Here is a 64,286-nt window from a genome sequence, read left to right on the forward strand (position 1 = left end):
TAATTTTTGGTAATGGTTAAATCTATTCCATAAATACATGTAAAAATTTACATAGAGATAAATTTTAGGTGAGCTAATTAAAGAGCATTGGCAAGGCTTAAGAGAGAGAGTTACTAAGCAAAACCGTGATATTTTGATTAGTTAGCCTAACGAGACCGAAAAAGCCTCCCTTGGTATCATCACTTTAACTCGGCAAAAGAAAATAGTTGAGGAAATCTTGGTGTGATTTTTGGCGTCGGAATATGAATATATATAATGAGTGTATTACACGAGTGTATAAAGCAATGAATGAGTTAGTTTTGAGAAGAGTAAGAAAGAGAGAGAATGAATAAATGCAAAAGCTCTAAAATAGTTAGGAGAGGAGAGGAGACTGTTAAGCAAGAAGGGTTTCCCAAAAGAAGAAAGCCAAAGAGACGAAATAGAAAAGGACAAAAATAGCGACAAAAAGGCAAATGAATATTGGTGGTTGAGATATGAGCCTATTCCATTTATTATTTAAAATCCTTTTTGTAATATATAAATAACAGTTTTTCTTTTTTAAATATATTTTCATGGCTAAGGATATGTCATTTGAGATGGAGAGATCAACATCTCTCATTTATTACCTTCTCTTGCTTTTTATTTTTCCATCGATGTTCTCAATTTTATTTATTTTCTTTGAATTTTGAAATTTTCACTTATTGTTGTCTCAAAGTAATACTACTAAAAATAGTGTTGGGACAAAAAAAAAAGTAATACACTAATTTCTATTGCATTATTTTAAAACCATCAGAAAATGTAGTAAATATAGTATAATTTAACATTTGGAATGAATCCATGTCACGTAAACCAAAATTTGCATTTTTATAGTATGATTTATTCTTCTGTTTCCCATCAAATGCATGTATAAAATATATTAAATGTGAAAAACACTCATTCTTATAGTATTCATTTAAGCCTACATATTACAAAAAACAGATATGTTTAAAGAATTAGAGCATCAGCAGTAGTATACCCGAACAAGGGGTGTTAGTATTAAAAAACTCAAAAAAAATATAAACAGTGATTACAAGTTGAGATTCGAGTGTATGTTTACAAGTTGTTGCGGAGGAGTGTATCGCCACGTGGCTGTTTGTGAATGAGTTGCAATTTTGGAAAAGGTGAAAACAAATTCATTTCTCATTATCAAAAATGCCGAACCACTCAGACCAAAGCACGTGGCACTTACTATTCCATTAATTTCGATTTTTTTTAATGTTAACATTCAAGACACATATGTCCCGTTGTGTATGGTCTTATATTATTATGCAAATTGTTTTAAGAAAATGAGAGATGTGGCACTAAATTAAAAGTTAAGATGGAAAGAGATCAATAATGAAGAAAGAACACAGCAGAGAAGCTGCTTTGCTTTTCGCTCATATCACATCACGCACAGAATTATCAGATGCTATTGATTTGAAAGACGTAGTCAAATTTATTTATTTTTCATGTTTTATAATTTTTATTTAAAAACAAAATTATAAAAAAGACAGAGGTTAGGATGACAATGATGACGTACTTTCGCAATGATGCTCTTTGTCTTAAATGCATCCCCACTGTTTTACTCTCTCTCTCTCCTTTCCTTCGTAATGTAATTGTACTGCTGATGCAATGCATATTCAATTTTTGATTTCTTATAGACCTTTTGTCTATGTGAAGATCAAATATGTGTAAGTTTGGTTTTGTAATTAGAATGTTTATTCCAAAGTTCCAATTTTAAACTAACATATTTTAAAAAAATGACTCAGTTAACTATATAAATACGCCTAGTTATGTTTGTAAGGATTTAATTTAATGTATGTATGAAGTTCAATTGGTAAAATGAGATCGTTTAAACCTGACTATTGAATGGGTGATGGGAGTTTTGAGTTTTGAGTTTACACAAAAACAAATTATTTATGTCTTTACTGTTCTTTCTATATTCTTCACGTAGACTAGATTTAATATGTCCATGTCTCAGAGCCTAACTGCACAACTTTGCACTCATCCTTTTTTTTTTCGGGTGCTACATTTTTGATATATTAATGGGGAAAATGTAAAAAAAAAACCATGACTTTTCAATTTTGTGACATTTAAATCTCCAACTTTGAAAATATCGATTAAATCATTAAGTTTTTGTTGAATTTATAAATAAATAATGAATTTTTGTTAACTTGGCCATTGAGGCATGTCGTGAAGTAGACAAACATATGTTTTTACGGACATTTAACACCTATAATGAATTCTCTCTATCTACTTAACAACATGCCTCAAATGGCCAAATCAACAAAATTTCATCATTTCTTAATGAAGTCAACAAAAACGTAATGATTTAATCGACATTTTTAAAGTTAAGGATTAAAACATCCTAAGGGGGTGTTATTCAATGGTGGAGTTAAAGTCAATTCTTTAAAGTTTAGATTTGTTTTCTGATATTGGTTTTAAGAATATGTTTGTGTGGATTTCAAAATCTCTGCAGTATATCTTGGATTTTGATTCTAATAATTTACTCATGAAACTCCAAAGAGGTTTCATTTGAAATAACTTAATATACAAAGATTTTACAAGTCTTTTAGTTTTGAATAACACTGGATTTTACAAACCTTAAAGAATTGACTTTAACTCCACCATTGAATAACACCAAACTTTTAAAATCTAATGAAATATAAGATCTAATAACACCAGATTTTAACGTTAGATTTATAATCATTAATTGAATAACTCTGGATTAGTGTTGGATTTCAATTCTATTAAAATCCATCATTGAATAACACCACCTAAATTTAAAATTTTATGCTTTTGTTAATATTTTCCCATATTATAGTTGATGTGATAATATAAAATACGGTATATTACAAAATAGCCAAACAATTTAGAGAAACTAGCCATGTGTAGGTAACTAACGTTTTTCTCAAGGGCTAAATGATAAAACTATCTTCTGTTGATGTGTTGAGATAGGGAGAACACAAACATGTATAAGTAATGATTGAAGCGTCATGTTAATAAAACACATGCAATTTTAAGTAATGATTGAAGCCTAAAATTTTTATGAACGTTTGAACGAAAACAAAGACCATGCGGCAATTTAAAGATTGCCTTGTCACTATGGTAAATGGGCTGCAACGCAGATAAGAAGACCACATCCATGTTATTTTATGGATTACATATGTAATTGTACAAATATGCATGTAGAATAAACATGAATTATGAATCTGAAACTTGACTGTAAATTTAGTAAAGAAGATGAATTATTAAAAAAAAAAAAACACAGTATCTTAAAGAAATATTGTTTTTTTTTTTTGTTAACATCTTGAAATTTAGCTCTTTAAAGAAATATTGTTCTATTGAAAAATTACAATGTTTTAGGAAAACATACATATCAAATATAAAAATAACATGAATTATTCAAAGAATTACATGTTATCATAGTGATTGAGAGAAAATGTAACGCCCCGACCGCCCCTACCAGTGGGTCCCACGTCCTCTCTCGGGCCCATGGGTCCACCCCTGTCCGACGGCCGGTTCGTTACGTCCGGGAGGCTTTAAAGACTTGTTTACCGACCCTACAAATCACCACATGATATTTCCCTGTGTTTTGTCCTCACTCACACAGTTCCGACAATCACTTTCCGGAAGGTCACCCATCCTGAAACTACTCCAGCCTAAACACGCTTAACTGTAGAGTTCTCTCAGGACAGTTAACCGAAAAGATAAGTGCACTTTGGTGACATAGGTGGCCAAATCAATTCTTATAAACCTCTCCGCATGCACCACCATATTCCTGAAACCAGGATGTTACATAAAAGATCCTTGTGATTTTAGTAAAAATCATGTATTATTTATAAGAAACATTGAAAAATATATACTACGTACTAGACAAAAATACATCATGTATACCATATTATATGAAATGATAAAACAACTTAGAAATGTAGGACCTGAATATTTCAACAATATTTCAATCTAATATTTGTAAAGCAATGAACATATAACAAGTAATGAAATACAACAATACCAAAAGAATGATTGAGGAACGAAGATTGACGGTGTGTAAACAAAGTCAAGAATTTTGATGATCTCTCTCCTTAACTCAAAAATCACCCCGTAGTACGACGGTTTGATGATAGTTAGACTTCCATGATAAAATTGTTTCTCCTTTTGATTCGTAACACTCAAATCAAAAGCTAATCGAACGCTAGCCTTGTGTTGTACTCTCAGACTCAAACTAGAGAAGAGAAGAAGAAGAAGGAGATTGTTATGTTGGTGAACGATCAACTAAATGACAAACAATGGTTTTATACCCAAAATCTCAACGTTCCACACAATTAAGAGTGAGTATACGACACTTACGAGAATTGATTCTCAATTTCAAAATCAAAAGAATTAATCCACGTTAATTGTCGTTGATCGAGATTCACTACAAGAAATATGAATATTCTTAACACACCGAAAACTCTACAATATCGTTTACATGACGGACTCATAAACGCTGTCTTTGCCGGAGCTATCTTAGAGGGGCACTTACAATATTACTTTTTAGACATGCTATTAAATGTATCTATATAATAGCGTATCGTATCTGTTACTGTAAAATCATTATGTAGCAAAAACTTTCGCTATTTATTATTAATGTATAGCAATATTTGTTTGCTATTTCATTGTATATAGTAGCGAATTGTTTTCATTACAAGTTTCTCTTTTGTAATTATATAGTATTGTTATAATTTATTTACCTGTAGCATAATATTTATATTATAATTTTGTATTATGTAGCTATGATGATTTGCCAAGCTCTATATACGAAGATTTTTTTGCATTAGGTTATTATGGTCTCTATTTCTGATTTCAGCTGCTATTGATTCAATATTTGCTATTCAATTTTTTTTTTTTTTTAAAAAAAAAGTCAATAACATATCATCAAATTATCCCAAAACTTACAAGTACCAAACATTACATTGATCCATGTGTTCAAGTATCAAATCATACCAAAAGTTTTGAATCATATGCAACAAAATCTAAAGTACCAAAATAAGCTTCTTACTTCTGTTTAGACTAGCACCACTTTGTCCACCGGCCATGCTACAGTTGTACCCAACGCATCCTCCCTACACTCAACAGTATGAGAAGGCCTCCAGACCTCTATATCATTAACCCTCACTACATCTACCCAGGCGCAAACTCCATTAGGTCCAAAAGGCTTAAAGTGAACTTCCATGCTAGGATCGTTTCAAGACCAACGTCCTTCAGCCACAACCCTCTTCAATTCTGTAATATCCTAAGAAATCTTGTCGCTTGGACTAACCTTTGAAAGAAAGTGTTGAAATTGTTAGGTCCTCTGCAAGATCTGGAAAATATATAACTCAAATTAGCAAAGAACCCTATATCGAACCATAAATCGGAAGAACCATAACATATAACGAACTAATTTTGAAAACAGGAAGAACCCTAATTTAGAATTAATTGAATCGACTAATAAGTGAAGTAAAGGACAACGACGGATATAGTTACCGATATTGTCACGGAGCTGATGATTTTCAGATGCCGGTGAGTCGAGATTGTGAATCAAGCCGGTGAAGATGTTGACAGTCGGCGGAGAGCTCGACAGTCTCGGACTGGGGAAAAAGGTTTTTTTTTTTTTTTTTTTTGTCTACTAAGTGATGTTTCAGTTTCCGACTAAGTGAAATAATTTGCTTAAGGCGCTTAATTTTTACTAAGTGTTGGCGGAAAACCATGTTTTACGTTCCTACTTAGATATATTTAGGTTTAACGTTTTTATTACGCTATTATATAGTCTCATTTCCCGATAAAATTCTCTTATAGTATTTACGAAAACTACGCTATGCTTTTATGCTATCAATGCACGTATTTCTTGTAGTGATTGTTGCTACAAAACCTAATATTAAAGGAGATATTTATTGATTAAATTAACAAATTAAATCAAAACAGAAAATAAGGATAATCTTATGGCTTATAAGCCCATTTTCCATTTATCAAATCCCAAATACATCCCATGTGTAATCGGGTTTCTCCATTAACTTCCAAAATAGGCCATTTGACTCTATGTCAAAATTCCAAACTTTACAAGCTACCCACTACGGACATCCATTTCTCAATGAAACAAATTTCTTTTTTGACATTCAAATACACTACCATGTAAGGCATGCAGCGATGGTTACATCGTGCCCAAGAACCGGTCATTCCGATGAACGTCTTCACCGGAAAATCCACTGAAAATGGCCATGGCTGGCTTCTCTTCGGACGCGGCTACATGGCTCTCTTCAATCGAGTGTAAAAAATATTTGGCAGATCGAATGAGATAATTCCACTTCGAGGCGAGTCTTGACTACTTCAGCTTTTCATAGACTCCAAAAACGCTAAATTTGGTGCTGATAACGTCTTCAACGGCTGCCAAACTTCCAATGGTCCAAAACTGTCTTGAATGTTCATTTTCCTTCATTTATCCTCTTTCTTCCTTAAAACCTGGAAAGACTCTAAAGAAGATAAAATGTGATAAACGCTAATTTAAAACATTAGAAGTTAAAAGGGGCGAAATATTATGTTATCAGGGATAAAGAGAGATTTACGTGGCAGAGAGAGAGATATGAAGAGATTTGGGGCGATGAGAGGGAGAGAGAGGAGATTTGCTTGACCCCTTCTCTAAACATACGCAATGGTAACACTGGATTTGATATCTTAAGTGTTACCGATTAAGGAAAGTTCTTAGTTTTTTTACAGAATAAACTTGAAATCGATGAAATTTGGATTAGTCTCCTACGAACATGTAAATTAAGAAAATTTGGGTGATTTGATCAAAGTATATACTAAAACACATCGATCTTACCAAATTTGAGAACGAATCTCTAGAAATTTTTGGATTTCCAATAATCTTCTGTGGATTCCATACGTATGTGCTCGCAGTCATCTCATAGAGTACTATGGAAATCGAAATCTAGGGGTAAGGTGTAACAGCCCCGGAGCGTCCTAAAACTAAAAAGGAAATAAGGGTGTAACGTATGACGTCCGTAATCAGTCAACATAGGTTATCAGAATGAATCTGTTCGCCAAAGTAGACCCACCGCGAGTATCTTTACCTCCCGACCATGGCCTAAGGCTTTTCAACCCATACCACGATCATGCGTTGTGTCAGTCCGGACGGGACTGATATATCATTCAGACTCTTTCGGATTTTAGAAACCGCTTCTTTACTTAGTATAGTATCGTACTAAAATCGTTACCAAAACATGTATACTTTCCGAGCCCATTTAGAAACCTATACATAATAAAATTTATCGAGTTTTAGCAAAAAGTTGTAAGTCATCTATTCTGACCGTCGTAGGATCACCGCATCGGCTAAGGGACTTACAACTTCTTTTCATACGATACTATAAATTCAACCTAAGGCCTTTAAACTTATGCAATACGGATTTCCCACTAGGCAATGTTTTTCCGACCCTTAGCCACAAAGGATAAAAATATCACATTCCTTTCCCAAACCGTTAATAAGAGACCTAAATCCTTTAACAACATAATTATTACTACTTCATCAAGCAGCTCGAGGGTAGCGATACACTCTGAGCCCTTGGGAAAATCTTGGAATCGCCATGCTATAGTCATAAAAATGACTAACGACTCAACCTTATTACAAGTATAACTAACAAAGAAAAATACTCATAACATCTATACTAGCAAGCAATCACTCAACATTAACCTAGCATAAGAAAGACTAACACAAACAATTAAGAATCAATACACAACAACCTAAGATGCTTGCTACCAACAACATTATAAAATTAAATTACAATCAACAAACAATGCAATTTATTTCCGTCAATTATGACCAATTAATGACTCAAAAATAAACGAACAACATAACGGCTAATACGATGGCAATGGCATAACCGAGAATACTAACGACTAAACTACTTTAGTCAAACAATTCATGCAATAATATTTATGAACTAATAAAATTAGAACATGAACCTAACATGCAACGATAAAATTACCGTAATAAATTACGATAATCTATATACAGAAACATGGTGTAATAGATCAGATTTCACTACAAGAAAACAGCTTAAAACTTACGGGTGCTTCTATCAATTTTCCGTCAGAAACAGCTATAACCCGATGGAAAATTGACGGACCCGTCCGTCGGTTCTAGAGCGTCGGTAACTAAAATCCGTCAGTAATTCATCATAAATTATTGACGGATTTCCGAGGGGCATATTACCGACAGGTTACTGACAGTCGTTATCGTCAGTAAACCCATAGAAAATCCGTCGGTATACATCATCGGTAATCCGTCGGTTACATTTTTCAAACGGATTACCGATGGGGTATTGCTAATGAAAATAATCGAATTTCTCCGTCATTACCGACGGATTACTGAGAGATGTTACGAAAAAACTCCGTCATTACTGACGGATAACTGAGGGATATTTCGAAAAATCTCCGTCTTAACCGACGGATGTTACGAAAAATTCTCCGTTACAACCGACGGATTACCGACGGTTTTTTTTTTTTTTAAATATATTTTCAAATAAATAAAATTATTGAAATTTTTTAGAAAATAAATATTTAAATTATAAATTAAGAAATTGCATTAATATTTAAATTCAGAATTATTAATGAAAACATTTTAAATCCATAAACAACAAATTGTTCAAAACATAGATGGAAACCATAAAAATCACGGCAACTTCGCACGCATCTCATTCATGAACGTTGCCATCTCCTCATCCCTCTTCTTGTACTCCGCGTCTCGCCGCATGTTCTCCGCTTTCTGTTCTTCTAATGCCGCTCTTTGTTCTTCCATTTCTTTTTACAAAGTCGCAATCCGCTCATTCTTTTCTTCCATGGCTTTCTCGAAATCGACATGCGAAGGATATGAGAAACCCGAGGAACGAGAAGAAGATGATATTTGAGATAGATTTCCTAACCCAAAAATCCGTCCCTTGGATTTATGGGTTTCCTACAAGTCAAATAAGAAAAGTTAGTTAAACAACTTTAAAATAATAAATAAAACATAGAAACAAATATTACCTCGTATAGAATTTCGTTCATCTTCTCTCGTCCCAATTCGGGGGAAGTCACCGAACCATCAACAGATTGGGAAAGAAGTTCTGTCTCTTTACGCCTTCACGTTTTCGAGAACCATCTTTGCTCGACCATCTTGTACTTGCTTTGTTTCTTTGTTGGTGTTCATATCCTCCATCAAAGTAAGATTATCGGGTACCACACCATCTCTAACAGTCTATACAAAACATTTATAAAAAGTTTAAAGACGGCATAAAAATTAATTAAAAGTAGAAATTAAAAAAAAAAACTCACAAGTTGTCGTTGTCGACTAGAGGCGCTCGTTGCACCTGCGTTTTGCGTAGCAATGCCCAACCCGCCTCGGTTGCTTTTTCTGTTCTTTGAATTCTTCTTGGAAAGTGATATCGTTTCCGGTTTACCCCAATAGCGAATCAAACCATTAAAGACTTCTTGGTTCGCCCCTTTTGGCATCTTTCCTCTAATCCACTTTCGCTTCCACTCGTGCAAAGTGTAAGAGTAATGTTTAGCGGCAATTTTCTTGAACGCTTTGCGAACATCATTTGTGAAATCCCGATGCCAAGTAAAATCTTGCTACAAATTATAAAAAAATGGATTAGTAAATTAAAAAACAAAAACACTAAAATTAAGAAATTAAGATTGAAATGTTACCGCAAATTGCTTCAACCAAATCTCTTGCTCGTCGGAAGGCATCTCCGAGAACTTTGGATATGGTGTTTTGAGAATTCCATGCATCATCCGCAAAATAGATTTGGTGATACCATTATGAGATAGATGAAACCTACAATTGAAAAAAATATCAATATCAATTAAACCAAGTTAGTTATACACTTACATAATATGCTAACCAAGATGAAAAATCTCCTTGCTTATGCTTCTCAAGTTGCTCCTCTGTATATGTCGGGTAGTAAGAGCGTATTAATGCCATGTAGATCCTATCATATATAAACCAAAAAAAATGTGAGAAATTATGAAATTAATAATTAAACGAGAATATTAATAAAGATTTAACTAGAAAATATTAATAAAGATTTAACTAGAAAATATTTAACTATAAAATATCAATAATTATGTAAATAAAGATTTAACTAGAAAATATTTAACTAGAAAATATTTAACTAGAAAATATTAATAATTACGTAAATAAAGATTTAACTAGAAAATATTTAAAAATTAAGAATCTACCTCTCATATTCCATAATATCATCACAGTTTGTGAGAATATACATATGCAAGTGTGTATACTCTTGATGCGATAGTTGGCGATTCTTCCTTATTCCACTAAGTTTGGTACATATACCGAATAACTAGCTCTTTCTCCTCCATCATCATGACGAGTAGGACGTCGTTTCTTCGTACGAACTTGTGCTGGAAAATAGAATTCGGCGAAGTGTGAAGCTTCTTCGTTTATGCTTTGTGCCACAATAGAGCCTTCAACTTTGCTTAGATTTTTCACCTTCTTCTTCAAATGGAACATATACCGCTCAAAAGGATACATCCATCGGTATTGGACAGGCCCACCAAGCGCAGCTTCTCGCGGAAGGTGAATTGGTAGATGCTCCATAACATCAAAGAAAGATGGAGGAAATATCTTCTCAAGATTGCAAATGATCATTGGTATATTTTCTTCCAAGTTGCGAATACCATCAACTGTAAGTGTTCTCGAACATAAATCCCGAAAGAATGCACCAACCCCTATGTATGAAATCAAGAAGATATGAATATATAAATATAAAAAAAAAATATAAGAAAAAAAGGAGATGATAATAAATATACCTGCAATTGCTTGGTGGACGTTTGGTGCCAAGAGATGCTCAAAGGCAAATGGAAGAAGGCGCTGCATCACAACATGACAATCATGACTCTTCATTCCAGCAAACTTTCCTTCATCCATGTCAACACAATTACGTAAATTAGATGCGTATCCGTCAGGAAACTTAACATGGTGGATAATCCAGTTGAAGAACGCTTCCATCTTTCGCGAGTCTAACCGAAACGTCGGAACTGGACATCTACCATTTTCCAGTACATGAAGCTGATCGCGATCGCAAATATCAGGCAAATCCAATCTAGATTTTAGATTATCTTTTGTCTTTCCGTGGACATTTAGAACGGTGTTCATGAGGTTGTCATGCATGTTCTTCTCGACGTGCATGACATCTAGATTATGCCTCAACAGAAGGTTTTTTCAATAGGGCAATTTCCAAAAAATGCTTTTCTTATGCCAGTTGTGATTGATGCCAGCACCGTAAACAACAACATGTCCATTACCACCACAATCAGGAGTCATCTCCGCTCCAAAATCTCGTAACTATTCTAGTAAACTATGCCCATCGATCTCAGGAGGTGGCGCATCAACCACTTGCTTATTCTTTCTAAACAATGTTCTCGTACGCCGGTAAGGATGATGAGAAGGTAAAAATCGTCTATGGCAATCAAACCAACTCGTCTTACGTCCGTGCCTTAACTGAAACGCATCTGTGTTATCTTGACAGTACAGACAAGATAATTTTCCATGAGTTGTCCATCCAGATAGCATCCCATAAGCTTGAAAGTCACTAATAGTCCACATAAGTACTGCACGCATCTGGAAATTCTGTTGGGTTGATACATCATATGCGTTTACACCATGATCCCAATTGCAACTCATATATCAATGGCTGTAGAAACACATCAAGTGATCTCTTTGGATGATCTGGACCGGGAACAAGGATAGAAAGGAACAAAAACTCTCGACGCATGCATAAAGATGGCGGCAAGGTGTAAGGTGTTACGATTACTGGCCACAATGAATATTGCCTTCCATGCTTTCCAAATGGGTTGAAACCATCTGGACATAATCCTAGATACACGTTCGGTCGCTCATACGCAAAATCCGGATACACAGATTGAAAATGTTTCCATGCTTCAGCATCTGAAGGATGCGTAATCTCTCCATCTGATCTATGTTCTGCATGCCATCTCATTGGACCCGCCGTACGCTCAGAGTGATATAACCGCTTCAACCTTTTCTGTTAACGGTAAATACCACATCCGCTTATGTGGAACAGGAATCCGACCGCCGGTTTGTTGATATCTTGGTTTACGACAAAATCGACATCTAGTCCGATTTTTGTCTTCTCTCCAATAAATCATGCAATTGTCTTCGCATACATCTATCATCTGATACGACAAACCAAGACCGGCAACTAACTTCTGAATCTCATAATATGTACCTGGAAATTGATTATCTTCAGGCAAAATATCTTTTACAAAATCTGTAATCGCATCCACAAATTCCTCAGCCAAATTATAGTCCGTCTTTATGGTCATCAATCTGCTTGCAGATGTTAAAGCCGAATGACCTGCTCTACATCCTCCATATAGTGGTTGTTTAGCTGCATCCAACATAGAAAAAAACTTTTGTGCTTCTGCATTAGGTTCCTCTAACCTATCAACATTTTCGCCCACAGAATGCATATTTTCCCTATACGCGTCATTCACCATCTAAACAGTACCTACACCATAATATACTTCCGTTCTAGGTTCCTCTACGCTACCAGCAATATATGGTTCGCTAGCACTAGAATATTCAGGTCTTTCACCATGAAGAAACCAAATCTTGTAACCCGGCATAAAACCATTGGAATAAAGATGACTCCATACTAAATCAATCCTTATATTATGAGAATTTCGACAAATCGAACATGGACATTTCAACTTATGGGTTTTCTTGGCACTAGGTTGTTCACAAGCTAAATCCATGAACTCGCCTACACCACGGGCGTACTCATCTCTCAATTCGTGCGACTCCGGATCTAGCATTGGTTCATCCATCCACGATCAAAAATAATAAGAAGAAGACATTTTTCGGATTTTTTTAAAACAAAGAGTGAATATGAGTGAGATGATGAGAATGAAGTGAGTTTGGGTATTTATAGAAAAAAGACATCTCATATCCGTCAGTAATCTGTTGGTGTTCCGTCAGTATATTTGAACTTTAAAACGGATATAAAACGGCTATAATAACAGATATTTTTTTTTACCGATTACTGACAGCATAAATTAACGGTAATAATCGCACCAGTATTCCGTCAGAAAATAGAAAATATTACCAACGAATATTTTGCTGTCAGTAAATTACCTTTAGTTTGTTTGAACTTTTTAACGGTTACACGAACGGATATATTTTCTGACCGATTACTGATAGGATATATTATCGGTAACTATCCCTTAGTAATCCGTCAGAAATTAAACACAATTACCGACGGAAAATATGCCGTCAGTAAATTACCAACGGTAAACCGACGGGAAGCGATCCGTCAAACAACGATCAGTTTTCCGTCGGTAATTACCGACGGATATTTAACCGTCAGTAAAACCGTCAGTTTATACTGTGTTTTCTTGTAGTGAATTATAATTTATATAATTAATTTCGGTAGATGATCATACAATTAATTTTCAGATTTTTTAAAGTATATATACACAATAACACAAAGAACAACCACTCAGTCCACACTAATATGCTGGGTAATGAGTCACAAAAGTGGATCATCAAATTTTACACTATGGTTCTGAATGGAGATAGCGAATCAGGCGAATCAAGAAGAACAAGTGATGATCAAGCGGATCTGGCAAAACAAATGCGGATCTGACTGCTTAAAATATGATCATTTTTTGTTGAATTTAGTTATGCTTATTCCTATTAAAATGGACCTACCTGTTTGTTTTCATGATCACGATTTTTAAAAAAAAGTAGGTAAGAAATCAGATATTTGCTAAAACACAGATTAAAAATGGGAAAAATGTCGTTTTATCTCCCAACTTTCAAAAAGTGGCCAATCAATACGTCAACTTCATATGTGGCCATTTAAAACATGAAATAAATGTTGACTAACGTTTGAGACATAGAAATTCGTTGACCAGGCCAAAATAGACATGCCGTTATCAGTCGTTAACGGAACCTCTAACGCCCGTTATCACCCGTAACGACTCTGTTAATCAACTTTCAAATTGTGGCCATTTTAAACATCAACTTCATATTTGGCCATTCAAAACATGAACTAATCGTTGACTAACATTTGAAACATTAGAATTCGTTGACTAACATTTGAAACATTAGAATTCGTTGACCAGGCCAAAATAGACATGTCGTCATCATTCGTTGAAAGAACCTATAACATCCGTTATCACCCGTTAATGACACTGTTAGTATGTCCAAAAAGATTTTTCCCAAATGAAAACACCAAATCCCCAAATCTATTTCTACAACAGCTTAAACAAGATGAATAGTCCTATTATCTTTATCTCTATTTCAGAAAAGCTACATTTAGTCTAGGCCTGGGCATAATACCCGAACCCGAAGAACCGAACCGAACCCGACCCAAAAAATCTGACCCGAACCCGAACCCGAAGTTTTAAAATACTCGAACGGATTCTAAACTGGACAACCCGAAAACCCGAACCCGACCCGAACTCGAACCCGAAGAAGTACCCGAACATACCCAAAATATAAGTACATAGTTATAGTATATTAGTAATATTTATACTTGTAATAACCTAAGTGCCAAAATTATTCGGATGTTAAGATATTTTCGGGTGTTTTAGCTACTTTGGGTTAGATTCGGGTTAAAATACTTGGGTTTTATAGATTTTTTGTGTATTTTTCAATACTTTGCATAGGATCGGATACAAAATTTCTAATATTTGGATACTTTGGGTAAACCCGAATCCGAACCCGAAATACCCGATCCGAACCCGACCCGAACCCGGAGTTTTAAAATACCCGAACGGATCTTAGTTTTCTAAACTCGAAAAACACAAACCCGAAAATTAAAACCCGACCCGAACCCGACCCGAATATCCGAACGCCCATGCCTATTTTAGTCCTATGATGGGTCTACAAGTTTGCTTCCATGATTCCTTTTTAGATTTAAAAAAAATATATAAACGATGTTTGCTTCCAATCACTGGCTCTACGATTGTCTATATATCAAACCATGTCCTTGGATTATGCTTTAAACAAAAAATTTGTCCTCGATTATTTTCAAAACGACGTCGTTTGGATATACTAACAGAGTCGTTAACGGGTGATAACGGATGTTATAGGTTTTTTTAACGAATGATGACGACATGTCTATTTTGGCCTGGTCAACGAATTCTCATGTTTCAAATGTTAGTCAACGATTAGTTCATGTTTTAAATGGCCACATATGAAGTTGATGTTTAAAATGGCCACAATTTGAAAGTTGATTAACAGAGTCATTATGGGTGATAACGGGCGTTAGAAGTTCCATTAACGACTGATAACGGCATGTCTATTTTGGCATGGTCAACGAATTTTCATGTCTCAAACGTTAGTCAACGTTTATTTCATGTTTAAAATGGCCACATACGAAGTTGACGTATTGATTGGCCACTTTTTGAAAGTTGGGAGATAAAACGACATTTTTCCCGATTAAAAATGTCTAAAAAAATATTACTGACAAGAAAAGTGTTCAAAAGTATGTTTGGGTGTGAATATATGCATAAAACAAAGCGGCCTCATGCAAAGGAGGTTCAGCAAAGAGCTCTCACTCTTTTTGACTACGGAGTGTTTTTCCTAGAAACAGAACACGACATGCATAGAGGAAAAGGACAGAATCAATATCTGATTCTTACAATAAATGAAATTCGAAAAGCTTGTAGGCATGCTGATGATAAAACTCTAACATAACTTACATACACAATAGAATAGAGAAGAAGGAGACGGAAGTACGGAACCAATGGTAACTTTTATTCTCTTGTGAATGATCATTAATCCAATTATTGTATATGATATAAAAACACATAGAAATTAGCTATAAAAACGTGCCAATAAATCAATAAACATAAACACAAATACGAAAATGCATATGCCCGCGGCGTAGCGCGAGTATTCACCTAGTTACTCTAGTGTTTACCAATCGGATATCCTAAGTGAAAAGTCAGTTTAACACTCAAAATTTGGGTTTTCCCGAACCTTTTTATCACTTCATCTCGAATACGAGTACATAAAATAAGTTATTTGAATTGGTAACAGCAAAAAAAATATATATATCAAACAACAAAATTAAATTTAGTTAAGTAATTGCCTTTAAATCCTATGATCAAGCTGTAGCCGAAGCTGGCTCAATGTTTTTTGCTCTGCCGAGGAACTTTGCGGCGGTTATTCCGTTGTTTAGGCTGAAGGTCCTCAGACATGGCCGATGGTATTTTGAGACTTTTCAAGATCTTACAAGTGGCTTTTTTCGCAGATTTATGTTCTAGGAAAAAAAAATTATTGTCTTCCAAGTCAAACCTCAAATACTCGTTGGAACATTCCTCTATAAGCTGACATAGATGCTTCAAATTATCCACTTCCACTCCATTCAATTTCTTCACCTATATACACCATAAATATGTATTCAAGGAAAAGACTTTTCAAGTAACTCGAGTGAGAAACTAAGTAAACAATAAATACATTACCTGTAAATCTTCAAAAATACTGAGACCTGAAGTGATATCATCCTCTAAAATCTGTACGAGGAAACAAAACTTTAGCTCTCAAAATTATCACGTTTAAAAAGTTAAATGCGGAAAAAAAAAAAACACGAACCTGAGAAATTATTACAATTTGTTCACCGGCTTTTGTGGGCATCTTTTTAACACAACATTCGCAAATATAAGAACGATCAATGTATGGTTGAGTTAGAGGTACAAAAACAAGACCCCCATATATATAATAACTTGGAGGCATGTCATATTGATTCACTGGAACTAGAGGTTGCACCTGCATACAATATTTAACAGTAAAAATCGTTCACATTACATAATATATATTATGTGTTCTCACAAAATGTAACCAACTATTTACTTCTTAAAAATTCGAACGACAACTTACGGGTTTTAGGCTTATATTGAACTCGTGTTCTTTCCCTTCTCTTAAGACTTTAAATGACGCTGTATCACATGGTTTCTTCATAGAAACCAAATGCTTGAAACTTACTCGGTCCTGTTTACGAAAAGGAACTATAGACATAGGAAAGTTTAGTAAATTGGGTGTAAATGAAAATAATTATATATAAACACACACAGTATGATTACCTGTACTATAATTTCCTATAGAAACACCATCAATAGCAAGAATATATAACATCATCTTTTTTCAGAACTTTGTGAGCATCCGAAAGTGGGTTTATACTTTTTACAGCAATCCCTGTCATTTCCTTGCCCATCTTTAAGGCGTTACGGGTGTGGGCATGCTCCATAGTTAGATATGATAAATTCATTGAGCAGAAACTAAAATGTTGACCACTTTCTTCAACACCATTTAAAAAATGTCTAATGACTGGAGTTGGAATTATGTAGCTGCAAATGAAAAACATAAAATAGTTATACACTAATACTCTTAGTTAATTTAACCTTTTGTTTGCAAACAGAACAAAAAATGCAAACCACAAATTCGAAATATAAGCTTATTGAGAAATAGACTTTCATAGTAAAATAGATATTTGAAATCTGCAACCCAACTTACTCAAGATTTATGTTTTTAACTCACCCTATAAGTTCAGAACAGCAACGGCTTTCAAATGCTACACCAACCACTTTGTTTCCCATGATTACCGGACCGCCACTATTTCCAGAGTTTATAGCTGCATCTATTTGTATTTTCAATAACTCGGTGGAGCTGTGACTGTATCTTCTCAGTACAACTCTCGACACAACACCTTGCGTAACGGATATACTATCACCACCTGCATTCAACATTTGAGCAGGTACGTAACTAACTAACCATTTATTTACAAGTACACAGAAGAGAAATTGTTTTGACTCACCACCTATCACATATTCCCCATAACAATAATTTCTACGTAATTAATGCAATGCAAGATATTAATCCTTTTCTCAAGGCCATTCATAATTCAAAGTATCATGGATTTTTAAAAAAAAATATGTTTATGTATACCCAACATAGCTGCTAACCAATCTTGGTAAGATATTCAAAAATCTATCAATCGAAACATAAAAAATTCGTCTTCATTAACAAACATCTTAAAAATCATTAAAACTACCTTCTGGATAGCCAACGACCGCCACAGAATCCATTTGGGAGGGTATGTCTCCCAGCTCCAAATGGGTAAGACCCTCCCAAAACTCTTCGTTATCGATCTCCAAGATGGCCAAATCACATTCGTGACCAACCACTTGAACTTTTGCTTTGTACTTTTTGGGTGAACCATGCTTTCGGACTTTAACAGATGTTTGATCAGCTACTACATGAGCATTCGTAAGAATCCTCTTTCCCGAGATTACAAAACCTACAACCATTCCAAGCTAAGTATGTAAGCCAAACCAAAAATTCCTACTCTTTTATAGAAAAGAAAAATTTCCTAAAGTATTATTTGATTAAAATTATCAATACCAGAGCCGGTGCATTCACTCTGCATACTAATCTGCCAAGGTTGAAAAATTCTATGCTTGCTAGAGACGATGAACACCTTCACCACCGAGTTGAGGGCCAAATCAATGGCAGAAGTAGTCATATTTTCTGCTGCATCATCACTAGATACTTCTTTCACTGGCAGAAACTTATTCTTCCAATCTTGAAAGATGCTAAAGACCGGGAAGTTCTTCAGCACTGACTTCGACTTATTCTCTTCAAAATCCATTGGTGCAGTATCAGAAGAAAAGAAACGGATATTAGAAGATGGACTGGCGAAAATTGCCGTCTTCGGGGCTACATTGCCGCGAAGAAGAAGGAATCCAGGAAGAGCGCAAGATAAGCTGCGAAACCCGGACACGGTACGAACACAGCGGAATGACATTGGTGCAGTTTATAGTTGACACGGTAAGAGTAGTTTAACTTACACCAATAGGTTGTGATATATATTATATATATACTCCCTCTGTTTCACAAAGAGTGTCATTTTAGAGATTAAGAAAACATTAAATTTTTTGTTTTTTCTAAACAAAAACATCATTAACTATATACCTAAACATAATCTGCCCAATAGTAAAACAATATCCAGAATACTAATAGTCATAAAACATAAAAAATCATTAAATTTTGCATTGAAAACCTAAAACGACATTCTTTGTGAAACAAAAATAAAACCTTAAAACGACACTCTTTATGAAACGGAGGAAGTATTACATAATTTACCAAAAAAGGAAAGGACTAAATTCGTTATATATAAGATGTGCATTGTTTCCGTTTATTAAATGTAAAATTTTCAAATTCCAAAACCATAACTTCCTAATTAATGATGCACTCTGTATGAGATATGTTTTATTTCCAAATGAATAGCTATGAACTTCCTTATGATTTATAGGACAAAAAAATTAATATACAGTTTTTCTATAACGGTGATTATGTATTACTGCCAAAAAAAAAAAAAAAACTGCCGAAAGTTTTTACCCAATCAACAGCCTCAAGTTAACATAATGTACGTTTTTTCCATTGACGTGTAAATCTTAACAAAAATTAATATTAACATTTTTTTCCCCTAAAAGATTTTATCAAAGAGACAAAGCCAGCAAGGATCCACATGCTTCCGAAAACAAAACCAAACGAGTTGAAAGACGACATCCCTCGACACCAAAAGCCGGAAGAACAAAGATATTTTCGTGGACACTAAAAAAAACTAGACCCAAAAGCTAGAGTACAACTGAAAACAGATCATAAATCTTAGGGAAAATTACTAGATTGACCAAATAATGAATTTAATTATTAGAATGTCTCATAAAATTAGGGGGTTAGATGGGTTATTTTCATGACGATAATACCCTTTTTCTCTTTGTTAGGAAAAAAAAAAGTCAAATTTGCTCTCAAATTTTTTCGAAAAACGTGAGAAAAAAACTTAGGAAATTTTTTTGGTTTTTTAAAAGTCTGCTGGATTCGTTATGACAGGTTTATTTTCAATGGCAGACTTATTTATCAACGACAGATTTTCTGTGACAGATTTTTTATCTCTCACAGACTTAATTTAATAAGTTATGACAGATATTTATTTTGTTGTAGTTTTTTACTCCACTACAGACTTATTTTTTTATGACACCACAGACTTTCATCACTTTGATAGATTTATTAAAATTAGTGGCAGATTTATGTTTATAGTGGCCACAGACTTTTTATTTTTATAAAATTATCTGTCATCAAGTGACAGATTTGTTTTTGGAAAAATAATTACTAGAATGACTTAGTATTGATAACAGATTTTTTTAATGTTATGACAGTTTTTATTTTTTAAACAAAAAAACTGTCGAGTGATAGCAGATTTGTCATACAAAAAAAAAAATTGCTAGATTGACATACAATCGCAAATGAAATATTTCTGTGATGACAGATTTTATTTACATTACGACAGATTTATGATTAGTTCAAAAAAAACTGTCACATTACGACAGATTTAGTGATGAAAAAAGAAATTGCTGGAATGACTTCATATAGTGATGACAGATATGTTTTAAACAATGACAAATTTTAATTTTTATTCATATTATGACAGATTTTATATATCTATTTGATGACAGACTTTTCATGATGGACTACATATTTTAAGAATGACAAATCGTAAGTCTTCGTCTGAGTCGAGAAAGTGACTGAGTTTTAATCAATGAGGCTGAGAAAAAAAAAATGAGGCTGAGAAAAAAACGTGAAAGGCAGTCGTAATTTAGGGCTAGTTGTTTTTTTTTTTGTTTTGTTAGGGTTTTGTAATTCTAATTTAAATGTTATATTGTTTGATTTTTTTAAAAGCCTAATAAAATTGAATTGGGTTTTTGGTCATTTTACCCAAAATTTGTGTTAGTCTAGTAAACTACAAAACTAGGGTGTCAATCTAGTTATTAATCTCTAAATTTGAGTCAATCTGGGTAATTTTCAGTAAACCTTAACATCAAAACATCACTACAAGGTAAAACAGCAACGAAAAAGAGAATTATATGTAGAAGAGCATCCAAATGCCGAAATCTATATAGTGTAAATATATTAAAAAAAAATTATAATGAAAACCTTTTTTTAAAAGAATTTCAAAATTTTCAATTATATAAGTTCTAAATATTTTAAAAACAAAAAGTTCTGCTTTTTCTAATTATATCTTATTTCAACTTTAAAAAAAAAAAACAGAGTAAATTGATGATTTGTGGCTTCTATTGGTATCCTATTTCAGTCTCTTCCATATATTTTGTTAGTCTGGATTCTCATTTCTGTAAGATCACGAGTTCTACGATGTGGCAAAACTGAATAATTACAATAGGTGATGATGAGAACCATGATTAAGATACTACAACCCGATACCAATATTTGATAAACAAAGATTGGTTTGTGCGGAGGCGAGACACTCTTTCCTTAATTTTTTAACTATCCATAGTGTGACGGTTTGATGCAATCATAATCCCAAGTTACAACCACACCATCTTTTGATTTGCAATACTTAAAAACAGAAGTCTAACGAATCCTAGTCATGTGTGTACTTTCAGACTCGATAACTAGAGAAAACTGAAAAGAAGAAAAAGGAGATTGTTGTATTTATAATCGATCTTTCAGTGAGCAAAAATGGGAAGATGAAGCCTTGATTTTATAATCCAAGCTTCCAACGTAAGAAATGGAGTAATAAGAATTCATTCTCAACAATTCTTAATGATAGTCATTCATTACAACCTTATCATTAATTGATTTGGCCATTTTACGTAGTAATATAAGTCAGATGATCGAGAGGCAATTAGTACGGATAAATTATTAACGGACCTAAGGAGATGTATGAGTCTTGATCCAGAACCTTCTAATTATCAATATATATGTAAAATTGATTTAACTGGTATATCATATTAATATCCGAGCATTATAACCGAATTATAAAACAGCAGAATCAATAGACAGACCACACTCTTAAGCTGAATAAAAATAATATATATACTTTTAAACACCAAAAACTTACTATTTAGTAGATGAACGAAGTTTCTTTAGCTTAGTTAGCGGGATAAATTGAAAATCATGTTATTTTCACGTTTTATCATTCCGTATAAGTTTATGTAAGTGATATGTATTCGACGAAATCACTTTTTCAAAACGTAACAAAAAGTCGCATACCATTCAAGCCCCATGAAAACAAGTCTCTTCATCAAAATCACATCTCATTATCATACTACTTGTATATGAATCTAATAGAGATAATGTGGCCGGAATAGCATAATCATAAGTTTGTGCCGGAATTGTAAATTTTATAAATTTTGCAATCAAGATTTATTACAGAATTGTGAAAGGTTTTACAGAATGGTGTAATGAGTTTTTTCACTGTAAAGTTTCGTCATCTCATTTCGACTGTAGAGTAAAATGCTAGGATTAAGATTTCATTTCAAAAACACATAATGAAGTTCCCAATATCTTAGAGCTATTAGCCATTATCTAAATGTTCTCTTTGAAACTAGTATATTAAAGGGCCCTATATTTAAACAAGTCATGCTTCAGAGGATATCAACGCATTGGTAGGAACCTTTTCACTTTGAAGGTCTTTGGAGTTGGCCGATGGTATTCTATGAAGTTTTAAGATCAAAGAAGTAGCTTCTTTAGCATTTTCATAGTTGAGGACCACAACCTTCTCGTTTTCTAAGTCCAGTCTTAAATCCTCGGTGCAGCATTTCTCTACCAATTCAGATAGATGTTTTAGATTCTCCACTTGAACTCCATTCACTTTTATTACCTGAATTCACCATAAATATAATTTTTTCAGCTACAAGAATTGTATGCATGTGGTCATTTTAGTCAACTATAGACCTAATTCACGAGTGCGAAACTATGATTCTCTTTTGTTATCATTTTGGGTCATAATACTTTATAATCAAGCTGGAATGAACTTTGATACGAATACTTCCTATTTCTTGATTTAGGAAATTATTTAGGATTTCGATTTTCATATTTATTTTTCTCATAGAGTTTTAATTTTACGTTTTATTATAAGTAAGCATGTGGTTTCTTTTGTGAGACTCATCCAACTCGAGAGTGCTTTGGAGGTTTCGAGCGGGTTAGGCCGAGGGAAGAGAACATAGTTCTATTCGGGGAATCTTATACTCTTACATATCCTTATTTTCAGTTACATAAATAGTGTCTTGGGTTTGGGCAGCCTCTAGTAAAGAGTTGTTCAATGAAATGCATTACCTTTAAATCATTGAAATCAGTGTATCCTGCATTGATGTCATCAGCTAACACCTACACCAAGAAAACAAATCCAGCAAGTCTAATGCCTTCATGACAACCAAACATTCAAATATTTTTAGTTCAAATAACAAACCTGCGAAATTATGACAAGCTGTTCACCAGCCTTTTCAGGCATATTTTTATTTGCACAATTGCAAATCAGAGTACTGTCAATGTATGGCTGTGTGAGTGGTACAAATACAAAGCCTGCGAATATGTAATAACTTGGAAGCTTATCATACTGATGCACTGGAACCAGCGGTGGCACCTGGATTCACCATAAAAAGAGTTTTGATGTTTTTGTTTGTTTGATAAACCCTATCAGCTAATCCGGTCATCTCCGGTGGAAACGCACCGAAGTGAGTTTTGATGTTATGAGAAAAAATTGTGAACCAACAACAATTAAACGAGATATAGAAAATTCTTATAAGAAATATGTCAATAAAAAAAGACTTACGGGTTTTAAACTGATGTGAAAATCATGCTCTTTCCCCTCTCTCAAAACTTTAAGTAAGACTGTTTCATTTAATTTCTTCATCGAAACAAAATGATTGAAATTGATTCGTTCCTTGTTCCGAAAAGCAACTACATGCAGCAAAAATGATGTCAATAATCCATCACACATGGAGAAACTTTAACAATGGAGTATAACATATATAAACGTACGATTACCTTTCGCATCATTTCCTATAAGAACATCATCAATTGCGAGAATGATGTCATCTTTTCTTAACCTTTTGTAAGCATCGGACAGCGGGTTTATTTCGTTTATAAGAATCCCTGTCATTTCAGGACCCATCTTAAAATGATTACGGAGTTGAGAATTCTCCATAAGTTGATAAGAAAGGTCTAGCGTGCAGAAACCACCATATTGTCCATTTTCTTCAACAGCAGTTAAAAAATGTGTTATTACTGGAGTCGGGATTATGTATCTGCAGGTGAAGTTAAACCACGAACTATATTAAATCGCAATTTCGAAGCTATAAACCACTTTTCTACGTTTCTTTTCCTAGACCATAAGCAGATGAATTATCCAAGATTTGAAGTATAAATTACCCTATATTATCTGAAGATGTACATTTTTGAAAAGCTACACCTGCCGTTTTATTTCCTATGATTGCTGGACCACCACTATTTCCAGAGTTTATAGCCGCATCTGTTTGTATAGCGAGTAGTGTAGTGCCTCCGTGAGCATATTGTGTATATTCAACTCTAGAAACATAACCTTTAGTAATGGAAAGGCTGTCACCACCTGCATAACATAAGTATTATGATCAAAATCCGCGAGCATTCGTCCTTTACATTCCAAATATCAATTAGTCCATGCAAATGCAAGTTTTAATATTTGAAGCATTTTCAAGAAATACCATGAGGGTAGCCTAAAACGGCAACAGATTCATCCAGAGAGGGTATCTCTCCGAGTTCCAAAGGGATCAGATCCTCCCAAAACTCTTCATTATCGATCTCCAAAATGGCCAAATCACATTCATGTCCAACCGCTCGAACTTCTGCTTTGTAATTTGTAGGTGAGCCATGTTTTCTAACTTGCAAAAATATGTGATCAGCAACTACATGAGCGTTCGTAAGAATCTTCTTTCCCGAGATTACAAATCCTACATCAGTTCCAAGTCAGTTAGGAAAATACTTAAAAGAGCTGGTAAGAATTATGGATAAACATCAATACCAGAGCCGCTGGATTCTTGCTGCTGCCAATTTTGCCAAGGTTGCAAAATGCTAGGCACGCTAGAGACAGTGAAGACCTTCACCACTGAATTTACCGCAAAATCAATAGAAGAAGATGTCACGTTTTCTGCCGCATCCGGTTGTTTTGTGTCAGTCCCTGATGCAAGTGTTGACTCGCTGTTGTGATGATTTTCGTCTTGCAATTTAACGTAACCAAGAAGAAACAAAGGAGAAAAACGGGATCCCATAACCGAAATGAGCAAGAAGCTACAGAACCGAGCCAATGTTTGAAGAAACCGGAACAACATGTTGAGCGAGTACGAGTAGGTTTGAGATTTAAAACAAACATGATTAGGTAATTATTTATACTGATATTAGCTTTATTGTCTTTAAATTCAAATTAATGTTTAGAATTCTAAGACTTTAATTAGCTTCCTTATTTATCAATTGTTTGATGGATACACTCATTTGTAATTTCCCTTATTATAGGAAAATATATCTCACATGCTTTTTTTTATTTGTAATAAGAAATACATGCTAACATATTATATTGCATTTAAGGAAAAAATATTAACTAAATTAATATTAAATCTCTAAACATCAGTATATAGTTAATAAATCTTATAGTATAATAATATAATATATTAAACTTTCTTATAAACACAAGTTTTGAGAAGCTTACACGTACTTTCTCTCATTTTGATATGTGTCATTTTTTAGGTGGGTCCAATCTTATTATCATAAAACAATTTATTTTAAGAGTATCTACAAATATACAAAAATTTATTTTTTCTAATTCTATAAAACAATTAATCTAACAAAAAATGAAACAAATTAGAAAAATTTGTTAGAAAAATAAGATTATATAATAATTGATTATTTTGAATGTGTAAACTTTTCAGAAATTTCTTTTTTCTTTATAATAATATCATTTAAAATTTAATTTAAACATTATTCAACGAACCATAAAAATATACAAATCAACAAACGCTAACTTTAGTGGTTTCAGAATAAAAATATTTCGTAAATTTATGTCTTTATAATAGAGATTTTTGGCAAATGTACCACAATCTTTAAAATTCTTAGCAAATGTACTACAGTGGAAATCAATTTAGCAGTTATACCACTTGTATGTGGTAGTGTGGTAATTTATGGACAATTTTACCCCTAAAAGATGTGCAGTATTATGTCAGATAGGAAGGACAACTTTATGTCAGAAGGACAGCTTTGTGTCAGAGAAGGAAGACAAAACATTGCATTAAATGCAGTTTACATTTACCATGGACAATAATTATGAAATAGAGTGAAAGATGTCCCCTAAAAATAAGTCCAGATCTCTGGCGAATAAAACCATACCATATGACGATGGACAACCATCATATTCAGGTGTCCCCGAATTTAACATAGTGTTGAATTTAAAAAGGATTATATAAAGAGAACATAACTTGTTCTCGATATAATTTTATTACTCATTCTATCTAAACTTGTTCTCGATAAATGTATTACTCATCATTATTAGGGAAAACTATCAATAATATCACTTATTAGGGACAAGTCTAGATTGAATCAATAGTAAAATTAGATCGGGGACAAGTTTCAATCGAATGAGTAATAGAATTATATTGAGGATAAGTTCAGATTGAATGAGTAGTAAAATTGGATCAAGGACAAGTTCCAATCGAATGAGTAATAGTATATCGGGGATAAGTTCACATCGTTTATTTACCTTTTGGGAATTATTTTAATTGTATGATTCAAGGGAAAAAAAGAGAGATAGATGTAAAATATTTAGAGAGAGAAAGAAAGAGAGAAGAAAAAAGATAGAGAAAAAAAATAAAAAATAAAGAAATAATATAATAGTATAAAGTAAGAAAAATAGATTTGAGGGTAAATTAGTCATTTTGTTTAGCAATGTGGTAGATTTGAAAAGGGGAAAGGAGAAGTGGTAGATTTGAAAGAATTTGAAGAAAATGTGGTATAGATGCTAATTTTCTCTTTATAATATATGATTTGATATTTTAATATTATTTTCTGAGAATAATAGAATAATGTGTGAAAAGATTCTAGAGGTATTCGGTTGAGTTTTTGTTTTTCGGCTTTTCTGTTCACTAATAATGGTAGCCAAATGAAAAGCTAATTGAGATGGTTTTGTACGGTTCGGTTTAAATTCTGGTTTTAAGTCAAATAGATACTTATTTACAGAAAAGCCTCGAGTTTATATTAATTTTTTTCTTTTTGTAAGATATGTTTCAGGTGGTGGAAGCCCCCTTGGCTCATTGGTTGACCAAGGGTTAATTAATGCTTCTACATCAAGATGTCTGGGTTCGAGTCCCAGATATTGCGATTTATTAATAAATTTGCAAATTAAAGGAGGCAAGTGTGCAGGAGATCTCCAGCGAAGTACAATTATAGATGTTCGCCAGGATTCCACGCAGAGAGAGAAGTGTCGTCAGATCGTGGATCATTGAAGGTGTCCGTCAAGAGCATGGATAAGGAAGTGTCGTCTGTCGTGGATCTAATAAGAGTCGGAAGGAATTGTCCGTTGTAGAATCGTCTATGTAACAGTTCTCATAATTTGCAATAAATAATAAATCTAGACGTCAAAAAAAAAAGATATGTTTCAGGTTTTAGACTGTGTATTTCCGTTCAAATCATATTGGTTTATCCAGATTGAATACCCTTAGATGAATCCAATTGATATGTATAATTTTCTGAAATCTTAACAAAGTTACATAAACAAAGAGGATATTTATTTATGCTTTAGGTAGAATTTATATTTTCCCTTTTCATGAATTATCTAGGTCAGAATAAAGCATAAATCATCAAAACTTAAAAGAAATTCGATTTCTGTTTTATTTTTGGATGACCAAGGTAGGCATGACTATGGTTACGGTTATTACGCTCACGGTTGATTAACCACCAGTTACGGTAAAAACAAAAGATTACTGGATTACTCCCCGCTTAACCCCGCTTAACCAGATTACTCCCTGCTAAAAATAATTGTTCTAAAAATTCCCGCCTAACCCGATTACTCACCGCTTAATCGCTAGGCCCACCCTATCCGCCTTGATTAATGACTAATCCCCTAAAGAAATTAGTTATCCGATTACTTTCCGCCTAATCTGATTACTTTCCGTCCAATCTGATTATTCTGCCTAATCTTACATATTCCGATTATTTTTAGATTGCAAGTATAAAAAAAACTTTTTATTTTTGTTGTCAATAATTTGTATTAAGAGTTTGTGATGTTTTACAATAACTTATGTTCAAATTTTAATAAAAATCATATTTTTTAGTAAAAATCATAAAAATTTGTCTCAAAAATACATTTTTATATATTTATTGCAATTTTGAAAACAATATTAGATTAATACGTTTTGAAATTATTAAAATAACCCTAAAACTAATTCCCGATTAATCCCCGATTTTAATCCAATTTTCCGATTAATCGCTTGGTCCATACCGAACGCCCGACTAGCGCCTAACGATTTTTCAAAGCTTAGGACGCCTTCTATACGCGTATGTTTTTAATTAAGAAGAACGTGATTTTTGGTTTCTGTTAATTGAGAATGTGAACGTGATTCAAATCTTATTTTAATTAGAATATTATCAGATACTAGAAAATATTTAATTAAAGTGATATACATTAAAACAATTAAGATATAATTTACTTATTAGATATTATCATCGTAAACTAACTATCAAACCAATTAATATTCATAAAGATAAGAAAGAAATATTCTGCTTAGCTAAATTTCCCCTGTAATAAATATATTAAACTACTCTTATCGCTTTAAAGCTTAGTCGTAATTTGCTACCAAGTATCAACTGCTGAGAGATTGAGAGAATGTCCTTGTTCCGCTCTGTTTGTACCGTGTCCCGGTTCTACATCGCCTCGAGCGCTCTCGTTCCTGGACTCCTTCGTTTCAATACTTCCAATATTCGCTGCTTTTCATCGGAGAAGTCAGTAGTACACGCACCATTGTTTGCTTCGGAAAACAGTATAAACTCGGTGCTTACGAACTCATCAATCTTGAGCATCTCTCAACATTGGAAGAATACGCTTCCGCAAGGGAAAAAAGTATCTGCTATTGATTTGGCTCTTAACTCAGTGGTGAAGGTGTTCACTGTCTCTAACAAGCATAGAACTTTTCAACCATGGCAGTTTTGTTTGCAAGATGAAGGCACCGGCTCAGGTAGTGATTAATTTTTGGATACCTTACGTATTTGGCTAGTAGTATTTGTTTGTTGTGGTTAAATACTTACCGTGAAATTTGTTGTAGGATTTGTAATCGCGGGAAGGAAGATTCTTACGAATGCTCATGTAGTGGCTAATCACACATCTGTTAAAGTCAGAAAACATGGTTCACCTACGAAGTACAAAGCAAAAGTTCGAGCAATCGGGCATGAATGTGATTTGGCCATCTTGGATATCGATAGCGATAACTTTTGGGAGGGAATGAACCCCTTGGAACTTGGGGATATACCCTCTCTGCAAGAAAAAGTGTATGTTGTTGGCTATCCAAAAGGTAAATTTTAATTCTCATATGACCACCCAAACGAATTACTTGTTAAATAACGATAAATATTGATTTGTGAATATCAAACCAAGAAGCTATGATTCATATGTATACACTTCTTTTAAATTCCATATACTTTCAATTATGAATTGTCTTGAGAAAAGGAATGCTATCTTGGATTACGTAGAAATTATAGCTATTATAAGAATATGTGCATATAGGTTGTGACAACAATTTCTACCATGCAGGTGGTGATACCATATCCGTTACGAAAGGTGTTGTGTCGAGAGTTGAACTCTTAGAATACAGTCACAGCGCCACTGAACTACTGGCAATACAAATAGATGCAGCTATAAATGAAGGAAATAGTGGCGGTCCGGTAATCATGGGCAACAAAGTGGCTGGTGTAGCATTCGAAACTCTAGGTTGTTCCGATAGTATAGGGTAAGTTAAATTATAAATCCTGAATACTTTTGGTTGCAGAATTCAGATTGAAATATTTATATTGATATGAAAGTCTATATATGTGGACATGATATATAACCTTATATTTGACTTTTCTATTAAATTGCAGCTATATAATTCCAACTCCGGTCATTAGCCATTTTTTAGATGCTGTTGAAGAAAGTGGTCAACATGTTAGTTTCTGCTCAATAAATCTATCATATCAGAATATGGAGAATGATCAACTCCGTAACCACTTCAAAATGAGCGACGACATGACAGGGATTGTTATAAAAAAAATAAACCCGCTTTCGGATTCATACAAAGTTCTAAAAAAAAATGATGTCATTCTCGCGATTGATGGTGTTCCTATAGGAAACGATAGTACAGGTAATTGTCACTATATTTATATCTAATTTTACCCGTTTTCACAATTTGACTAAATCTTTCCTTTGTGTACAGTCCCTTTTCGAAACAAGGAACGAATAACTTTCAAGCATTTGGTTTCTATGAAGAAACCATGTGAAAGAGCGTTACTCAAAGTCTTAAGAGAGGGAAAAGAGTATGAGTTTAGTATTAGTCTAAAACCCGTAAGTCGTCCTTCGCAAATAAATCTTTGTTTCCACTTTAACTGTTGTACGTTTTGTTAGAATCATGTGAATGATTTTTATGGTTATCTATTGTACGCATGCAGGTGCCACGGCTAGTTCCAATGCATCAATTTGACAAGCCTCCAAGTTATTATATATTCGGGGGTCTTGTATTTGTACCTCTAACTAAACCATACATTGATGATGCTTCTATTTCCAAATATGCTCTAGAGAAGATGCCCAAAAAAGCCGGTGAACAAATCGTAATAATTTCTCAGGTTGGTGCATTTTTTTTTAACACTTTTCAAACGTGATAATTAGGTTCCGAATGGAGACGGGTGTGGTTCCAATAGTAACGAAAATACATATATGTGTATGTATATATTTTCGTTACTATTAAAACCGCACCACACTTTATTCCTAGTTAAACCGCACATCTCCATTAGGCGCTTTAATTTCGGGAGTTAAAGTTTTTTTTGGTGATACAGATTCTGGAGGATGACATCAATACAGGATACAACATTTTTGAAGATTTGCAGGTAATGTATTTATTGCCTACACTTAGTTTCACACTATTTTTTTTTTTTTTAAACAGAAATTACAAAAAGAATATAAACTTGACACTGTAAAGTTTCTTTTATTAATAACGGAACAGGTGAAGAAAGTGAATGGAGTGCAAGTGCATAATCTCAAACATCTATATAATCTCATAGAGGAATGCTGCACAGAAAAATTGTTGATGGACTTGGAGCAAGATAATATTATCGCCCTCGATTATAAATCTGCGAAAAAAGCCACTTCTAAGATCTTGAAAAAACTTGAAATACCCTCGGCCATGTCCAAGGACCTTAAGCCTAGACAGTTGAATAGGCGCCGCAGAGTTTCTTGATAGAGAATTAAACATTAATTTGGCCAGCGGGTCAGCTTCTGATGCAGCTTTACCCTTTCAAGGATTGTCACATTACATTTTAAAGGAAATTAATAATTACAAGTTTAATTTTAGGTGTTTGATTTTCTAAACTTTTTTTTGTTATTACCAAATCCAATAATAGAGGATTATATAACTGTTATTGTAGAGAAAGTGATGTGGCTTCGGGAAGCCAAATTTTGGATGTCAAACTGACTCTTCACTCTTAAATAAGTTCTCTTTAAAAGAGCCTTTAGAAGCTCAACATTAGGGTTCGGCACAATGTACTCGTCTTCCCTTCAAACACTCTTTGATAGCCGTGGGAACTAAAACTTGCTGGTTTCGGCTTATCCAAAGAGCTTACATGCTTTAGTTTCGGGTCTGGGGGATTACGGGCTTTGGTCCAAAACCTCCTCGTATTAAATTCTGTTCTTGAGATGAAATGGGAAAATTCTTACACGTGGAGGCTATATGAGGATATCTCTCCGGTGGCCACAGAGTTCTTGATGCAGTGCTTTGCGTGGCAGCCTGCAGATAGGGCCACCGTGTATGAGCTCTTGGACCATTCTTTTGTTGCTGAAAATTAACCTTCCGTTTCTTCTTTCTTTCATAAGGAATATTGCCAAAACATGAGGAATTAGATTCCAAAACCACAAGGCTTGGACTAGTGAGAACGAAAGTGAAACATCCTCTGGTGACGGCTCTATGAGTGATTTTTTTTTTTTTATGTTTCGGTTAAGTTTACGTGTTTTCTTGTTTTGCAAGAAAACTAATTATTGTGACTGTTTTTTTTTCCCATCTTGCACTTTTGAATTTCTGTATTTGTGTAGCGATCGACAAGTGAGAATGTGCAGCTTACATTAAGCACACGTCATCTCTCCATCATCTTTTGGGGAGTGTATTTCAAAAATTTTATTAAATAAAGTGTAGTTTTTAAATTTAGTAATTCATATCATAGTGACTCGTGTCATGTTTATCAATAATTTTTTGACGCATATAAAAGGAAAAATTATATAATAAAATTATAAATCTTAAAAATATAAGGATTAAAAATATAAGGATTAAAAATTTTATTAAGAAAAAAGTATATACGAATATAATAAAAAGGAAATTATACAATAAAATAAAAATCCTAAAATTAAAAGGATCACAAATAGGGTACTATTAAAAAGTACTATTACTTATTTTTGAAAAATATTTTAAAAATTTACAAATAAGTAAAATGAAAATAATTACAAAATACTATAAAAGATCAACAATAAGGTACATAAAACAGAAAATAATACAGTAAATTACAAATCATAAAAAAGAAATTTCAATTACTATCTTTTTCAAAAAAATAAACTGAAAAGGAACCTATAAATAAAATAATTAAAGTATAAAATCTTGTTATATAATGTTTGATGTTTCAATGTTAGTAATTAAAATGATTGTGGCATGTAAATCAGGTGATAAGATTTTGACACATATAAAAGACTCCTCCCAATTTGATTTTCACGTCTTCTAACATAAAATGAAAATAACAAAATTTTAACATAAAAAATAAAAATTAAAAAATGATATATTTCACTAAAAACAAGTAACATTTGTTAAAAGGAAAACTTACTAAAAAGAAAAAATATCTTATTACATAATTAACATGATATGTTTTGGTTTATAGAACTTAGTAATTAACATGTTTGTGATACGTATCTAATCATATATTTTACCATGTATTATGATTTAATTTAAAATTTCTCTTATTTATTTCGATTTGCAAAAATTAACTCATATGTTCAAAAATTTCCTGTTAAATTAGGAAAAATTCTCAAATCTAAACATCCTCAAATATGTAACTCTAATTTCTATAACCTCGTGGAAAAATAGAAAGTCGAGGATATTTTATTTGTGTAATGTATGTTCAGTATATATTGTAAAGTGAGCATACAAATCGAACAATGTGTATTAAACTAAATAAATAAAATAGTTGGTGTATTTTTTCTAGGTATGCAAAAATTCATGTATATTTGTGGAAATCAATAAACACTATGGTTATGGTGTATTTTTGTGGAATTTTCCCTTTATCAATTTACTGACATCACCGTCCAAGAATGATTTAAGGAAATTTATAAATTTGACGAAAGAAAAAAAAAAAAAGAAAAAGAAATTTGAGACACACGAGAAAAGGGAATCTTGTGGAAGTTTAGAAGTCCATTTAAAAAAGAAACGAAGAAAGAGTTTTAAATGGAAGTTTGACAAAAGAAGAAATTGTAAGAATTCGAAACAAAAGTTTTGTATATAAACAGTTTAATTAGCAGCGCATCAAGAGCTCGCTTACTCTCTCTATTACAGAAAAAAAATCTAATTAATCGTGGGAAGATCCATAAGTTTAAATGTCTTTCGGGTCTATTCGTTGTCTTATTATTCGTTGCTCTAGTAACCTGAGCAATTTTCCAGGAACGGTAACACCGGGAATACCCGCGGGCTTTCGCAGTTTTTGTTCAAAGTATTCTGTTACTGATTTGGCGCTGAACTCGGTTGTGAAAGTCTTTTGCCGCTCTACCAAGTCTAGCGTGTTACAACCTTGGCAGAAAAGGCTACCACATAGATCGACCGGTTCAGGTAATCCGAAACTATATTATTAAGATTCATAGGTTTCTAACTTAAAACCAATTAATAAACAGTAAACTTTTTTTCCTATATTTTTAATATATATATATATATATATTTTATTTTTTTTAAAATATTCACATTAAGTAATAACGGTTACTTTTAGTTTGGTTTTTACATTTTTCTTTTCTATGTTTTGGTATGGTTTGGCTTATATGTTGGCTTGTACATGATGTAGGATTTGTAATCTCTGGAAATAAGATTCTTACGAATGCTCATGTAGTGGCTGATCACACTTTCGTGCAAGTTAGAAAGCATGGTTCACCAACAAAGTACACAGCAAAAGTTCAAGCAATGGGGCATGAATGTGATTTAGCGATTTTGGTAATCAATAGCAAAAAGTTTTGGAAGGATATGAAGCCCTTGGACCTCGGAGACGTACCCTCTCTATACGAAACTGTATCTGTTGTTGGATACCCTCAAGGTATAACTTAGATTATCCTATGAGTATATGAAAATTATAATAGATAGATCATACGGAAAGAATTATATTAGTAAACAGTTCGAAAAGTGCATTGCCTTGAGAGGAAAAAAGGAAAGAAAATTTTGTCTTATGTCTTATCTAAAAGAAAAATTGCTACTAGAATTATGTGATAGATCAAAACTTTTGCCGAAACTCGTGAAAAATGACTATTGATTTATGTTATGAGCCTAATTATGCAGGTGGTGACAACATTTCCATTACCAAAGGTGTTGTCTCTAGAGTTGAAGTTACAAAGTATAGTCACAGCCAATCTAAGCTAATGACAACACAGATAGATGCGGCTATTAATCCAGGAAATAGCGGTGGTCCAGTGATCATGGAAAACAAAGTCGTTGGTGTAGCATTTCAAGGTCTTTCACGCTCACAAAATACAGGGTGAGTTAAAAACACCTTAATCCAATCATATTCATTCCCTTTGATTGCAACTAACTTTTTAATTAGAGCAAATTTTTTTTGGTATGCAGCTACATAATCCCAACTCCAGTAGTTAACCATTTCTTAACTAGTGTTGAAGAAAACGGTCAATTTGTTGGGTTTTGTTCACTAGGTATATCATGTCAGCATATGGAGAATACTCATTTCCGTAACCACTTTAAGATGGGCCCTAAAATGACAGGGATTCGAATAAGAAAAATAAATCGGTCGTCGAGTGCTTACAATATTCTGAAAAAGGATGACATTCTTCTCGCAATTGATGGTGTTCCTATAGAAAACGATGAGACAGGTAACACTAGTATATATAACTTGTTCAATATGGATGGATTCGTATGTGACTAATCTCCGTGTTTATGTTACCTACAGTTATTTTTCGGAAGAAGGAACGTATAAATTTCAGTCATTTGGTTTCTATGAAGAAACCAGGTGAAAAAACGTCACTCAAAGTCTTAAGAGAGGGAAAGAAACATGAATTCAATATCAATATAACACCTGTAAGTTACTTAACGTCAATTATTCTTATCATCAAATATTTGTGATTTTTCGACTCTATATGTCTTTAATTGAAGAAGTCGCTAGCTAACATTTTGTGTTATATATCTATATATGTAGGTGGAATCACTACTACCAGTATATCATTTTGATAAGCTTCCAAGTTATTACATATTCGCGGGGTTTGTCTTCTTGCCTCTCACTAAACCATACCTCGATTGTTCTTATAGTATGTGCGATTGTGCATTGACACATATGCCCAAAAAACCCGGTGAACAGATCGTCATAATTTCTCAGGTATATATGTTCTTCTTTAAAAAAAAATTATTATAAAATCTCGTTGCGATAATATACGTTCAAAATGTTATTTGGAGCAGGTGTTAGAAGCTGACGTCAGTGTAGGATACGCCAATTTAACAGATTTGCAGGTAAGTCAATTGTGGCCTCAAATCATGTGTGTCATGAGTCCATGAGTTCGTCTCAGCTTTATTCTCTAAAATGATGGAAACTATGAAAAGATCTGAATCATAGTTCCACACTCTTGAGATGGTTTTTGTTGTTGACACAGGTGAAGCGAGTGAATGGAGTACAAGTAGAGAATCTGAAACATCTATGTCAGCTCATAGAAGGATGCTGCACCGAAGATTTGAGGTTGGACTTGGAAGGTGCGTTTGCTATCACCCTCAACCAAAATTATGCGAAAAAGGCCACTGCTAAGATTTTAAAACGTTATGGAATACCATCGGCCATGTCTAAGGACCTTCGATCTTAGTAATCGGATTAGAATTGAAGATGATCAGTTATTTGATTTTTTATTCTTTTCCTTGCCAATTCAAATGATATTTGTATTTTTTAGAGCATTTGCACTCATAGACGATGTTGTGTCGTATTTAAGAAAATGGATTTAGACTAGTAAACAAAATATTTGGTTATTATTTTTGAATGTTTTGGACACTACACCATTCATTTTACCGTTTTCTTGAAACATGTTATTTTAGTATATACTATGAAGACCCAATATGCGTTTTTTAAAAATTAAATTAAATTTAACAAAAAAATATTTTAAAATTTTGTTGTAAGTAGAAACAATATTTAGGAAGTATAAAGAATTTTTTAGTTAGAGTAAAGAGTTATTTATATATTCGTTTTTGTCTTAATAAACTAATTTGTATTTTTATATTTTGAATTATTGTAAGATTTAATACAATAATCTAGTAAATTTAACTTATCAATCACCAAAATATTTGCCAAATATTTATTATTATTATTATTGCCAAATCTCAAAAAGCGTAGTTTCGCAATCTCGCGCCTAAACTATGATTTCACAACTTCTTCAGAAAATGATTTACATGCAAACCAACAGTCAAACCGTCATCTTATTTATATCTATTTATAAATCTACTATCTATTTTACAAATAAAAATATGCTTTTACACCTAATAATTTTTTATTGTTGAAATTTGTTCTTTACCACCACCTATATATTACTTCAAACTATACGTCTCTTTACTTTCACTTTTGCAAAGTATTTTAACCAACAAAATTGTCGAATTAGAAAATATTTTGAATGAAAACTATATCATATAACAATAATTGATGATGCATTTATGAAAAATTAAAATAAATAGAAACTACTCCATTGTAGTGAATCTACAACCAATCAATAAAGTTGAGAAATAAAATAAAATTAGTTTGAAATAATAAAAAACCGCACATTGGGCGGGTCCTAATCTAATTTGATATAGATTATAGTTTGAACAGTTAATCGGATGAGAAGATGAGTTATATGAAACATTTTGAATAAGTCAAATACTTCATTTGTTTCACTTGAATATAAGATTTTCTACTTAAAATTTTAAAATTTTGTTCTCAATCTGCTGACACTTGAATCTGTTGTGCCACCAAGAAGACTAGCAAATGTTAAAAACTCGGGATTTCTCAATGCATGCTACAATGCAAGCGGTCTTCTCATATATTCCCTCTGTGAAAATTTATGTATAAGGTTTATTAACAAACCTTTAATATGAAAACCATCAACATCCTGAATTTCATTAGACAAGAAATACTTGATCCATCGTAATAAGGATACAATCGTATCAGAATGAAGCTTACAGAGATCATCGACAAATCAAAAGCACGGATCTTTCGCTTTCGTCACTTTTCTTCCGCCTTCGTGGATAACACATATTGTTCTGAACTTGCCTGCGTGATTACAGTAAATAATGCTCCCCATGAGAAAACAAAGGGTTTCGCTGCAGATATGTGTACGTTTCCGATTACTCTTTCTCTTCTCGTTTTGATTTTTTCCCTAGATGTAGTTAACTTGAGAGTTTTTGATGATTTTGATGATTTGTCTTCGTTAGGTTTTATGAATTATTAGGGTTTGGAATTAGCGTTTTGTGATTCATTGATCATCAATCAAAGCCGTTTCTTTCATTGTAGTATCAAAAATTCGATTATTCAAAAAAATTTAAGTCGATGGTTGGTATGTTATGAAATTCAAGTTGGTATGTTTGCTTCTCATTTTACCTTAGTTTTTTTGTGATTTTGGTCTATGTTCGTTGGGGTTAATGACATTCTGGAATTGAGAACTTTTAGCTTTTGCTGTTTCTGTTCTTGTGATCCTTTTATTTTGTAATTATTTTTTACGCATTGGTTCTTTGATGTTACTAATGAGATTATTTTTTTAGCTTTGGCTAAAGGTAAATATCCCCCTCTTTGAAGACGATATTGCCGAATTAAGCACTACAAGTATTAAAAACAATAGTTCAACGATTTAACATGGAGCGAAGGTATATATCTTTCAAATAAGCTATATTATTATCAACCCTATAGTTGATTGTGTAAGTTGGTATGTTAATCTTTTTTAAGCTATGGTTCCTGTTTTATTCTAGATATCCACAGATCTGCATGCTAATGTGAACAATGAGCTCAAAAAATTGAGGGCATAAGTTGATCGTACAAAATTTGCATGCTCTAGGCTGAAAAGAGGCAGAGATCGCTGGAAGCAAACCTTATTTCGCTTCGGGAGAGGGTGACGAAACTGGAACAAATAGGAAAAGAAGAGGTTTTACCTATTGTACCAGCATCAACTATGATAATGTTTGTGCATGAATTTTAATTTTTGTGATGTTTACTTTTATATTTAAGGTATTCTCTAATACTTCTTATTACTTCTCATATAGTACTATATACAAATAGAGGAAGTACAGAAGAAACAGAAGTTATCAGATGTTGTCGAGTGTTTAGAATTCAATCAAACTGTAATCTATGTCAAGAGCATAGGTAAAGCTAAGGATTTTGTAACGTTATATGTTTTGCATTGTGTAATGTTTAGGATGCCAGAGTTGGTAGATTAAGGGCATATGCAATGGTGCATCTTTGAAGTTTGATCTTAAGGGGAAAAAAATATTAAAATATTGTAAAAGCTTTAATTAAGATCTTTTGTAAAGTAATTGATTATTGGTAAAACATGTTTAGATCATCTGAATTAATAATTTAATAATCAAAAACTTTAAATGTTTTTTAAAAATTAAAAAAATTATTTTTAAAATTGAAAACATTAAAAACTAAACTTATATTAAAATTGATTTGAAAATAAAAAGAAACACAAAATACAAATGAAAAACATTAAAGATATAAATGAAAAACATAAAAACAAACAAACATATTAATTAAAGGTTACAAACATTTTATTTAATTAATACAAAGTTAAAAAGACTTATTAATTAAAGAAAAACGTAATCAATCAGCCTTCGCCACGTCACCACAAGAACAGACTTAAAACTGTTCTAGCCCAAGAACTAAACTCATGTTCTAAAGCCTGTTCTCAAAAATTATATTCACTAGAAAATGACCCACGCGTTGCGTGGGTTTAGTAATATATTATATTTTTATAGGAGTCAAATTTTTATAATTATAACAGTTGAAGAAGATAACTCTAAACGTTAAAAATTTGACTAATATCTGTAAAAAAATGTATATTTGATATTTTTTAGACAATTTGGTTTTTTTTTTTAATTGCATAATCTAATGTATAATTACACTTAAAAAGTTTCTATGAAAATATTAGTTTTTTTTTCATAACACTTACACATCTAACACTTAAATAAGGTTATTGATCTTCATCCGTGATAGAGTCATTAAGATTTCAGACCACTCTCTAGCCTACTATTTTTTGTGATTTCAAACCACTATTTGGCTTAGTGTTGTTCTTATTTTGAGTTATTAATTTTGTGATGCAAACTTAACATCGTCTTGTCAAATGTAAACATAATATACTTTAAATATGTTTTTTTACCAAATTTTTGAGTTAAAAAACATTGGATTTAAATGAGAAACTCTCAAATGTGTTTTTCTATTTGATTATGTTATAGAGTTGTAGTTCCACTTGAGATATATGTTACATAATTTACATATCACTTTTTTTAGTTAACAACTTACATATCACTTTAAGTATATTTTGTTATACAACTCATGGATAATATAACCATTATTATTATTATTTTTATAGAAGATAGATTATAACGTTTTTGAATTTTCATGATTTGTTTCTATAATTTTTTTGTCATCAATTTGTTTGTGTAGTTTCACAAAAAAGTGTGACTCTTTCAATGTCTTTGTCTTAAATGAAAAATTTTAAGTTCAGTTTAGTAACTTTTTTTAGTGAACATTTAATAATAAAGAAAATCTTGTAGTATATTGCTCTTATAAATTAATATTTCAATTTAAATTTTATTTTTCTCTTTAAAATTGTAGAAACACAATTACGTATAAAAATTTTACTCTACCATGCATTTAAATATGACTTCCATTCTAAAACTCATTAACTTATTCAAAAAATATGAAGTATGATCATTTTAAATTTTGTTTATGTTAAAAGTTGAATTATATTATTATTATTGATATAAATGCCATAGTATTACTTTCACAATTTTAAAATTTGATTTATTATATTTAATTCGTTTTTCTTTAATTAAAATTTCTATTAGTTATAACTAACATCAATATAAATAAATATGAATTAAATGAACATTGTAATTATATTTTAATGTAAAAATTAGAAAATATTGAGTAATGACATGGCTTTGTTTAATTGGATGTTTAACATGATGATGTGGACACCTTAAGAGGAGAGAAAACTCTCTCATTATATATATAGATTTAAATATTTAAGACCACCCCAAAAGATGGCCCGATAAATGTAGTCTAAGTAGAAAGGGTCTCGCAATCACATTTTTTGCATCTGAAATAGATTCTGAGGTTCTTAATCATGTATGGATTTTGATCTTATTTTGAATCTAATATCCACTTGATATTGAGTAGTTAAAGTAGTCATTTCAAGTTTTGGACAAAAGATAAATCTAAAATTTGGTTGTAAGTAGAAACAATTTTTAGGAAGTATATAGATAATTTTTAGTTAGAGTAAAGAGTTATGTATTCGTTTTTGCCGTAATAAACCAAGTTGTATTTATATATTTTAAATTTATTGTAAGATTTATCACAATAATCTAGTAAAATTAACTTATCAATCACCAAAATATTCATCATTATTATTATTGCTAAATCTCAAAAAACATAGTTTCGTAATCTCGTCTAAAATACAATTACACAACTTCTTCAGAAAATGTTTTACATGCAAACCAACTGTCAAACAATCATCTTATTTACATCCATTTATAAATCTACTATCTACTTTACAAAAAATATGTTTTTACACCCAATAATATTTTACTATTGAAATATGCTCTTTACCACCACCTATAGAAAATGTATTTATGAACACATTCACCCAACTATATATATTTTTCTTTAAGCCTAACTATACGTCTTTTTACTTTTACTTTTGCATAGTTTATTTAATCAACAAAATTATCGACTCATAAAATATTTAATTTGGATGAAAACTATATCACATAGCAATAATTGATGATGTATTTATAAAAAGTTAAAATAAATAGAAACTACTCCATTGCAGTGATTCTATGACAAATCTATAAAGTTGAGAAATAAAAGAAAATTAGTTTGAAATATTCAAAAACTGCACATTGGGTATGTCCTAATCTAATTTGATATAGACTATAGTTTGGAAAGTTATTCAAATGAGAAGATGAGTTGTATCAAACGTTTTGAATAAGTCGGATGGAAAAGAAAAATTTGCAGAAAAGTCAATTACTTCCTTTGTTTCACTTGAATATAAGATTTTTTACTTAAAAGTTATAAAATTTAAAAATTTGTTCTGAATCTTCTCGCCACTTGAATCTGTTGTGCCACCAAGAAGACTGGCAATTGTTAGAAACTCAGGCTTTCTCAATGCATGCTACAATGCAACGGTCTTCTCATATGTTCCCTATGTGAAAATTTATGTATAAGGTTTATTAACAAACATTTGATATGAAAGCCATCAACATCCTGGAGTACTTTTACCAAAAAAAAACATCCCGGAGTTCATTAGATAAGAAATACTTGATTCGTCGTAGTAAGGATACGATCGTATCTGATTGCGCTTTAACTCATTTTAATAACATATATAATAATCATGTTAATTACTAACTTTTAAACATTAACCGTTATATGATAAGATTAACTGCTTTAATTAGTTTCTCCTATGTATATATTTTTTTCAAAGAATAGTAATTGTAATTTTTTTTTTCGTTTTTAGGGTTAATAATTTACTATAATATCTTACTTTTTATATACCTTTTTAAAAAAAAATTAATTGTTATCCTTTTACTTTTAGGATTTGTAGTTTATTGTATAATTTTTTGTTTTAAACGTGTCAAAATTTGATAGATAGATTTGAGTTATTTGACACATGTCTACGTTCGTATGAGTTACTAATTTTGAAATATAATAAAAATATATTCCTCTAATCTTATATTGAAAACCAAAATGAAATTTTTTTGAAAAAGAACCATTTACTTGCGAAGATATCGATTGTGAATATGATCGTGGATAAAACAGTGGAAGTCGTGAACTGATTCAACTACGAATTCGAACAATAAATAATTTCATTTCAAAGAGAGCTTCTAGATATGATTAAGACAAAATGTTCTACAGCATTTAAAGACTAAACACATGTCTATGATAGTTGAGTCTAGATATGATTAAGACAAAATGTACACTATATAGTTGAGTCTATGATAATAGATAACAATCGTTTTTGTTTTGTAAGAAAATGTTAGAGAACCGTCTCAATCAGTAATTCGAATCCGGTTGTATTGCGGTAACCTCCCAACTGTATAAACCATTGTCTCCAGTGTTTGAGACGGTTCTCGAGCAATGGAGAACAAGAAAGAATCTGAACAAATAATTTATCAGAGAGTTTGCAAGAACTCAAGGACAAGTTCCTTAAGGATGTCCAAGACACGATATCAGTATTTTCCAGGTCGACCAAGAGTTGCTTTGGGTACAAGTAATAAAAAAAATCGTAATCAATAAACTCAAGAGACAGCTTCTCCATGTTGCGAGACCTGGCGAAATAGATCAAGCTATATCAATCTCGTGTGCCTTGCTGCTGATACAGAGATGGAAACTCATGATTTTGGGAGCTGAATAGCTAGCTAGGGTTTTGTTTATCGAGTTAGCGTCCGCACTACGGCAATCAATGGAGAGAAAAGGTGTTTCGGACCATACATGTCTCCATCTCTTGGACAAGACAGAGGTTCTGATCGCGAACTTAATCGGAATAAAGAAGAAGATAAGTTGGAAATCTCGTCGGGTAAAGAGCTGATAATGTCCACACCGTCTTTTTTCATCTCCGGTCATTCTGTTTTGGTGGTGGTCGCCTGCCGGATCTATCATATATTTATAGTGGACTATGCCTAGGCCAGTCCCAATTCATTATAAGGCCCAAGTTACCAAACAGTAACTATTATGGAGAAAATTTATACACAGACTCTAGCCAGCGGTTATAGTCCAGAGACTCCAGACATGAACTATATATAGACTGCGGACTGACCTGCAACAACCCGGAAGAAAACTGGGATCGCAATGGGGCGGGCTAAATGGGACGGCTGAGTCCGCATTGACACCCTTAAAACCGACCTTCAGCTAGAGAAATTTGAAAGGAAAACCAGACTAATGAAATCATTGGGAATCAACTTAATCTAGAGAATCTATTTGTCGTGTAACAAAAATTAGAATACAAAAGACTTAAAAGGACGAGATAGTGTATAGATTTGGTGACAGAAGACAAAACAAGTTCCAACACATAGAGAAGTGTCTACATTCTCAAGTGGAGCTTTCTGTTTTCTGTTTCTTGGCCTTCTCAATCAGAGGTTTCAACTGTTTCTTCTCAGCAAGAAGTTTGAGGAAGTTGAACAAAAACGGAATGTAGTTATGCTTCCTCCTAATGTTCTCTGTTCTCCATTTCATGAACTTCTCTTCCTCCATTACAATCTTATCACTCGCAGCCTCGATCCCACTGCCTACCTCCTCAATCAACGCATTAACTGCTTCTGCTTCGCTTTTGTCCACACAAGTATTAGCCTGCTGCAACAGCTGTTCCCTCTGCCTTTGAAGCTCCTTCAGTTCTGCTGTGTAGATATCCTTCCTGTTTTTAATGACAGCCAAAAGATTGAACCTAATCTCGCTCTGTGAGTACCTCTCAATCCTTTCTTGGATCACTGGTTGAACCATTTTCAGCCACTCGATGCCGGTTTGGTCTCCGGGGCATGGACCAAGACTGATAGGTCCTTCCTTGAGCCCATCAAGCTCGTACAAGACTCCATCCACAGGTATGTAGCTTATGAAATGGTATACGTCATCATCTTTTGTAGCAGCTTTCTGTTCCTCTGGGACAAATGGCTCAGGCCTTGCGAAACTGTTGTGAGCAGCCCGAATTGCCTCACTGTTATTGATAGCCAAACCCTTAAGGTCAGATGGAAAGTTCTTGGTGAATTCTTTCAGCGCCGATAGTTCAGGCCCGATGTCAACCTCTGGAGAATTCAAGAGGATAGCCAGGATCGCTTGGGTTGCACAAGCATTGTTAATGACCTATAAAATTGGAATTTAGACGAAAAAAACTGAAAAGACAATACTATTAAATCTTATGCTTATGTTATCGACACAAACCTGATTTGCGAAAAACAAGTTTGAAACTTGATCTTGGATCGTTGGACGATCATCTTTTTCCCCAACTTGCCATTTGAAAAGAAAGATCAGACCATATACGGGTCTACAAGGAAGCCACATAGTTGAAAAACATTTATCAAGAAGGGCATAGATATAACAGACAAGTAAAAGATCTAACTCAAAGACTTCGAGGTCTGGCTCAAAAGAATATCATTTCTGCTCCATCCAGAAAAAGAGTCCAGAAACTTCACAAGGGGATAAATAACCATGGATGCAACTACACACCTGAGGTTATTGAGAGAATCAAGATCCAGGGAATACAATTCTTCAACCTACAGGAAACACAATCAAAATCAAAAGGGATATCCAAGTGGTGGAAATTGTTGCAATAGCCAATTTCATCTGTTGAGAATGCATTTGGACAACAAAAAGGGACGAGTACGGATATCACTATCAGTATAGGACAGAACAAGGTATGAAACAACACAGACACTTACTTGCGAAGGTAGCTAAAGGACATGAGTAAGAAAAATACTAAGAAAGTTCCGATTTTGTTTGCTTCAGAGTAGTAAATTTTAGACTAAAACATAACAACTTACAGCAAGAAGCACAATGACATTTCTCAACATTCATTTCATCACCATTCCTATACGTCTATTCCTTAGATTCTTAAGAGAAAGACATGACTTGATAAAGTTTCCACTCATCATGAATATATTTCTCCGACAAAATGTCTCACGCAAAGGTATATTATAACAGTATATTACCTGCACTCCTTTGACTTGCATTTGTTGAATAAGCTCTGTAAATACACCTGCACTTGCATAAATAAATACATAAATATAAGCAGAACACTAAGATTGATATACACTGCGGCAAATCATTCATATAGATGTTCCCATTGTAATTGACTGATAAGACTACACCACAGAATCTCAATAAAACAGACTACAGACAGTTAAAGTGTTATACCAAATACCAACACGTCTTTTACCACATAAACTCAAATATCATTCAAGCCGGAACTATCTACAGGTTACTATGAACTCTTCAACAGATGCAGCTAAAATAACATTAAACACTTAAATAATACTCCAGAACTTTGAGATAATCTTCCATGTTAAATATAGTACCAAACACAGACCCATATCTACTCAAGTCACTAGGAGCATAAATTTCACAACTTTTCATCAAACAAACAAAATTTCCAACAAATAAAACTAGGGTTTAACATCTAAAGCATCGATTTCAAGTTCTAGTTAACAACTTCAATACAGTAAGAATCAATTTAAGCAAAAACCCAAACCCCATAAAGAGAAGTAAGAGACAAACGTACCAGGATCCGACTCAATCGTGCACCAAGACATGATGAAACTACCTGAAAATCACGAAGCGATCACGTATAAGCAGCGCAAAAAGAGTAGAAGCCCAGACGGAAATTGCGGAGGAGAAAGATGAGAACGATGAACTTACTAGTTAGCTAAAGTAAAGGAATCGCCTTTGAAGCTTCTTCGAACCGAATGAGATAGATTTGGAGATTGCTTTCGTGACTCCAATTTGGGAATTAGGGTTTAACTTAGCCAGATTTTTTTTTTCTTTTTGTTTTATAATTTATAAATTTTATATACTCGCTTTGTCGTGTTTAGTCTGGTTCGTGCCTTCGTGGGTTCGTAATAGGCCTGGGAGTTCGGATCAAACCGATCAAACCGACCCGATCAAACCGACATTTTCGGTTATCGGCGTAAACCGAACAGCTTCTTCCTAACCGATCGGCGAAATTAAATTGGGTAATCGGATTTCGGTTCGGGTCGGTTCGGTATTCGGTTACCAATCGGTTTAGTCGGTTTAGGGGAACACACTATAAAAACTTAAAAACCCTAGATCTAATTCATTTCCTAGAGGTAAAAGATCTCATCTCCTCCACCCTACGATCTCCATTCTTCTTCAGTTCTTCTTTCTTCATCTCCTTCCTTCTTTTCTAAGACTCCTCTACATCTTAATTTTCTTCGTTCTCGTCTCAATCCGCCTTCAACCCATCTTGATCTTCTTTGTTCTCCTCTACGATCTCCATTCTCCTTTCTTCATCAACCTCGTTCAATGCAATCTCTCTTAAAAGCTGGAATAGGACGGTCGGAGTTTGCCGCGGCTGTCGCCGTCACCTTCACCGACTCACTGTCACCGTCACAACCGGAGCCGCAGCCGCAGCCGCTCAGCTCATATCCTTGTCAAAACCCTAAAATTTTTATTGGGTATTAATTATATTGGGCTTTTCTTTGGGTTTTGTTAATTGTATTGGGCTTTTGAGTTTTATTTTATTGGATTTGGGTTTGTAATAGAGTATTTTTTTTTCTTTTCTAATATGTAAACCGAAATAGAAACCGAATAAACCGAAGAAATTAAAAATCCGGTTCATGTTCGGAACTTAAATTTTAGCCAATAACCGACCCGAATAAACCGACTTCCGAACCGACTCGAACCGAATTTCAATTCGGGTCTATTCGGTGGAATTTTTTAAAAACCGAATTTCTCCCAAACCGAACAAACCGACCCGAATAACCCGGTTTAGCCGAACTCCCAGGCCTAGTTCGTAATCTTATCGTCGGACTTTTTCATAATTTCTTTAGCTCAAGACAAAAAAAAAAATAAGGGTTAATTTGTCCAATTACCAAAAAATAGGATCCAAAATTATCAAAATTAACGTATAAGTTGGCTAATTTGCAATAGAATCATTACGTTGATGGCTAGTTTAGTTTTCATTCAGTGGTTACTCGACCCTAAATTTTATTAGTTTATCTACGTAGTCAAAATTTCCGATAGACCATTACCAAAGAGCATTTAGTACTAGTAGTAGCCAACTTCCACAAAGCTTCAATGTCAAAATACTAACAACACTACTACATGAAACATAATCAGGTTGTTTCTTCAGGGTACATGGTAAAAGGAGAAAGCTAACTTCTTTCAGCCGAGGAAATCTCTCATTGGATCCTCATGGTGAACTCTCTTCATTCTGTAAGCTTCCATCTCTTCCGGAGTCACCTGCAACGAAATGAGAGATCTTGATTAATCTCTGTTCAATCAAGAATATGATTCAATGTTATTAGAGTGTTAAGATCATTACATCGTTTTTGTATTTGACATTGTATTTTCGTTTCCTCTCATCTTTTTCTTCCCTCCTACTGAGATCCTCCTGCACAACAAAAAACACAAGTTCTTAAGATAAATCTGCAGGACAAAGAAATGTCTTTGCAAGAGAATGTATGAGCAGAGAAACTATGGCCTCTTAAGACTCTATACCTTTTTCAGAGCATTAGCAAGTGCCTCCTCGTTCAATTCCAGATCTTCAGGAATATCAGTTCCCCATGAGGCCATTCTCTTCTCTTCAACCTTCTTTGGGCTCTCTGATCACCAAAATACAAAACCAACATTACATGGCGTAAAACAACATAACAAAACATATGCCGCAACAGGTGCCATTAAGAAATTCCTCCGGATTAATTTTTTCCATTCAATGCAGCAAGAAAAAACATAAGAGATTGGAAGAATGAATATAGTTTACACGGACCTTCAGATGCTTCTTTGCGAGCAATATTAGCCTTCATCAGATCAAGGGCAGCCTCTGCAGCTTCAATTCCAGCAGAACCTGTGCAGTAACTATTGCGAATGATCTGCTGGCAACATTTATATCCCCATTGATGATCTTTCCAATATGAGCCCCACACACTAGTGTGATTGTTAGCATGAACATCTTCTTCATATTTACTCTTTGGCAATATCACCTCCTGTACACAACAAGCACGTTAAGAATGAAACAGATCCACACAAAATAATTAGAGTTATCATAAGCTGTTCAGAAATGCAACAGGTAACTGACTCAAGAAGGAAACCAGTAAAAAAACCGTACCTGTCCCTTTATAATCCTCCCTGCTCGGTCATACTCAACTTGTCGTTCGCTTTGCCCAAGCAAAAGCTCCATTGGAATTTCATCTTCTGTAGCTGCATTCCCGTACTTGTCCATGATTGTGTCCTTTGTCTGAGATTTCAGTTTCTCTTTTGCAACCTGAAAGCTCTTATAGAGCAATTCAGCTTGGGAGGGAGCCGCTTGCATATGCATGTCCTGTCCCTTGTCAAATGCTTCCCATGAATGGATGTTTAGCTGTTTAAACTCCAAAGCTTGGCCACTGTTTCTATATTGATTATCTCCCTGCACAGATGATACAAGTAAAACAGATGGTTGGTATCTTATATCATCAAAATATATGATAGGATGATACAAGTAAAACAGATGGTTGGTATTTTATATCATCAAAATACTACAACCACATGATCCATGTTGATCATCAACTAACCAGATAAAACTTGTCATTTGGATCTGCATCTGGAAGCGGGTCTTCACGCATAGAACGAGTTTTAGGGTCATAATGAGCTGAGTTGACATCGAGGTTCAACAGGTATTTTGCAGTGTCTTCTCTGATACGCAGATTCCTGAAATTAAGAGAAGGTTACACCATTAGTGTATCAGGTTACACCATTAGTGTATCAAGTTAAAGCATATCAGATATTTTGTAGATGAAGAATAATGAGTAGTCCATACCTAACAGTTCCTGTGCTACCACCACCAGTTGTTCGAACACGCTTTTCAACCTTTGCAAAATCCATCTGCCTGCTCTCATCAACCTTGGCTTCATCAACCCTTAAGTCATCTTCTTCTTCCTCCCCATCACTGGTCGCCTCATCACCTTTTTCGTTATTGTTCTTTTCCTCCAGTTTCTTAAGTTGCTGCTCCTTCAAGTACTTCTTTCGAGCATCCTCTTTTGCTTCATAAAGATCTATCACACGATGGTAGGTTGAAGGATCATAACCATTCCATCGGTCTCTCTTGCCATCGTAGTCAAGCTCAAAACTCTCAATTTTCTCATCAGGTGCGATGTTCTTGTTTGTATACTTTGCCCCAACCTTACGAGGCCTATCCATACAACCTTTAGCAGTATGCGTCATTGCACCACAGCTTCAAAAAGAAGACAGTCCAAGTTAGATAATGGAACTACAGAAAAACGCTTTCCCACTTTCAATATAGCGAAGGTTCTCCAAAATAAACAAGAATTCAAGGGATTGGATAGTAAAACTAACATCTGTAAGCAAGGAAAACAGAGGGAAAAAAGGGGAAAGGACATACTTTTGACACGCTCCCTTGCGGTATTTTTCAGCTTGAAAGATCTTTGCACCTCTGTCATACCATGACTTAGTGTAATTAGGATCACTCTTCCATTTCCTTTGATGCTTCAAACTCTGTCAAAACCAACCAATAAAAAAGAATATTCAGTGTGCATGTTCAAACAAGACAATTCAGAGTAACAAATGAACCGAAAAAGGACTTAGCTTACCGGTTTTTCAGAATTAAGATACCATGGAGCAGATGACATATACTGCGGGATATGAGGATTAATTTCCTTTCCATCCTCATCAACCTCAGCTGGAGCAAGCCCGGCTTTACGAGCTTCCTCTAATTCGATTTGCTTCCTATGATCTTCCCTAGACTTAAAAGCAACTGTAAAAACGCCCCAAAACATGTCAGAAAGATAAAGGATACAACTTTAAGAGAATCGGACTCTAAGTATCACAATTTGGATCTAAACAAAAACCAAAACAGAGAGAAGCAATGATTCGACAACCCCCAAAAGCCATAACAGTAAGAACATTATCTTCATGATTAGACAATTTATAAAAAGTAGATATCAGAACAGAGATTCTTAAAGAGCCGAATCGAGAACTTGAAGGAATCAATCACGAACAATAACACAAAGCACCAAATCAATAAGAATAGAAAAATTTGAATCAGACAAATTGGATCAAATAAAAACCAAAACAGTAAGAACCCTAAAATTCATGATAAAAAAATCGAGATTCTTGTCCATCAAAAGGGAAATTAAAAGCAAAATCGATAACCAGATTCAAGTAAATTAGAAGGAAATGGCACCTGAAGCCGTCGCCATGATTATACGATCGTTAAGCTTCGACTTCTCTCTGAAACGATATCTCAAAGGAGCGAAGAAGAAGAAAAGGTTACGGCTTTATGGTTAAAATAAAATGATTGAAATTGATCAAATATGGGCCGTTAAAAGGCCTAAAGGCCCACTTATTAGCAAACAAGCCAGAACAACGTCGTTTTGGCCACTAATTTATTCTCCAACCAAAGCAAGATTGTTACGAATACGATTTCAAAGTTTATACTTATAGCAAATGTTACAACAGTGTTATGAAAATTGAGAAAAGTTTTTATCTAGGCAATGATACATCAAAACAATAGTAATCTTTGTAATGATTCTGATTGTCGTTGTTCGGCTAATCTAATTCAGCAGTAAACTCTGTCGACAAGAGACTCGTCGTCTTCATACTTCATCCTTGAGGTTCCTTGAGAGTTGAGATACATCCAGTCATCTAAATACGTCATGATATCAGCTATGATCGGTTGTAGATCCAACGTGTTCTCCTTCGCCCTCAATCTCTGCAAGAAATGCTCTCTCACAACATTCACAACTTTCACAAATTGCGATTTGTACCCAAAGCCGGCGCAGGAAATAGTGGGGCCACAAGCCCAATTTAATGTTTGGGCCAAAGTATGGTGTGAAAAAAAGAAAAAAAAAAAAACTGTTGCACTAAAGGATCGAACTCACGTTATTAAAAAGTATCTCTAAACACTTAAACCACTAGACTAACGAGACGTTTACAAAAAAGAGGCCGATTTAAACATTTATATTATGGGACCGCACGCACATGCTTCATTAGCTTGTGCTTAGGGCCGGCTCTGTTTGTACTGCTGGTGAAGTCCAAACCCTGCCGTCTGCATACACACAAACAGATATGAAGACGGTTTTTTAATTTAGAAAATCGGTGCTTTTGTACGGACCTGGAGAAAGGCGTTTAAGGCGCTTGCAGTAACGCTGTTGATGGCTGAGATTTTGTTAAGGAACCGGGCTAACCAAGCCCATCCATGTTCTATCCCATGAATGTTAGTAGCATTGCCACCTCGAATATCGGTCTGTAATTATCATCAGATAAAACAACTCACATTACAGGACTATGGAAATGGCAATGCATAAGAGTCGAGATAGTTCATAAATGAGGCAAAAACCTGGACAAGTGCACCATAGAGCCTCATTATATAACCTAGGCGTTCATATGCTTCTGAATCCCAAGCTGACTGAATTTATTAGAAATAAGTATTAAGCGATGGTTTCCAACAAGATAATTTTTAAAGAAGGTCATGTACCTGTGACTGTGAGTTTACAATATGCTTTGGGACGGTGTAAATGCAAGCTTTGTGGAATTCAGCAAGAAGAATATCCATAGCTTGTGGAAACTGTGGGCATTAATGGTAGGTGATATTTAATAACAGTAATACGAATAAGAATCCAACCGTAAAAATATTGAAAATCATAAGTGGATTTCGTACCTGCGATGTGACGTAAACAATGACGTAGCTGTATGCAAATGGGTTTTGCTTAGAGAAGACCATCTGAAAGAATCAGTAAAACATCCGTCTCATTTTTTCAATCACAGAGTCCAGAAGATAATCCAACATATGAACATATCAAAGAGTTCTTTACGAATTAGATCCGAGCACCACAATTTTTGTCATTTTCAACATCCAACAATACAATATCAACAGGTGAATGTTTAACTGACCAGACATCAAAAGTTACCTTCTTTGCAAAAGTTGCAATGCTGATGGATAGCGGACAACATGGGTCTTTAAACATTTTGACAGTTTCATTGATTTTCACTCTGCAAAAGCCCAAGCCAGAAGTAGTTTACAAAAGGAAGAATCAGCCAAACTCCATAAGGAAGAATTAAACAAACTCCATGAGAGACGCCTAAGCAAGGTGACACCAAACCCTCATTACCAGAGGCTTGAAATTGACATTTTCACAAGTAAATTAAGGTCAAGGTTCCCGGAATAAAATGCTAAAAACGATAGGCATATACCATTAGAGTAGAACAACAGAGCTGCTATGGAATGTAACAGATGTTCTTAAGCTCGCCTGGGGAAAAACTGACAAATTATGTTATGAACCTTAAAAGACAAGAATGATTTAAGCAAAACCTTCCCTTTAACCCAATCTCTCTTAGAGAATTAGGTTAATTGTTGGAGGTTGATTCTTTATTAATCATAAGAAGTCTTTATGATTACGTATTCTTTACCTTGGTGTAACTAAGGTAAAAAGAAAAATCACAAACCCTAAACCTAGTGTCAAAAAGAAATACGTAATTGCTTTTAAATTAAAAAGAAAACACTAAAACTAATTAATTAAAACGTCCTAAGCCTACCCTAATCATCCTAACCATAGTCTTGTATCAAATTACAGGCAGAAACCATGAACCATACCTCACTTATTTGCCTTATCACCCTTCCAATACGCTTTTCAAAACTGCTAAAGTCCTACAAATAGTAAAAAAATAAAACACATAACTCGTGAGCAAATATGGATGATAAATACAAATATAAAACGCAAGAAAACAATAGGTACCTCATTTGAACATGATTTTAGCGATTGGTTAATTGCTTCTTACTCTTCAAGCTTCTTCAATCTGTGCTTCTCCAATGTCAAAGCACTTTCTGAACTACCAGTTACACTAAGTCTCTCTATCACAGCCTTCTCTTCTGCAAGTTTTTTTTCGGTAGCTTTGCGATCTGCTTCTTCCTTTTCCACTACTTCTTTGGCTGCCTTTCTCTCAACTTCTTTCTTTTCTTCTTCAGCTCTGATTTTTGCTACCATCTAACAGAACAAAAGAGAAAGAGTTTAAACAAAATTGAGTAGCGAAGGATAAGAAACATATAGTTCAATCAACAAAAACATACTTCAGCCTCTAAACGAGCTTTTTCTTGACGTATTTTCTCTTCTTGATGAGCCCTTTCTCTCCTCCTGGCTTCCTCCTCGCTCCTTATTTTTCTTTCTTATATTTGTGATTTAATTTCATGTTCACGTTGGATTGCAGTCAGATGGGTATCAAGTGCTTCAGCACTTAAAAACAGTAACAAGAAAACAGTCATTATTTCCCAAACTTTGGAGACATTAGAATAAAATCACAGCATTTGAGCTAAATTGGCAAGAAAATATATTCATGAAACTAGAATGCCAGTAAAAACAGCTTACACTTTTCGCTGATATTGAAGATCAAGTTTCCGTTCTACTTCTTTTCGAGCTTCACTGTACTTTTCAACCCCGGCTATTGCAGACCGAGACGTTTCAATCTCATTCACTATTTCCGTTTCAACAACTGTGACTTGATTCCTAATGTCCTCCTGGTATCAAGAGATCCAATCAATTAGTTTAACTACACCAATCAAAATAAAACACTCAACAATATGTACCTCATTATCAACAAAAAAAAATTCTACCCACCTTGATATCGGTTAGGTGGTCATTAATCACCTCATATAGGGCACTCGCAGCCAGACACATCTTATTCATCATATACACAGGTTCATAGTCAAATCATCATCAGATTCATCACTGTATAAACAAAAAGTAACCAATTAAAACATCAAACAACACTATCTTAATATTGAAACAAGCTAGAAAAGACCGAGTTGTTGGCGGTGATCACCTCAAGTATAGTTCATCACATGCAAAACGTTTCCCCGCTGTACAGATTTGACTATGATCTTCTTCTTCTTCAAATTCATCATCACTCTCCATATCATCTTCTGATACACACATTACAAATCCTCCGCGACTCCTTCCCATCCTTTTAACACGCCAATGAACATCAGAAACAATCTATACTTCTAAATTATAGCTAAATCAATGAACATACATATCAACAGACTATTATACCGTGAGGTTGTGTTAGTAATTGACTGGGGAAACTTTGAAAAGGCATTGAGCTTCTTTTCAACAGACTCAATCTCAGAGACTAAGCTATGAAAATTCCAGTTAGGTTCAGGATCAATGCTAATCCCATCAATGCTTATAGGACAACGAGGTGCCAAAACAATTCCCCTGCAAAAGTTCAGCGAGATTGAAATTGATAGATCAGTGAAAACCCAAAAAGAAACAAACTTTGAAGGAACCCATAAAAAAAAAATAGAGAGCTTACATTACACAATTGGTGATTCTTTGATAAACCCTATAAACCCACTTCAAGCACTAGAACAAGCTTCAAGACACAGAAAACAAGTTGGTTCACTCAAACGGTCCTTGAGATCGTCTCTGGCTTCTTCTCTGGGAGGAGCAATGAAGAACTTGTTTTACAATTGAAAGATTTAGTACCTGAAGGCGTCGCCATTGTTATACACATACGATCGCTAAGCTTCGAATTCTCTCTCTGAAGCGAAAAATCTCAAGCAACGAAGAAGAAAAGGTTTCGGCAATTTGGTAAAATCAAGTGAATGTGATCAAATATGGGCCGTTAAAGGTTCTTAAAGCCTATAGGCCCATTTACTAACAAACACATCTCTTTTATCCCAAATATCACAGATTTTTATTGACTTTTCAATTTTAATCACAAACTTTTATTAACCGAACTAATTTAGGCCCGCCATGAAATATTTTGACGAAACGAATTAACGAAGTTAAATCTCCGTTACTTATCTCCATAACTGACCTACCGAAAAAACTCAATATCTCTACAATAATTATTTGAGAAGTAGAAACGCACCATATTGAAAGTTAGGGCATTGGAGGCCTGTGGTTAAAAGTTGGAATGATTTGTCCTAAACACCCTTAATGAATTGTTCTTCTCGAAATTTCTTCTTCTTCGTAATTAGGGGTATATAAGTCTAATCGTGTGTTGATCTCTATACTAATGTCCTAAACACCCTCGATTTCGAAATTTTTTGATCTTAATTGTTAAGGGTATATAAGTCTAATCGTGTTTTGAGATGATTAGTCTTAATCACCCTTAATGAATACACTATCAAATCCAGTTTTCTATTTTTTGGTGAGGGTAAAACAATAAAATCGTGTGAATTTTATTAAAATATAGAATATTTCGTTTTTTAATATTAAAATATAGAATATTTCGTTTTTTAATATTAAAATATGGAATATTTCGTTTTTTAATTTTTATAAAAAGTTAAGATAGATATTAAAATATCTTACGAATATTTGTATCAAGAAATTTTCCAATTTTAAAAAATAAATTTTTAGAGATAATTATGACAGTGTGCCCTAGATTTTAAGCTATAAATATAGAGCCGCAGCCACACCATTAGAACTCAGATTCGTTAGCCTAAACATATCGTTTTGATATTATAGCTTTTTTTTTTGTTGCTTTGGTTCTTTTATGGATCGATTTTTTTATTTTGCGTTATTATTTTTTACTTTTTCTTGAGGTTATATTTGTATTGTTATTATCTTGGTCTATGAATTATTAAGATTGTTATTGTTTTGCTGATTTGTATCGTGTGAATTATGTTTTAGGTAACCGCTCATGGGAGTTTCTATCAAGAGATTGAATGAACGAGTTGATGAAGACATGCCTCTTCATTAAATTCATTAACAAACTTTTTACATCAATCGTGAGTCCTCTTTAATTTTAGTTAGCGCTTCTCTTATGTCTCTTTGTAAATTACTTACAATTTTATAATTTGTGTTGGTTTAATTATTGATAGTTGTCTCTCATCAGATCTGATGTAAAATAATTTTTTACCATGCACTACATAACGAAATATTTTTTTTTTGTCAACGTTACTCATAGTTTTTGTGTTTTTGAAGGCGGAGCATTGCGCTGATGCGGAAGTGATTTACAAGTTTTTGGAGGTCAATGAGATTGATAAGGTATATTATAATCGACTATGTTTTAGATTTTTTTTGTTTTTTCTTTTTATTTTGTATATTGGTTGTTGATTATTTTCTTTGATTATTTGTGTGATTGAGACCTTTTTTTTTATATAGAATATTTGTTATTCGTAGAAATAATTATGTCGTGTTATTATATGAAAGATTTGATAAATTATTGGAACTATGTTGGTCAAGGTTCTCGAAGAACTCATCTCTACGTTTAAATCGATCTGATATAAACATGTATTTTTGTATATTAATATTTCTTAATTTTATGAGTTTTTTTATTATTAGATGACTACGAGAAGGTAATCTCTAATCTACTATTTTTATTTGTATTTTGTTATGAATTATTTATATGCTTTCTTTTGTTTTTTAGAAACTCTAACATTAATTTGCTTTCTAAAACATATTGAGTCTATTTTGAAGCTCGGGAAAAACAGAGTTCTCTAAAACGATATCTGTCGAGATTGCATAGGTATGTCTATCGTGATGAAATTGTTAAATAGATACTGGGCTTCTAAGAAATTCTATCACTTTGAATCCTTGTAATCGTGAGAGAAAAGTTTAGGGTTTGATTGTTTCAGTTTTGATTAGTGAATTGAAAGATGCCGCAATTTCCACATATGATTTTTACGTTCAATCATAATTTGGATGTGTGGAAATTAATACTTGAATCGATGGAGAGAAGATTACAACTGACGTGTGAGTTAATTTGTGTATTTTATGGTACATGTTTTCGTCATGGATCAAAAAGTTCAATCCCATCTTTATAGGAGTTAGGCTTTCATCTAACCTCTTTTATATTTGATAGATTGTTTGTTGTGTTATTTTTTTAATTTTAGATTCAAATATATATTTTTTAATTTCAGTTTTAGGCGACTAAAGGATTGAATATGCTATGAATATGTAATTTTATATTCTTTTGTTTATTTAATTGCCATTAACCTATTTTGACTTTAATTTATATGTTTTATTATGAGAGATAGGAAAAATAGCTAATCTATTTTGACTTTAATTTATATGTTTTATTATGAGAGATAGGAAAAATAGCTGATCAGTGATTTTTGGTTGTCGGAGACTGATCCGAATGAGCGACGGTGATGAAAATATGAGTGGTGGATAGAGACGCAAGGGATCGGTGAAGTTGTTTAATACACACAAGGGGTTTGGTTTCATCACACCAGACGACGGTGGTGAGTGGTGACGATCTCTTCGTTCACCAGTCCATTAGCTCTGAAAAATTTCGTAGCCTTACCGTTGATGAAGCTGTTGAGTTCAAGGTTGAGGTTGACAACGCCAGTCGTCTGAAGACTGTTGAAGTTTCTGGACCCGAGGGTGCTCCTGTTCAGTGAAATAACGGCGGTTCATCTGGTGGATGTGGTGGTTTTGGCTGTGGAGGTGAGGACGTGATGGTGGAAATTATTAAGGAGGATATGGTGGTGATGGTACTTGCTTTAGGTGTAGTGAACCAAGTTATATGGCGAGAGATTGTTCTCAAGGTGGTGGAGGATACAGTGGTGGTGGAGGTGGTTGAAGGTACGGTATGTTGTAGGTGGAGGTGGTGGTACTTGCTTTAGTGGTTTTATTTGTTTCGTTTAATTTTGTACCAATCTTATCATTTGTATTAAGGATTTTATAACTAGAGACGTAGGTACATATGACAAATGTGAATGTTTTTATTTATGAATTATAAAACATGTTGTGTTATATGTCATTTAGCTTATATAATATTTAAAACGTTTGTGGATATCTAAGAAGTGAAATTATTGGGGCCGGAGTTATTTGACGAACACATCAATTGGATTTAAAAAATCTTTTAACAATATGCTATGTGTCATTATTTCATCTCATAAGTGATATTTCATTAAACTTTAATCTGTTATATAATTTATGAAATTTTTTAGATTAAATCTATTGGATACGATATCTATGATTCTTACACAAAAGATCAAAGTTTACAAAAAAATCTTTAACAAAATCTCTATAAATTTTGACTTCGATTTTATTTTGCGAGAATATAAGGATAAAATTGTACAAATTTGATAAAGACTTTAAAATTTTTAAATAATGATGTGAATATTTTTATCTCGAAATTGTTTAATTAAGAAAGTTAAAATTCGTAAATATTGAAGATAATGTCTTATGAATCAAGGATATAATCCGTCAAGGTACTAATATTTAAATAATTATATTATGATTATAATTTTTCCACCATGTATTTTATAATTTGAAATATATTTTTGTTTTGAATTAAAATTAAAAAATTAAAATCTATAAGGGTAGTTTCAGAAAAGGATGAAAATAAAAAAAGACACAAAGTTCTTTTATTCTTAAATATATTGACATGTGATTTTCATCCCACATACTATTTTTAAATTATGTGTTTATTATATACATATAGACACTTATATGATTAATTAAAGATTTGCTCTCTATAGTAGTATTTAATTAGATATTTTTTAAAATTGTTCATATAACTTTCTCTTTGCTTTTAAATTGTTTCAGTTTTATTAAATTTAGTGATCACTAGAGGAAAATCCGGGCGTTAATAATTGACATTTTTAGATTAATTAACTTAAGTTTAAATTCAATTTTAGTTATATATTAAAAAGTCATATGATATTGTATTTAGCATTTTAATAAATATAACCTATATGATACTATTAATCTATTCATTCTAATTTATATTTACAAATTGAAATTTAGTTTTTGTTTCTTATTATTACTTATATAGTTTTTTTTCTCATCTATATAGTCTCTAATAATCTTAAAGGAAAATGATCTCTTCATAATAGTATGAAATGTACCTTTTCTAATAGTAGTTTTAATTTTGGAGAAATTCCAAAAGCTTTTCAAATTTATCTTCTTTAGTTATGTTGTTAAGGATTTGAATATGTGTAATTTGATAACTTGGTTTCTAATGTTATGAAATCTTGAAGAAAAATAACAAAAATATCATTATTTTTAAATAACCAAGCAATGGATTAGCAAGTAAAGAACGATGGTTCTTGTGTGATACTACATCATTGACTTTGATCGTGTTAAGAAGTCAATATTCAAATTCCCTTTAAATGTTTTGATTAGTTTATTTTTCACTTTATATGTAAAAGCTAAAACTTTTCTTTCCCATTTTATCAGCGGCTTAAATTTAAAATCACTTTCGGAATTTTAGCAGCCAAATTTTCAATTACTTTCAACCTAATTATTTTAGTTTGTTTGAACAAATTTGACCTAATTATCTCAAAGCTTGAACTGAACGTATCCAACACATTCGCTTCGACATAACGACAAGAGCGGAGTAGGGAAGACAAAATTTTGACCTCATGAATTTTAAAGCCTTGACAAACTTGATATATGGTCATATTGAAATAAACTGCAAGCATGTAAGAAAAAAGTTAAATCTCAGTAATATGAAAGTGTATGTAAATGGGTCATTCTTATTATTTATAAAAAAAACCATTGAAACTTTTTGAGGAAAACCACATGCTAAATGTTTTTTAAAGGAACATTATTTCATTACACATTTTAATTTTCATTGAAATTGATTCCAAAACTTACGATGAAAGCCAAATATAATACTATCAAATCCAAGTGAAAGTATTTTATTTTTGTTCATCACAGTGCGTTGAAGTTTTGTCCTACACATACACACATCATCTAATCACACGTATAGAAACAAAATATACATAGAGGGATGGATCTTTATGTTAGTAGAGCAAAAATACCTCTAAAGCGTGAACTAAGGTTTTTACGCTTCAGTTTTTCTAATCTAAGGGTTATCTTGGGTAGTCGGCTTCGGCAATTCGCTTCCAGGGTGCTGCGTGCGAGCAATCGAGGAACTGAGCAAGGTAAATGTTGGCGGATTCATGATTTCGGAGGATGATGCTGGTCTCTTCCACGAATTTGTATCTACTATTAATTACACTTTCGTAGAGTGAACTTCTCTAGAGTGATCCAATGATGTTGATGACCACGCCAAATTCATCAACATTTGAGAAGTAATAAGTGCGATGAATTTTGATTGGGTGGCTTAGGGGGAATTCCAAAAGCTGAAGTTTGGGCGAGGGGAGTCTCTTGAGTGACCTATTATATACTATGTGTCAATGAGACGTGGATAATTGTAAGTGGTTTTTAAGAGTGATGTGGCATCTTGCAAAATCTCCGCTTACGTGGCTTCCTCTAAAATGCTTTTGATTGTGCTGATGTAGATATATTGAGAGGCCTCAATGAACACCTTTTATTAGTAAGAGATGTTGCCAGAACTAAGAGTTGATTCGTATTATTAACACTGCTCAAGCCGCATGTATGTAATTTAATTTAGATCACTTTTTAGCTTTGTTTTGAATTATTTTGGAATATGAGTTCTACATAACGTGAGTTTATTTTGTAAGTTTCTTTTTTTTTTCTTATACTGTGGAGTGTGATAAAGCTGCTTTTGGAGAAGTGAATTAGTTCAATATGATTCATGTTTCCTATGATCACGATATTCTTCATCACTCCATCTACAAACTTATAAAAAAAAACAATTGTAAGTACACGATTAGATTGTTTGTGTGTGTGCTTGATTTAGTGTTTGTACATATTTGTTTTGTAAGCAATATTTTTTTTAATTAAAATTTAAAACAAGTACTAAACCCAAACTTTATATATATATATATATAAGTATTGATTTGTTAGGATTTTCCGGTTTAATTGAGAGTCATGTTTCTGATATGATTTTTGCTCTGTCTTTGTGTTATCATCAACCGGAATCAGCCATGGTGAATTATATAGTGAAGCAATACGTTGTTGCAATAGAAGGAGATACAACATTGGTCGCAGTGGAGAGCATGTATGTTATAGGAAAGCTCAAAATGGCATCGAAAACCCTAATCGGAAGAGAAAGAAGAAGATGGTGATGATATGAAATGTTAACAACGTTACTTGAGCACGTACTGGAGATGAGGATGAAAAGAACATGTTCTACATCCTTTAGTATCTTGAAATCTTTCTTTTGCAGGTGATAGAGAACACAAAAGTTATGATTGTATCTATAGAGGAATGAGAAGGAACAGATGGAAGACTCTTACATACCGGTAAAAGAAAGAGAGGAGATAGCATTAAGGGAACACGAATGTTTGAATCTGATACAGGCACTCAATTATTGTTGTTGTTACCCTGAGGTCGCTTCACCAATGCTACGGTGATCATGCATTGGTTTTATCTAAATTTTTTTCGTTTAGTTTGTAGTCATGCATGCCTTTGTTTATATGTTAACCTCAATTTCTTAGTCCGTTAGTGGTTTTACTTGTACAAACAAGGGAAATACCGCTGATGTTGAATACTTACCTCATATTTGAATGTGGAGGACGATCTTGAGACCAATGAAGATGAAGAAGAAGAATTAAGAATATTATTGGTATACAGAATAGAAAATGAGTGAATATTATTGGTATACGGAATAGAAAATGAGTCAAGATCATTAGTGATTCAAAACTGATCAATTAAATTCTGATATATAATAGTTATTTATAATGGTTGGTCCATAATGTATCTTTTATTTTAAAATTAATAGTAAAATTATTTGATAACTACAATATAGTTTAGTTACTTTATAAAAAAAACCTTCACCCTACAGAAGTTACATAATTTTATTATTAATTTCTCACTGAATGACAAAATAATTTTATAAAACCTGATCAACATGATAACAAAACAAGAGAAGCAAAGTTGATAGTTTTCGGGAGTCTGATGAAAGAGTTCTTGATAAGCGTAGAAATTATTTGTTGAACATAAGTTTGGCTGTAACAATGATAACACAAAACATGAGCAAAATAGCGATTTTCTGCAGCCTAATGAAAGAGCTTTTGATAAATGTAGAAATAGTTTGCTGATTGATGAGTTTGGCTATAACCATGATAACAAAAAAAAGGAGCAAAATTGACCTTTTTTTGCAAGGTGATGAAAGAGTTCTTGATAAACGTAAAAAATATTTGTTCATTGATAAGTTTGCCTATAACCATGATAACAAAACAAGAGAGCCAAAATTGACGGTTTTCTACTGTCTGATGAAAGAGATCTTGATAAACGTATAAATTATTTGCTGATTGATGAGTTTGGCTATAACAATGATAACGAAAAAAGAAGCAAAATTGACGGTTTTCTGCAGGCTCATGAAAAAGTTCTTGATAAACATAGAGATCATTTGCTAATGATGAGTTTGGTTATAACCACGATGGAAAAAAGAGAGCCAAATTGATGATTTTCTACAGTCTGATGAAAGAGCTCTTGCTAAACGTAGAAATCGTTTGCCGATTACATTTGCCGATTGAAGAGTTTAACTATACCCATTCTAACAAAAAAGAGCAAAGTTGACGATTTTTGGCAGTCTGATGAAAGAGCTCTCGATAATCGTAAAAATCATTGGCTGATTGAAGAGTTTTGCAATAACCATTATAATGGTAAATGAGCAAATTGAAGGTTTTCTGCAGCCTAACGAAAGAGCTCTTGATTAACTTAGAAATTTGTTGATTGATGAGTTTGGCTATAGCCATAAAAAAAAATAGGAGCAAAATTGACGGTTTTCTACTGTCTAATGTAAGAGGTTTTAGTAAACGTATAAATCATTTGCTGATTGATGAGTTTGGTTATAACAATGATAACAATAAAATAGAGCAAAATAGACAGTTTTCTCCAGGATGAAGAAAGAGCTATTGATAAATGTAGAAATTATTTGCCGATATTGATGAGTTTGACTATAACAATGATAACAAAATAAAAGAACAAAATTGACGGATTCTTTCAGCCTCATGAAGAAATGTTGATAAATGTAGAAATTATTTTCTGATATATGTGTTTGGCTATAATCATTGATTAAAAAGAACATGATGAGCAAAGTTGATGGTTTTCTTCAACTTCATGAAAAAGCTCTTGATAAACGTAGAAATCGTTTGTTGATTGATGAGTTTGGCTATAACAATGATAACCAACAAACAGGAGAAAAATAACGATTTTCTGCATCCTCATGCAGAAATTATTTGCTGATTGATGAGTTTGCCTATAACCATGATAACAAAAAAAAGGAGCGAAATGTACGTTTTTGCTACGTAATGAAAGAGCTCTTGGTAAACGTAAAAATGATTTGTTCATTGATGAGTTTTGCTATAACCATAATAAAAAAAACAAGAGAGACAAAATTGGCGACTTTCTGTAATCCGATGAAAGAGATCTTGATAAACATAGATATCATTTGTTGATTGATGAGTTTGGCTACAAAAATGATAAAGAAAAAATGAGCTAAAGTGACAGTTTATTACAGGTTCATGACAAAGCTTTTGATAAACGTATAAATCTTTTGTAGATGATGAGTTTAGCTATTACCATGATAACAAAACAAAAAAAAACTGACGGTTTTCTCCATTCTAATGAAAGAGCGCTTGATAAACGTAAAAATAATTTGCTGATTGAAAAGTTTTAGCATGATCATTATAACGAAAAATGAGCAAAAGTGAAGTTTTTTGCAGCCTGATGAAAGGGCTCTTGATTCGCAGAGAAATTATTTGCTAATTGATGAGTTTGGCAATAGCCATGATAACAAAAAAAAAAAGAAATTTGACGGTTTTCTGCTGTCTAATGAAAGAGCTCTTGATAAAAGTAGAAAACCTTTGCTGATTGATGAGTTTGGCTATAACAATGATACCCATAAAAGAGAGCAAAATTGATAGTTTTCTATAGCCTAAGAGGTCTTGGTAAACGTAGTTATCGTTTGCTGATTTATGAGTTTACCTCTCCCCTTATAACAAAATTATAACACCATTCACTAATTTTTTCTTTCTCCTCAAACAAAAATTAATCAATCCTAAAAGTCATAAGTAATGAATAATGGCTTTGAAGACCTTACTCCGCATAGGAATTCCCAGCCACAACTGCTGCTTTGCACAACAATGAAATGGTCCAGAGTCAGCTATGAATAAATCCGCTCTCGCGCAATCCCAAAAACAAAATACGCTCGAAAAGGTAGA

At 33.2% G+C, this 64,286-nt stretch overlaps 7 protein-coding genes and 2 pseudogenes across 7 annotated transcripts; 3 read left to right on the forward strand and 6 right to left on the reverse strand.

Moving 5' to 3' along the window:
• Positions 1 to 8,579: 8,579 nt before the first annotated feature.
• Positions 8,580 to 9,851, reverse strand: LOC9323021. Its single transcript, XM_021035789.1, has 4 exons — positions 9,703 to 9,851; positions 9,328 to 9,624; positions 9,040 to 9,250; positions 8,580 to 8,968 (listed from the first exon to the last, which is right to left on the reverse strand). The coding sequence occupies exons 1-3, from the start codon at positions 9,787 to 9,789 to the stop codon at positions 9,128 to 9,130; spliced, it is 507 nt and encodes a 168-aa protein (XP_020891448.1). The 5' UTR covers positions 9,790 to 9,851; the 3' UTR covers positions 8,580 to 8,968; positions 9,040 to 9,127.
• Positions 9,852 to 16,179: 6,328 nt separating this feature from the next.
• Positions 16,180 to 18,854, reverse strand: LOC9324497 (putative protease Do-like 3, mitochondrial). The gene is given in 9 exon segments (XM_021009960.1): positions 16,180 to 16,431; positions 16,516 to 16,566; positions 16,646 to 16,819; positions 16,931 to 17,058; positions 17,134 to 17,176; positions 17,178 to 17,397; positions 17,588 to 17,783; positions 18,102 to 18,347; positions 18,452 to 18,854. Coding segments are annotated over 9 exon segments (1,713 nt in total).
• A 3,630-nt stretch (positions 18,855 to 22,484) lies between these two features.
• LOC9324498 (protease Do-like 4, mitochondrial) lies at positions 22,485 to 25,262 on the reverse strand. The gene is made up of 8 exons (XM_021010038.1): positions 24,906 to 25,262; positions 24,589 to 24,834; positions 24,278 to 24,473; positions 23,894 to 24,153; positions 23,679 to 23,806; positions 23,331 to 23,489; positions 23,183 to 23,233; positions 22,485 to 22,727 (listed from the first exon to the last, which is right to left on the reverse strand). The coding sequence occupies exons 1-8, from the start codon at positions 25,210 to 25,212 to the stop codon at positions 22,485 to 22,487; spliced, it is 1,590 nt and encodes a 529-aa protein (XP_020865697.1). The 5' UTR covers positions 25,213 to 25,262.
• Positions 25,263 to 28,571: 3,309 nt separating this feature from the next.
• On the forward strand, positions 28,572 to 32,217 carry LOC9324499 (putative protease Do-like 3, mitochondrial). The gene is made up of 8 exons (XM_002886910.2): positions 28,572 to 29,100; positions 29,188 to 29,433; positions 29,673 to 29,868; positions 29,999 to 30,258; positions 30,331 to 30,458; positions 30,563 to 30,736; positions 30,947 to 30,997; positions 31,114 to 32,217. The coding sequence occupies exons 1-8, from the start codon at positions 28,752 to 28,754 to the stop codon at positions 31,345 to 31,347; spliced, it is 1,638 nt and encodes a 545-aa protein (XP_002886956.1). The 5' UTR covers positions 28,572 to 28,751; the 3' UTR covers positions 31,348 to 32,217.
• Positions 32,218 to 33,737: 1,520 nt separating this feature from the next.
• Positions 33,738 to 36,197, forward strand: LOC9323022 (protease Do-like 10, mitochondrial). Its single transcript, XM_002886911.2, has 8 exons — positions 33,738 to 33,966; positions 34,193 to 34,438; positions 34,678 to 34,873; positions 34,963 to 35,222; positions 35,300 to 35,427; positions 35,546 to 35,722; positions 35,803 to 35,853; positions 35,994 to 36,197. The coding sequence occupies exons 1-8, from the start codon at positions 33,738 to 33,740 to the stop codon at positions 36,195 to 36,197; spliced, it is 1,491 nt and encodes a 496-aa protein (XP_002886957.1).
• Positions 36,198 to 43,505: 7,308 nt separating this feature from the next.
• Positions 43,506 to 46,151, reverse strand: LOC9324500 (ubiquitin carboxyl-terminal hydrolase 2). The gene is made up of 6 exons (XM_002888391.2): positions 45,974 to 46,151; positions 45,837 to 45,878; positions 45,268 to 45,314; positions 44,786 to 44,832; positions 44,501 to 44,603; positions 43,506 to 44,422 (listed from the first exon to the last, which is right to left on the reverse strand). Exons 2-6 carry the CDS (start codon positions 45,865 to 45,867, stop codon positions 43,658 to 43,660), a joined length of 993 nt encoding a protein of 330 aa, XP_002888437.1. The 5' UTR covers positions 45,868 to 45,878; positions 45,974 to 46,151; the 3' UTR covers positions 43,506 to 43,657.
• A 1,147-nt stretch (positions 46,152 to 47,298) lies between these two features.
• Positions 47,299 to 50,609, reverse strand: LOC9324501 (pre-mRNA-splicing factor SLU7-A). The gene is made up of 10 exons (XM_002888392.2): positions 50,475 to 50,609; positions 49,882 to 50,045; positions 49,674 to 49,786; positions 49,092 to 49,505; positions 48,847 to 48,982; positions 48,402 to 48,701; positions 48,063 to 48,279; positions 47,795 to 47,898; positions 47,619 to 47,687; positions 47,299 to 47,536 (listed from the first exon to the last, which is right to left on the reverse strand). Exons 1-10 carry the CDS (start codon positions 50,488 to 50,490, stop codon positions 47,459 to 47,461), a joined length of 1,611 nt encoding a protein of 536 aa, XP_002888438.1. The 5' UTR covers positions 50,491 to 50,609; the 3' UTR covers positions 47,299 to 47,458.
• An 89-nt stretch (positions 50,610 to 50,698) lies between these two features.
• On the reverse strand, positions 50,699 to 54,930 carry LOC9324502 (annotated as a pseudogene).
• A 586-nt stretch (positions 54,931 to 55,516) lies between these two features.
• LOC9324503 lies at positions 55,517 to 58,000 on the forward strand (annotated as a pseudogene).
• The last annotated feature ends 6,286 nt before the right edge of the window (positions 58,001 to 64,286 follow it).

This window comes from Arabidopsis lyrata (assembly GCF_000004255.2).
Source record: "Arabidopsis lyrata subsp. lyrata unplaced genomic scaffold ARALYscaffold_2, whole genome shotgun sequence".
Lineage (NCBI taxonomy): Eukaryota > Viridiplantae > Streptophyta > Magnoliopsida > Brassicales > Brassicaceae > Arabidopsis > Arabidopsis lyrata.

What these genes read in the sequence shown, in the direction of transcription:
- LOC9323021 (XM_021035789.1), bottom strand. Translation starts at nt 9,789, where the DNA reads ATGATGCATGGAATTCTCAAAACACCATATCCAAAGTTCTCGGAGATG. An exon ending in TTTGGTTGAAGCAATTTGCG is followed by an intron (nt 9,625 to 9,702) that starts GTAACATTTCAA and finishes TATAATTTGTAG; the next exon opens with CAAGATTTTACTTGGCATCG. An exon ending in CTAGTCGACAACGACAACTT is followed by an intron (nt 9,251 to 9,327) that starts GTGAGTTTTTTT and finishes TGTTTTGTATAG; the next exon opens with ACTGTTAGAGATGGTGTGGT.
- LOC9324498 (XM_021010038.1), bottom strand. Translation starts at nt 25,212, where the DNA reads ATGTTGTTCCGGTTTCTTCAAACATTGGCTCGGTTCTGTAGCTTCTTG. An exon ending in TATAGGAAATGATGCGAAAG is followed by an intron (nt 23,807 to 23,893) that starts GTAATCGTACGT and finishes TGCTGCATGTAG; the next exon opens with TTGCTTTTCGGAACAAGGAA. An exon ending in AAAAGGCTGGTGAACAGCTT is followed by an intron (nt 23,234 to 23,330) that starts GTCATAATTTCG and finishes TTCTTGGTGTAG; the next exon opens with GTGTTAGCTGATGACATCAA.
- LOC9324499 (XM_002886910.2), top strand. Translation starts at nt 28,752, where the DNA reads ATGTCCTTGTTCCGCTCTGTTTGTACCGTGTCCCGGTTCTACATCGCC. An exon ending in GGTTGTTCCGATAGTATAGG is followed by an intron (nt 29,869 to 29,998) that starts GTAAGTTAAATT and finishes ATTAAATTGCAG; the next exon opens with CTATATAATTCCAACTCCGG. An exon ending in TTAGTATTAGTCTAAAACCC is followed by an intron (nt 30,459 to 30,562) that starts GTAAGTCGTCCT and finishes GTACGCATGCAG; the next exon opens with GTGCCACGGCTAGTTCCAAT.
- LOC9323022 (XM_002886911.2), top strand. Translation starts at nt 33,738, where the DNA reads ATGTCTTTCGGGTCTATTCGTTGTCTTATTATTCGTTGCTCTAGTAAC. An exon ending in TCACGCTCACAAAATACAGG is followed by an intron (nt 34,874 to 34,962) that starts GTGAGTTAAAAA and finishes TTTGGTATGCAG; the next exon opens with CTACATAATCCCAACTCCAG. An exon ending in TCAATATCAATATAACACCT is followed by an intron (nt 35,428 to 35,545) that starts GTAAGTTACTTA and finishes CTATATATGTAG; the next exon opens with GTGGAATCACTACTACCAGT.
- LOC9324500 (XM_002888391.2), bottom strand. Translation starts at nt 45,867, where the DNA reads ATGTCTTGGTGCACGATTGAGTCGGATCCTG. An exon ending in CACGATTGAGTCGGATCCTG is followed by an intron (nt 45,315 to 45,836) that starts GTACGTTTGTCT and finishes ATGCAAGTGCAG; the next exon opens with GTGTATTTACAGAGCTTATT. An exon ending in GATTCTCTCAATAACCTCAG is followed by an intron (nt 44,604 to 44,785) that starts GTGTGTAGTTGC and finishes GCTTCCTTGTAG; the next exon opens with ACCCGTATATGGTCTGATCT.
- LOC9324501 (XM_002888392.2), bottom strand. An exon ending in ATCTTAATTCTGAAAAACCG is followed by an intron (nt 49,787 to 49,881) that starts GTAAGCTAAGTC and finishes TGGTTTTGACAG; the next exon opens with AGTTTGAAGCATCAAAGGAA. An exon ending in CGCAAGGGAGCGTGTCAAAA is followed by an intron (nt 49,506 to 49,673) that starts GTATGTCCTTTC and finishes TTCTTTTTGAAG; the next exon opens with CTGTGGTGCAATGACGCATA.